Genomic DNA, 71,336 nt, shown 5'->3' on the forward strand with positions numbered 1-71,336 from the left:
CATTCTTCAGTCGAGAGGCATTTAGGTTGTTTCCAGGTTCTGGCTATGACAAACAAAGCTGCTGTGAACATAGTTGAGCACATGTCTTTGTGGCATGATTGAGCATCCTTTGGGTATATGCCCAAAAGTGGTATTACTGAGTCTTGAGGGAGGTTGTTTCCCAATCTTCTGAGAAATCACCACACTGACATCCAAAGGGGTTGTCTGGTCCAAATTTTTAAGGGCATGGAGAAACCTGGATTGTAGCTCAATGTTTTCAATCCTGGAGTCGCTGAAAGAGCCTCACCGGTGAGTGGCACTGCTTCTGAGTCTGCAGCCTGTGCAGAGAAAGCATCCTTTAAGGTGTGGTGTGCACCTTTAATCCCAGCGCCTGGGAGGCAGAGGCAGGCGGAGCTCTGTGAGTTTGAGGCCAGGCTGGTCTACAGAGTGAGTTCTGGGACACCCAGTGCTGTTACATAAAAACTCTGTCTCACAAAAACCAAAACCAAACAACCAAACAAAAAGAAAGAAGGAAAAAAAATAAAATAAAGCATCCTCAGATACCAGAATTATTAGGGAACAAAAACCAATGCCATTTTGAGGACCTCACACCCATGATAACCACTGCTGCTAAAAAAACATAACACACTATGAGCCCAGGACTGATGGGATTATAGACCTGGAGCAACAGGCCCTAGATTCTTGGTGGAGTTCAGAGCACTTTCCTAGTATACAGAAGACCCTGCCCCCCAAGGAAAGAAGGAAAGAAGAAAAGAAAGAAAAGGAGAAAGAAAGACTGGCATGGTGGTGCACACCTTTGATCTCAGCACTTGGGAGGCAGAGGCAGGAGGATCTCAGAGTTTGAGGTCAGCCTGGTCTTTAGAGTGAGTTCCAGGACAGCCAGGACTACATAGAGAAACCATGTCTTGGGGGCGGGGGAGAAAGAACCCTGGGTTCAACCTGAAGTAACAAAAATAAATGAAAGAAAGGAAGATGAAGAGGAGGAGGAAGAAAAAGAAAATAAATGGAAAACAGGGTTCTGCAAGCTGTAGAAAATCCAGACCCTTATGCACTGTTACTGAGATTGTAAAGTGGTGCAGCCATTATTGAAGACAATGGGCTGTTCTCTAAAAAAAAACAAAAAAACAAACAAAAACAAAAAAAGTAACACCACAAAAAGCTGACAGTTTTGAATTTAAATTGTGGTGGAACAAGATGCCCATCCTCGTTATATTTAAGTTCTGATGTTTCTGTGAGAAGTTCAAGTGGAATCGGTATAATTCAGTTGGGCAGCCACATCCAAACGCTGAGGGTTGGGTCTGGGTTGCAAGTGAACATCTGGGTTCGTTAGAGCATGTAAAGTCTTTAAAGTCATCGGGCTAGGCAGAATCATACTGCATCCCCATGCAGTGTGGCCCCTTGTGCTCCTCCTGTGGGCACTGGGGCCAGGGCCTGGCTGCCTGAGCCTTGCAGCTTGTTTAGCTGTGAGCCAGCTTCTGCCCACTAGATTGCTACAACCAAAAAAAAATGTCCCTATAGACTGTTAAATGTCACTGGAGAAGGGGTAAAGGTAAAACGAACCCTGGGTGAGAAGGGCTGAGTCGGGGAAGGGAGCCCGGGAAAGCTGGAGCAATACTGACATTTGGGAAGTTGACAGAAGAGGAGTAAGCCCAGACAAAGGGCAGCAAATAGTAAGATGAAGGCAAAACCAACTAAAGTGTGGAGGAAGACGGTGCTAGGCTTGAACTCAATGCCTCCAGCTCAGGTGAAATGGGACAGAAAAGCATCTTCTAGCTTCCTTCTGGACTGGAACTCTGGGAACATGCTATCTTAGATGTGTTCATCTCCAAAATTCTCCCAAGAGAGGTAGCAGGACTGGGCGTGGGGTTTAGTGGTAATGCACGGGGCAAGGAATGGCCTAACCTGCTTTGGGAGTGGGGGCGGGGCTTGAGCGGAGGGAAACTGGTGATGTGAGGTGAGCGGAGTTTAGAAGGAGAGCATCCCTGTCCTCCATCTATGTGGACCACTGACAACACTGCTTCCCCGCAGGCACCCAGAGACAGGGGCTGCTGTCCTCACTCAGGACTGCCCCCTCTGCAGGCTACAGCTGCAGCAAGCAGGAGATGTCAGTGCCCCGGGGAAGAGCGAACACATCAAGGGGTCCTAGCAGAGAGAAGAGGCCCAACAAGCAGAATATGACCAGGAAGAAAGCCTTTGAGCCCAGGAGGGTGTGGCCTCTCAGCAGTACAGGTGAGGGAGAGCCTAAGTGGAGACATCAAAGAGTACCACCCAGCTGCCACAGATGCACAAGAAGCAGGAAGTGGAGCCGACCGATGCCAGGAAAGCAGTCACGCTAGTGATAAAGCCGCTGGCTGGAGACATGGCTCAGCGGCTAGGAGCACTGGCTGGCCTCGCCAAGGACCCGAATTCAGTTCTCAGCACCCACAGGGCAGCTCACAACTGTCTGTAGCTCCAGCTCCAGGTTGACCTTTTCTGGTCTCTGGTCACACGCACATGGTGCACATATAAATGTGCAGGCAAACACTCATGCTCATAAAATAAAACCAAATAATCTTTAAAAAAAAATAAATTCACTCCAATCGGAAGATCTGAGTCTTTAAACTGAAGAATTTTATAGGTAAATAGGAAGGAAAGAGGAGGATCAGAGTTCCCACGTGAGCCATCAGTTCCTGAGATCATGTTTACAGGCAGCCAAATATTTGAAAAAGAGAAAAAAAGACAAAAAAAAACCCTAAAATGTCTTCAGATATGAGGGTACACTCTGATCCTGTTATCAGTTGCTTCATAAGAAGCCAATTCAAAACTGGGTGACTTCAGAGCCCCTTGGGGTGTCTCAGACGGTAAGAGGGTTTGCTGCCAAGAGTGCGAGCCTGAGTTCAAAGTTCAAGCACCAGGACCCACATGGAAAATAGAGAGAAGGAACTCCTGCAGCTTGTCCTCTGACCACCACATGAGTGGAGGTCATTTACTTATAGAAGGGTGGAATGCATGACACACGTGCATTCTACCCGTCTATAAATAAATGAGTAAAAATAAGTAAATAAGTAAATGTAAAAAGAAATAGTGACTTCAAATGTCCACTATGTCCTTCATCATTAGGTGACAGCATTTCGAGGCAGAGGCACCGGCAGGAGCAGTGGTCCTCTCTCGAGGAGGAGAGCTATGTCTCAAGTGGCCAAAGAGATGGGAGGAGAGGCCAAAAAGGATAAACTTTCTGTGGTGCCCTGTCTCCGAGATACCAGTCCCGTTCACGAGGCCAAAGCCTCGTAGTTCCTTCAGCTCCCAAGGTCACACCTCTTTAATGCCACAGAGTTAGGAAAACACAGAGGCCGCTGCAGCGATATATGGCAAAAATGGAACTATGGAGAAAAGTCGCTGTGATAGGGTGTGTGGGGGGCAGGTCAGGATACTGGGCTCTTAGGGCAGGGAACCTGTTCTGTGAGTTCTTAATAATGGTGGATTCTTGTCATTATCCAGGTGTCAACCCTCACAGGGCGTTCAACTCTAAGGCCAAAGCCTAATGCAAACTGTGGTTCTTTAGTTAATACCCTATCAATACTGGCCATGAACACGAAGGTAGCACTGACGTTATCTATACACACACTGATAGGGCGTGGTCACCTGTGTCAAGGTAGAGTGGCTACTTAATACTCCCAGCTTTGTAGAAATCAACTGCAGGGCTGGAGAGAAGGTTCGGCGATTAAAAACACCTGTTGCTTTGTTGCCAGCCCCCACATGGTGTTTCACAACTATCTCTAACTACAGTTCCAGGAGATCCGATGCCTTCTTCTGACGTCCGTGGGTACCAGACACCTACGTAGATGAAGGCAAAGCACTCATACACATAAAAATAAATGTAAAACAGTGTAAAAAAATGGCAGTGTGTACTACGAAACCATGGCGGTGTCTGGAAAGAGAGAGTCAAGGTTTGTTTCTGAAAGAGACATAATTAGTGTTTCTTATACATTTGACTATTTTTGGAAGCTAAATAATTTTCTATCCTTAATAAATAAAAATAGCTCCACTAAAAGGAACCAGCAAAAAGATAGAAAATACACAGATGTTGCTATGAATAAAAGCAGGCTGGGTGCTGATATGAACCATGCCAGAGATGGGGGTACAGGTGGGTCCTAGGAAGTGTGCAGGAAGCAAAAGAAGAGTGTTCTGCTCCACCTTCCCCACTCCTAATCCCCACTGTAGAGGGGTCAAGGAGCAGGTTTGGACAGAGACCAGAAGTGGAGCTGGGATATGGGTCCACATCCTTCATCCTTTGCTGACCCTATAGGAGGTTCTGGAGCTCAGGAGGCTTCAGTCATCTCCCTGGGGAGGGATCTGCTTGCCTTTAAACCCTGCTGCTCTCCATAGAGACTCTGCAGCCAGGGATAGCAGATGAATGGATAACATGCCCTCGGCTGGTACATTAAGGAAGATACCTTTGGGGTGAGAAATGCTGAGGTCTAGAGCTCTACTGGGGTCACTCTTGTGTCCCAGGGAGTCAGCAGTGCCCTGCCTTCTGGGTGTTCCCAGCGAAGCTCCAGAAATCCTTGTCTCATTGGAGAGAGGCACAGCTTCTTTAATCTTGGGAAGCAGAGGCAACAGGATCTCTGAGTTCAAGACCAGTCTGGTCTACAGAGTCTACATAGTGAGTTCCAGGACAGCCAGAGCTACATCATGAAACCCTGCCGCAAACAAAACAAAACAGACAAAAGAAGAAAGCTTGTTTTAGAGGCCGGGGAGGTGGGTGTCCTGAAGATACTCAGGGTTGTAGCACAACTTTATGTCCCCTTAGGAAGTCTGTGGTGAGAAAGACAAATAGGATTGGTCTTTTTCAACCTTCTTTCCCTCCGCTGGTGCAACAGCTTGACTGGGAGAGCTGAACCCCCAGACCTGGCCTGGGGTTTGAGCGTCTGCTTCTCAGAGGAAGGACTGAAGACGAATCTATGACCTGATGTTCTGAGGCTCAGTAAGTAGAGCTACTTGGCTTTGGACTTTCCTGCGGGCGGGAAATGGGAGGCAGATCAGGGCAAGCAGTGTAGATCTACCAGAGCACAGGTCAGAGTCCTGGCAGGGAAGAATCACCCCCTTCGACTGGGAACTCTGACGAAAGGATAATCAGAGGACTCTTTAAGGGGCGGCAGAGTCCCAGCTTTGGCAAGGCACAGCTGAGTAAAGGTCGCTTTGCCCCCCTCAATTTGAGCAGCCCTCGTGGTGGAGTCTGTAGACAGCCAGGCTGTGAGGAGAGGCCTTCCTGACAGAAATTGACTTCCAGAGTATGGAAGCATCCACCCAGAAGGGCGCCAGGCATCTCTGGGCCTCCCCGATTTCCATGCCCTGCCCTGGGTGCCAGGAATCCCCGGCCCAGTCAGTATGCCCTGCACGGTACAGAAAGACTGAAGAGTGAGCACAGCACTTAATCATCGCATCACGAGCCACCAGCCCAATCTGGGTGTCACACATTTTTCCTTATGATATAAGGACTCGTATCTCCCTTGTAAGGCTGGCGGCTGGGTTCCCCAACGACCCCACGCTTTATTTAGTCAGAGTCCGGGTTCAGCTTCCCACTGGGATTGATGTTGGCTCTTCTTGCCTCAAAGAGGGGCCTGGCAGTCCTTTGCTTTTCTAGCCTTTTTGGCGAATCACCGCCCCCCTCCCCCCCCCCCCCGCCCCCAATCCCGCCATCTCCATCTCCAGGGATTCCTCACTCACTCCCCCACCCTACGCTTAGCCTCTGGGCTGCCGCATCCTTAGCCTTGGGAGGAAACAGAAAGGACCCAAGCGCCCGTGACGTCCAGGAGGCGCCAGCAGCCATAGGTATCGAGTCTAAACCTCTCCTTAGGGCGCTGCCGAGAGCAGACGGCAGCGGCCATCAATCCAGCAGTAGCGCAGCCGGAGCGCTCCCTGGCGGGCGGGCAGGGTACCCGCGGCCGCACCCACCGCCGATCCCTCCCGCCTGGCCAAGGAGGGCAGATCCGGCTAGCAGCTGCTCAGTTCCTGGGGCGGCTGAGCTGGCAAAGAGCGATGCTGAGGGTTCCGGTGGCAGGAACTGGGACTCTGGAACGCCGGTTCAGGCCGCCCAGGAAATGCTGCTCTGCAGTCCCTCAGGGACAGGCGGGGGTGGAGGTGGCGGTGGCGGTGGGGGCGAAGCCACCAGAAAGGAGGCTGATCGCAGGCATAGCTGGAGGAGGCAGCTGCGGGCTGCTGGACCAGCAGTGCCGACCCTAGGATGGAAACTCAGGAACGAGTTCTGCTTGAAACTTGGTTCAAGCCAGTCCTTTTAGAAAGTTCGGGGACACAACAGGTTGCTAGCAGCAGGACCTGGGGGGGGGGGGGGAGGGCAATGACTACCGCTGCCCTGCAGATTAGAACCGCCATCCAGGCCCTGGGTACGCGCCCCCATTAGTTAATCATAAATAAAACAACCCAAATAAGACGTAAACCTCACAGGTGTGCTGAATTTGAATTCTCTCCTTAACGTATATTCAAAAGAGCAAACATTGTGGATAAGATTATTGGAGGGAAATCTTTTCTTCTGGTTTTGGTGGTGGCTCTTGATGGATGCAGGAGCGACAGATAAGGGAAGAGGGTCCAGCTGGGCTCTCAGTCAGCTTGGCTTTCTGCTTTGCCTAGGAACGAACGTCGGACCTCGCGTTTGCTGCGTAAGGCCACGTAAGAGTTTACGTCTGCTGAGGTCTGATCGAGGGGAGCAGCGGCTCAGGAGTAACTCTCAAAGGCTGGAGGACAGCTTCTCAAGAGCCCGAAGGCAAAAGGGCTAAAGCCTGCGTCTGCCCTCTGTAACTCGGTGGCGCTGCGATTCTGACCTTGGGTGGCCGGTGCCTTAGCGTGGCCCAAGGGGAGACCTCCCCTATTGTTTTCTGCAGTGGAACTGAGTGGGCTAGGCTGCGACTTAGCCCTGGGGCGCTCAGCTCAGCGCCACACTCTTGGCAATTTCCGACGCCCACGTCTTTTGCTTCCACTTGCTGCCTTCCTCCTTCCACCCCCGGAAAAAGAGACTCCAAATATATCCGGTGGCCTCGATTTGTAATCGCTCACTTGCTCACTTTGCTAACCCACAGGACAGGGATCATTTTTATTCCCACTCAGTCAGGCCTGAAGGGAGCCACGTGGGAACTACAATTCACCACTCACAAATCAGTAACTTCCTTCCCATCTAAATAACGAGAACTTGAAAACGCGTCCTTCGGAGACACCGATGAAGTTTCCATCTCGGTCTCAGAACAAAAAGTAGGGCTAATGCCCAGAAACGCATTTGCCCCCTGCATTAGAAGTTTAAAATAAAATGAAATTGACCCATTAAAAGTGAGGGCGATTAAATCACTTCGAAGAACAAACGTCTTAACGATAGCGGCGGCGGGAGGTGGGGTGGGGTGGGATGAGGACGACACAACCCTGGGAATTCTAATTCTAATAAACGAGAAGAAAGAAAAGTGTCCTCCAACCAAATGATTTCCCTCCCGACAGTTTTGTGGGACATTGGCTTGGGCTCGAGCTAGATACACAGAGATGTCTAAAGAGCATAGCAGAGGCACGTAGGGTCGGTGGTGACCGCTCTGTCATCTGTGCACTCTTCGGTCATCGCGATGGCTAGGATGCACTTTCAAATCCGAGGTGCGCAACTCAAACTCACTTTCTCAGCTTGATTCCAGCGGCCGGAAGCCGTACTGTGGGGGGGGGGGGGGGGGGGAGCAGCAAGAGCTCTGGACGCTGGAGACATTTATTCCGGAAGGGAAAATATGCTCTCTGGTTACCTGTACATTGGTCCCAGATAGCTGGAGTGGGGGTGGGGGAGGATAAGATCTGGTCCGCTTCGCCAGCCTGTGCCCACCGGGAAGAGCAGCTTGCCGGTGGCCACAGAGTGAGTCACCTCCTGGGCCTCCGTGGCCCGCACGGGGGTCGAAAGGAATGAGTATTCTGCCCCGGAATCGCACGCAGCCTGGCACCAGAGTCTTGTCGGCCTTGCGGAGGCTGGGTTCCAGGCAATGAAAGGCTCCAAGCCACCCGGGTAAACGCCAACATCCCAACCTTCCTAACTCTGAACGTCCGCGCAGGAATTTAGCCCCGCGAATCACCAGCGCCCGCGCTTCCTGCACAAGCGCCAACAGTTTCTGCGAAGACCCTCTTGCCGGTCTCTCCCCTAGACAAATGTGCGAAACTAGGAAGGACTTCGGAATGGATTTTCATTATTAAATAGGTGCTACTCACTACTCGTGGATGTGCCTTATTTCGACATTCTTCTTTTAAAAAAATGCTGAAGAAAAACGCCTAAGAATCAATGTCATAGGTCAGAAAGTCATTGTTTCTCCTAAGCAGGGGCAGGCAGACGCAGGCTTTATTGTTTATTCAAGAGAAAGGGAAGTTAGCTTATTGTCAAATTAATGTTGCCAAAGAACAGATACCCATATAAAACCTCCTACAAGCGACTTTAATTTTCAGCCAGGGTCTTAAAGTAATCAAATTATCTCCCTCCCCTCTACCCATCTCCCCAGCCCTTTCAAGACAGTTGGGAAAGCGCAAGGTAGAGTTGCTGTCTGTCCCAGGCAAGCGCAAGGAGATCGCCCTCAACAAATATTAAGACAGAACGGGGAAAGGCTGTCAGTGACTTCCGCCGATTTCCCCTGATTAAACTTCCTAAATCAGAGTCTGTTTCCCCTCCCCTCCCCGATCCTAGAGTGTAGAATTGGGTACGCGGTAGGGCTAGATACAGGTTGGGGTTCCCTCTTCATCCCCGTCTCCGCCCTGCAGCTCTTACACTCTGGAACCGGATGGGATGGCGGAACTCTTGGATGGGGACTGCACAAGGCGACTACAGCCAAGACTGGCTCCAGGATAGAGTACAGAAAAGCGCGCGTGTACAGGAGAGCTCCACTCAACTGAGTGGGACCTCTTCCAGCGCCGGGTCACTCCAGCATCCTCACCATCTGCTCCTGTCACCAGCTAGTGGCCCCGCCTCCCCGAGCCTGCCCCTTGAGTTCTGAAGCCAATAATAACCCCAGACTGCTCTACCCCCCTTTCCGAGCCCTTTCCACACCCCCACGTTCCGAGAGACGATTGGCTGTTTCTACTTGGGTGAAGCTCTGACATTTGCATGCAGCTCGCGGTTCCTGGTAGGTAGCGCGGCCCGTCACTCTGAAGGCCGGGACCGCCCACTCCACCTCAGTGCCGGGCTCTCTTCCTGCGCAGTTCTCCTCCGCAGCCTCTGCGGGCAAGCGCCGGGGCTGCTCTCAATCTCCTGGCTGCGAGGAGGCAGCCCCGGCGAGCTGCTGTGCGCCCCGTCCAGAGTATCCGGGGTGCAGGATACAGCGTCCTCCGCAGCGCATCTGCTCGCAATTCTCGCCGCCCTGACTTTGCGTTCCAGTCCCGGCTTCTGGTGGGCAACATGTCAAGAGCCGTCGCCGCTGCAGCTGCCGCCGCCACCCGGGAAAGAGCCTCAGCCTCAGCAGCCGCGCGCACACGAGGGCAATAAACCGAATCCTTCGGGCGCAGAGCGGCAGGGGACCCTCCTGGTGTTCTCTGCTCCGGCAGGACTCGCGCCATGTGCTGAGCCATGCCCCTGGCCGCGCCCGCCGGCCGCGCATGGGGCAGCGCCTGAGCGGCGGCCGGTCCTGCCTCGATGTCCCGGGCCGGTTCCTGCCGCAACCGCCGCCGCCCCCGCCGCCGGTGAGGAGGAAGCTCGCGCTGCTCTTCGCCATGCTCTGCATCTGGCTTTACATGTTCCTATACTCGTGCGCCGGCTCTTGCACCGCCGCGCCCGGCCTGCTGCTTCTGGGCTCGGGATCCCGCTCTGCTCACGCTCAGCCAGCACTGGTCACAGCTCCGAATGAGACATTCCCTAAGATGCCTTTTCGGGCGTCGCTGGCTGCAGGCAAGGATAAGACAGTAGTCGCCGGGAGTCAAGAGGAGCAGAGTCCGGAGGCACCGGACTCCCCCAGCCCCATCTCCAGCTTCTTCAGCGGCTCTGGAAGCAAGCAGCTGCCGCAGGCCATCATCATCGGCGTGAAGAAGGGAGGCACGAGGGCGCTGCTGGAGTTCCTGCGCGTGCACCCCGACGTGCGCGCTGTGGGCGCCGAGCCTCACTTCTTCGACCGCAGCTACCATAAGGGCCTCGCCTGGTACCGGTGAGTTTCCTCTCCAGCGGCCGGCTGCGCTGGCCGCGATCCCGGCCGTGAGCCCCCACCTCCACCCCCCGGAGCCGTTGCGCGTCAGGTGGGGAGGTAGCAGGGGTACAACTTCGGGCAACCGAGGGAGGGCAAGGACCAAAAAGCGACCTCATATTGTGGGTGGACGGTGGCAGAGAATCCGGGTGCGCGCGGCTAGGCTGTGACAGCAACCTACAGAAACTTGTAGCGGGGCGCGGGTGGCTCCGTGGTCCGCTGCGTTCTGGAATCATTCAGGCGACCTGGCTGCAAAGATACCCGGCAGCTACTGGGGAAGTGACAGAGGAACCAGCTACTTTCCAGCGGTGGCGATATCCCACTCGGATAACTCGGTGTGGCTAAGATTTTGTTGCAGTTTTCGCAGCCTGGGACGCGGGGAGGAGTGCTGTGGGAGTGTTGTGCGCCTCTGGGTCGCAGCTTCCTCCACACACCAACCGCTAGAGTCGCTTCTGCTGCCCAGATGGGAAGAGGGGGACTAGCTAAGGCTCGGCGCCAAGGCTGCCTTGAGTCTGTTAACTTTTTGTTACAATTCTCCTTGTTACCGGAACCCAAAGGGGGTCTGACCCGCTTGGCTGGAGAGCCCCCTGTGTTTGGGAGGGTGGCGGGGTTGCTGCGCCGATTTGCTGGCTGCTGTGCGCCGGGAGTGGAGCTGTGCTGGTCCCTGTCGGGCAAAGGCGCGCACTGCAGCCCGCAGCCACTTTGAAGGCTTCTGGGCGCTCGGGGAGCTGCCGGCGCGTTGCCGTGTCCCTGGCCTCTGTGCTGAGAGAGCCCCGGCCAGGACGCTAGTTTCCGCGGACCTTGTGACACGTCCGGGCTCAAAGAATATCTCTGGACCATTGATTGAGAAATGGGGGTTGCTTCGAGGTCGTGACTTCCGGATGTGTGTCCAGTTCCAAAGGGACCCAGACTCCGGGGTCACAATCGCGACCTCTGCCCACTGCATCCCGGGTTGTTGGGCTGGTGTGAGCTGCTGGAGGGGTCACACCCCAGTTTCCGGAAACCCGGTCAGGTCCCCAGTCCCTTAGGTCACCACCCAGTCCTCTTCTTTCCCTCGAGTTTTTTTCCAGACCCAATTACTTTCAAAGAGGGTCACGACTTCCGAAAATAAGGAGAGACACGAACCGAACCTCGCTCTCTGCTTCGACCATACTTTCCAGGACCCGGATGGCGTGGCGAATAAAAGGGCCTGACCCCCGAGGATTAAAGCAGCTCCTTTCCCAGCCTAGCCCGCCCCCTCCCCTTTGTCCTTTATGCTTTTTTCCCCTTTAATTGTGAGGAGTTGCCCAAGTCTCGATATTTAAGCCATCTGTGACGACCGCCCTTTTCGCGGTTCCCAGGACACTGCGGGTTAAGAATGGGGACTCAGATGCAACGCCCGGGTTCACGTCCCACCGGCGGGCATGGGTGCTCCTATCGGAGCCCTGGGAATTACGCGGATTCTGAGTGGACCCGTAAGGGCCAATACTTTGGTTTAGCCAGGTGCATTTACCATGGGGTTAGCCTCACTAACCATAGGCTATTTCTATCGATATGTTGATAATATTGCCTCTATCCCACATCCTCCCCATACACACCCCGCTCCTGGGATAATATTCAGGGGACCGGGTGGCAGGCTAATGATTAGAACCATTTGTGGTGGAGCCGAGCCCAAGGCAACCCAGGCTTTTTGGTCAGACCCACATGAGACCGGCTCGGGAGGAACTGGAAGGCGAGTCACTGCGCACTTGAGAGTGTTAGAGGCACCTGGAGCAGGCGGTGGAAATCCCCACTGGAAGATTCGCGCGGAGGCGGAGGTGGCTGCCTCCACCTGCCACCGCCCTTGCTGCGCTCGCTCGAAGGGCGGAGAGCGCAGCCCAAGAGCGTGGCGGGGACTGGCGACCCGAAGCTGCAGCGCCAGCAGCCTCGGAGACCATGCTCAACCAGGCCGCGGTGAACCAGGGTCCTCTGCCTTCTGATGCCACCGAGAGGCACAGGCCCCGCGGCGGTGACCTAGTGGATCTAACTGCCACGGTACAAGTGTCCTGACTGCGGCCTTCCCGAGCTGTCTCACCAGGGATCGGTGTGTCAGCAGAGTTACTGGATATTTTCTTAAAGAAAAAAAATACGTAAAATGCTTTCTGTGTACTTAAAACTTGTAAATCACTTTAGACTGTTCTGGGTGACTGGGCCATTGTAAGGACTTCACAATTAATTTGAAAGCAACCCTGAAACTTTAATTTCAACAAGAGCCAGAAACCCTGACCCAGAGCGCTGCACCTAGCCCGGCTGGAGTCCACCAGGCTCACAGGGCCAAATCGGGCCTGCAGAGTCCCTTCTGCTCGGTCCGGAGAGAGGCCTGCCCGCTGGAGAACAGCATAAATAATGATTAACCAGAGAGTTGCAAGGCAGAATAATGGTTAAAACCAGTCCTCAAAGCCAGAGTGTGAGCGAGGACTGGCCTTTTTAAAGGCATTTGTGACAAAATGGGAGGGGTTGTGGAATGGTGAGTTCTGGGGTCAGCAAGCAATGGGTTGTAGAATGAGATCGTGGCGGTGTCTGAGCAAGTTGTTAATGAGTTTAATGGGTTAATACAAAGCCCCGCCAGGGGCCTAACCAGGGCCTGGTGGGTTTTCCTGGATGCCAGGGAATTTGCAGTCCTTCTAGCTCCCTACCAAGAAACCATCAGCCAATGGATGACCCAGACCCTCCTGGAAGGCCAGAGCCTGCAGAGGTGGCAGCTTGGAGCTGACTCTGTGCCACCACCCAGACATAATGATTCTTTACAGCGCCGGAGTTTACAAATAGCACAAAGCTAATGCGAGCTAGTCCCAGCCTCTGGCTGCCTGAGTCCCAGTTTGTAGAGCTCTGAGCAGACTTTCTAGTTCTCTAATCGGCCTCCAAGCTTAGAGAGTGCCCGATGGTGATGTCTAAGGGGCTCATGGAGCTGTCTGTTGACTTTTACCCTCAGATGGGACAGCCATGAAGGAGAGATTTGGGGCTAGGGGAGCAGGAACTTAACCCTCCCCCCGAGGTGAAGCAAACCTCCAACTAGCTTGGTACCCGGATTTAAACTGGAGAAGTATTAATGCTGCAGTTTTAAAAAAACATTTCTTCTTGATCCAGTTTAAGTTTTTGTATATTTCCGTGAATTTGATAGCCCAAGTTTAGGAATTAACTTAGTTGGCTTGTCATTTGCTCCACATAGTTTACCGGTGGTGGGAACTCCTGTCACAGAATGGCTTTCCTTTCCATTTGGGGGGGGGGGAATTAGGCGGCACTTCAATGACCATCCCCCACCCCTACCCTTGCCCGTGTGTGTGTGTGTGTGTGTGTGTGTGTGTGTGTGTGTGTGTGTGTGTGGTTTAACAGTGTTGTAGTTAAACTGTACTAAATGTTTGAACCAGGCACTGTTTCAAATGATCAAGTTAGCTAGTTTAATCCACATTGCCATCCATGAAGTGGCTACTTGGATGGCGAGGAGACACTGGCAAAGAGGCTAATCAACTTGCTCAGAGACTCCCAGCTAGAAGTGGCAGAGGTCTTATTCCAACAAGAGGTCATTCTGTGCCAGGCTCCCTGACTTTAGTGACCAGAACATGGTGTTACTCATGTGTAATTATTCAAAGTGATTTCTGCTCTAATAGAGTTTGTGGGTTTCCTGCCCACCTCCACCCCCCACCCCCACCCCCATGTAGAGTGCACGCTGTCATTTATCTTAAAGCCTTTGTAATGTCAGGATGGTTTGGAGCCATCCTACACTGGTTTCTAACTAGATGTGGACAATCACACCGTTCTGGCACTTTTATTTCTCTGTACCGCACAGCTAGAAGCAAAGGAGTCATTAAAATGACAAAAATATCCCTCAAGGATAGTGGCTGAGAAAACAGCCTGTGTCTCCCGGAGGAAGTGGTTTATTCAATGCCATTCGCCCCTTTCAGGCTGGGAGGTCCAGGTTAAGTGACATATTCTCAAGCCCCTTGGAATTAATTTCTTCACTGGAAAAGATAGAGTGATCCCAAGACAAGAAAGACACAAGAATGACTTTGCACTTATTAATCAAAAGGCAAATGTAGCTGGAACTCTGCAGTTTTCCTAGAGGTTCTAAAATCCAGCTGAAAAAATAGTAATTTCCTTTATATTTTTAGCTGATCTCCTGCCTCCATATGCCTAGTCTGTTTAGAAAAACTTGGTAGCCAGCCCTGTTTCTGACTTCACTAGAGACTAAGATCTCATTGAGGATGATCTGTTTCTAAATAATTGCTCTTCCTCGGACCTGAGTTTAAGGCAAGTATGGGACCCACTTCTAGGCTGCTGGGAGGAAGTCAGACATCTCCATCGAGATGCAACAATTTGATCTACAAACCATTATGTAAGAACGCTGTCAAGATTTACCAGCAGGACTGTGTAGCATGTGTTGGGCTCTGTTTTTAATTAGGTTCCTAAATTACACCATAAAATGGTTGATTAATCTTTTACAAGTTGGGGGGAAAATATAACATAAATTAACCTAATCATAAGTGTTTTTCCCAGATGCTGAGTTAATAAAATTGTCAATATTTAATAACAGCCTATTAGTTTTAGATAAATAAAATGCCGAAATGTATGAATTGAATTACGCTTATTATCTTCCAAATGACCTTCCAGCAGGTCTAGGAAAATTAGTTAGCAGTCCATATCTTAGGAAATATTCTTAAGAGATAGGCTACTACGGTAAATAGGAATTAAATGCTGATCACGTTTGATTTTTGCATTTTTTAAAAGAATCTACTTATTTAAAAAGTGGTGACTTAATGTACACTAATAATTACAAGATGTGTTTTCCCTGTCAGCAGTATTCTGTTTGTCATGGCAGAGTGATCTTACACAGCTTCTGAATTGCCGGGATTTTTTTATGTTTTGAAAAATCAGTATGTCTCAAATTCTCATTCTAAATATGCTTGCTTCGGTTTAATCTTTTCAGTTTAAACCAGACTATGAGACATAAGGTTTTCTCCTACAAAGTGACTTTTTGAATCCCTAGACTTATTTCCAATTGAAAGTTTGCTAGGAATAAACTTTTTTTTTCAAGCAAAACAAAAACAACGGGCAGCTCTCTGAGATCAGGGGTGATGTGTTTACACAGCATCAGATCCGAAGCCTGGAACCAAGACCCCTCGGGGTGCTGCTTGTTCTCACTCTGTGAACACAGAAGTTAAACTGACTGACAGAATCACAAAATGCCCACATGCATGAAGACAGACAGCTTCTAGGGCTGTGAAGGGTATTTCCAGAGGGTTCTGCAGCTCCTGTCACTGGGTTATCCCAGAGAACAAGAGGAATTCAGGGCAGGGCAGTGGGAGACACTTGACCCCTCCTCCCAGGGTGTGGTACGGTGTTGAGGGCATTGAGAGCATATCCTGCCTTCTTCAAGTGACAAGAAAGAAGAAATGGGACGCCAGTATCACTGAACACTAATAGATCAGAAGACTTCTTTATAATCTAAATTGTTACCTTGTTAGGGCTGTCTAATTCCTTGCTCCCAGAATATCCTACCTCAAATAAAATTGCTGCTTCTGCCTGTAGACTGGTTCTTATCCTTGTCCAGAGATGGGCGAGGTTACCTTTGAGGAGCAATAATTATTCTTAGTAATTTGATAGGAATTCCATATAGCCAGGAGGCTAAGTGTTACAATGTCCCTGGTGCTCAAGAAGCCCTACAACACTGTTCTGCAGCACAGGAGTGGCCCTCTAGTATATCTGCTTAAAATTCTTTTATGTGTGCACGTCACAAACTTTGCTGTCATTTGATAAATATTTTTTTAAAAAGTAGCTTAAGTTCCTGACTCACTCAAAGAACTGACTTCACCATGACACATGAGAGGCGTGCACAAATGAAGTTGTACTACTCCGCTTTTGCCCCACAAAGTTATGAAGTTCTGTAGCACAGCAGGGAGAATCCAATTAACAATAACGCATTATGTAACGGAATAGAAGAAACTTGTGCGTCCCCACCACGAAGAAACGATAAAGGCTTAAGGTGATGGATATGCTAATGCCCCTCGTGTATCCAGGAATTGAGACATCACATTCGGCCTCATGACTTCATACAAATGGTGTCAGTTAAAAACTACGTGTAAAAGTTGAGTGTGTAGCCATGAAAATAGACGCTGTTAACGACCTTTAGTAAAGAGTTCACATTTCTCAATATCTAAAAGGACACTAAGTACGTTGGTTGTTAGAACGAGACATTTTCTTTGTATGCAGGGTAGATGTGAACAGTAGTCAGCACCCTGTTAATATCAGGTCTCTGTCACTTCCGGCCCAGCAAGACTTCTTCGAACCTCCTTGGATGAGACCCTGACCATGACCATTCCTGGTGTGTCCATCCATCATCCGCGACTTAGTGGGACGTCCAGATCCAAAAATTGCCTCACACAACTTTGCAGCACACGCAGCACACGCAACACACACACACACACACACACACACACACACACACACACGCACGCACGCACGCTCACACACGCTGGAATTCTGGGCATGGAGATTGGGGGTAGCCAGTGAAGAGGGTAAACTGCACTGGGAAGAGCTGAGAGAAGCCGTTTTCCACGCCCTCTCCTGATGTGAGGGAGGAGCCGCCGTCCCCTCTCCAGGCCTGGTGACATTAGTGTGCAATGGGACCCACGCCCCGCAGGCCGCTGCCACGCGTGCGTGCGCTTCTGGCAGGACCTCACCTGTGGGGCTGAGCCGGGTGGAGCTGCCTCAGGCCGCGCACATTGGTCGGAAGGGAATGCCCAGAGACCAATGGCGTCGGGCTTGCACGGAGGCCCGCCCATGGGGCTTTCTCTGAGCGATTCTCTGCCCAGTTCTAGCCTCTTGTTAGCCTTGCTGCAGCATTAGACTGGCCAGCCCAGCAGGGCCGCCTTCAGGACCCCAGCCTGCAAGCGTTCGGTGGAAACTAACTTGGTTCTGGCGTGAGGAGAGCAGTTGCTTTCTTATTGCTGCAAGTGGCGCTGAAAAAAAAAATCCAAGATTTAGCCCATTCTTGCCCTAAAGAGCAGACTCTGTGGAAGAGAGGAAGGCTGGGAGACTGACACAATCAGACACCAGTCCCTCCAGACCCCTCCCCGCCTTCTGGAAGCTGGTCAATCCCTTAGGAGTCCCTGGGGGCCTCCCAGATGATTGTTCCTGAGGCTCCAGGCATTTAGCATGTGCCAGCGCCGCCAGTTAACACAGATACACAAAGAAGAAACATCCTGTTTCCACCCATGAGCTCCGCAGAAGCCCCAAGTGGGTGGGTGGGTGTGTACCGCAGGGAGTGGAGCAAACCTTAAATCCAAGGCAGATCCCAGTCAGCTCACCCAGGATGACCTTTATCTTGGGGTCCTTCTGGCTACTGAGTAGGTTGGATTAGAGGTGTGTGCCACCAGGCTCAGTGAGTAATGAATACACTCTTATAAACTGTATTTGCTTTCCCCCCTACTGCTCTAACAAGGGCATATTTATTGGGCAGTTGCCTTCAAAAGATAGGCTTCATTTTCTGGAGCAGTTTTAGGCTCACAAAAGAGAAAAGTGTGAAGCACAGAGATCTCCCGGGTACCCTCACCACGATACATCATTTTTCCGAGACCCGTTCTCCACCAAGGGTCACATTTCTTACAGTGGATGAGCCTTGGTCAGATAAGGGCCTTGCCACCACCCTGGCTTTCCTTAGCAGTTCGGTAGCCCTTGAAGATGCTGTCAGGGTTGAGGATGGGAACCGCATACAGCAGTCCAGATTTGGTGCGACTTTGGCAAAGGGTGCAGCTGGTTATCCCCTCTCATCCGTACTGGGCACGGAACACAGCTTGTTCATCCCTCCCCATGACTCTGGCATTGGAGGGAGCTGCACACCCAGTTCCATGTCTAGGATGCACTTTTCGTTGTGAAATTTCCGCAGCCTTGTTTCTCGCAAACATTGGGAATGGAGTTTACCGTTTCTTCTTACCCATTTCGCTTAGTTTGTATTTGAACCTCTGCAGTTGTCCTGGGACAGGCCTTTCTCAGCCAGGTGCCCTAAGTCAATTCCAGTGAGAAATTTCTGTCTTGAAATGTTTAGTTCCCTAATAGATTTTTTTTTCTCCACCTGTTGGTAATTTTTTTTTTCGAGACAGGGTTTCTCTGTGGCTTTGGAGCCTGTCCTGGAACTAGCTCTTGTAGACGAGGCTGGTCTCAAACTCACCGAGATCCACCTGCCTCTGCCTCCCGAGTGCTGGGATTAAAGGCATGCGCCACCACCACCCGGCCTGTTGGTAACTCTCAAAGTCAGTTCTTTGCCACAGATACCTTTATACCTAAGAAAGTCACATGTCTCTGATGCCAGCTTCACACAGCCAGGGCAGGACCCAACAGTGTGGCTGAACCAAAGACACAGTGTGGGAGATAACTATGCTTCCAGCTCTACCACAGAGAGTGGCTGCGGTGCACATCGCTCCGTTCTCTGTTTAGTGAACTATCTGGCTAAAGTTATTGGTATTACAGGAATGTCTAATTCTCTCCCTCTCTCTCTGTCTCTCTTTCTCTCTCTCTCTGTCTCTCTTTCTCTCTCTCTCTGTCTCTCTCTCTTTCTCTGATCATACATATGACATACAAAATATATACATTTAATTTTGCTTGACCTAGCATCTCCTTTTGAGCCAGAATTCCTGTATTCATGCATGTCAACCATCATCTTGTGACGTGTTTGTCCGGATGCTAATTTGGAGTATGTTGATGGAGCAAGCCTCTGAGTTTTCTTGCAGTTCTTTGACCTCCTGATCATGTTCTCCGTCTCTGCTTTTGCCTCCCTTCCTCCATCTCTGGCCTCCCTCCATGTTTACCCTAGGAACAGGTAGCCCCTTCTTACTATTTGAACCAAATCCCATCTGCAAGCCTGCCTCTTGGGCTCTTGGGATAGCTGTTCAGATACAATGTGGCCCCCTCGGAGAGGTTTGCTACAGAGTGAACAATAACGAAGGTGAAGATGGGGAGTAAAACAAAGGCGGGGTTAGAAAGTGGTCCACTGAGGAGTGGGAGGCAGGCTTGTGAACAGAGAGTTTCAAGTCAGGTCTTGCCATTGGCTTCTTTAGCAGGCCTCCCCTGGCTGTTGTTGCCCAGAGCAGCCTAATTGCAGGTTCTGCTTTCCACGAACAGCCTAGGTCTGCTTTCAAAGGCGAGTCTTGTGGTGTTTACCGAGCAGGGTGTTTGCCTGCGTTGCAAACGATGGAGCTAGTCTCCGCCCTGCTCGGCAGTGTTCCTGTGGTCTCTGTGTGTTTTGCCCTGGCCCCAAGATCATTGTTCTTCCTGGGTGCAGTGCTGAGGTCTTCACTAAATAATGTGAACCACACTTCAAAACACCAACAGCCTGGGGCTGGAAGCAAAACAAAACCAAAAAAAAATCACATGTTCTGTTTTTGTGACTGCAGCCATAGAGAATGCTGGAAGGCACCCTGAGCCCCACTGCACCGGAAAGAGAGGAGCTCTCCGGATTGGGTGTCATTAGGACAGGAGGTGGGTGGGACAGTTTAGCTGAAGAACTTGGGGTTGATTACTGCTGATGTACACTTAGGTTTCAGGAGTGTCTGTGTTTCAGCCTGCTAGGATCACCTTCTTATCTCCTGGCTCAGTGTCTTGGGTAGGCTCCTCCCACTTGGTGTCTGTCTAACACCTGCCAGGCCAGGATGCCCTCAACCCCCGCAACCCCCACCGCCTGCTCAGAGGCAGATATTTGGCAGAGGCAGTCCACGGGGCAGAGAGAGAGAGCAGACAGGCACATAGCGAGATCCTGTTTGCTGGTCCTGAACTAGCTTGTCTCTTTTCTGGTCCTCTAAAGTTCCATGTCTGTTTCGGGGACATTGAATGCTCTCTCTCTCTCTCTTTCTCTCTCCTTGAGGTCTTGTGGGATTTGGGCAGTTACAGGGCAGGTTTACTGCCAGTCGCCAGTCATGCCTAGGTGATATTTCGCACCACTGCCATTCATTCATGATTTTCTCTGCCAAGTTTTTTTTTAATATTTATTTATTTATTATGTATACAATATTCTGCGTGTATGCCTGCAGGCCAGAAGAAGGCACCAGACCCCATTATAGATGGTTGTGAGCCACCATGTGGTTGCTGGGAATTGAACTCAGGACCTTTGGAAGAGCAGGCAATGCTCTTAACCTCTGAGCCATCTCTCCAGCCCCTCTGCCAAGTTTTGAACATCTAAACTGGATCAAGTAGTAAGTAGGCACTCAGTAAGCAAGCTGTTAGTTTTCTGTCTGAGTCTTCAGGGAGCCCACAGTATTGGCTAGGGTCAACTTAATGAGAAGCATAAAGAATAAAGAGAAATACAGCAGGACCAAGCAAAGGGCCCTACTGTGTTGGGCTTTGAAGGGTGGATTTGAGTTTACTGGCAGATCGTTAAGGAAGCTGTTAAGGTGTTAAGTGCAGAGAAAAAGGCCCAAGAGTCTTGGTAGAATACTAAAAGTTAGTTGGAGCACACAGGAAGTCAGAGTTTAGGAAGGGGAATCCTTCATTTTACCAGTCATAGGAAGTTTTCAGGTCAGCAGATTCTCCTGTGTCAAAGATTGTCACCAGCCTTGTTTGAACTATATGTCTGAATTCTTCCTATGGATCTCTGAGGGAAATTAAGTAACTTGATAGGTCAGTGCAGGCTAGACAGGAAAGTTGGTAGGTATCACCCCGAGGTAGCTAGCACTAAGCCTGCTTGACCAGGCTTGCTCAGGCATCTTGGACAGATGCTGTGTCCTTCCCAGTGTGGTCACCGCAGTGTCCATGCCCAGCTTTTGGGTACCCGAGTGCCCCAGGTTCTCCTTCGTCTTGGGCTCTGAAGCTCTGTGGGAAAGGCCCTGGTCTATTATTCCCATCTACTCCAGACACCGGAATGTGTAAGAACACATGGGCTCTAGTCTGCTGTGGGCATGGCTGCCAGTGTCTGCCTGTCCTTTACCCACTTCTGTGAGTTTAGAACTCGGGCATGCCTGGACAGGGCTTCTCTGCCAGCACGGTGAGCCAGGAGGCCAGTGAAGGAATGCCACATGGGCAGGGCCAACCTTCATTTCTAACACTCAGACTTCTGAGGCCCAGAGAAGCCACATTGCCCTCTTTCCCACATGGCTTAGGCCTGTCCCTGCCCTGACTTCAGAGTAACTCAGTTCAGTCTGGAACCTTCCATGAGGGCATATAAAAGTGATCACAATTGCTGATTGTCTCTGGCTTAGAACTGTACTCTTTTATCTGGTGTTCTGAGGTTACAGGAGACCCCAGACGAGGTGTAGCTCCTGGGTTGGGCTGCCCCACCCCTGCCTCCCTTCCCACCATCTCCTCCAGGGCATGACCACTCATTCATTTTTAGTTATTTTGGGGATTGCATTTTCTTCCTGTTACAGCTGGAAACCCCCAAACAGGCTCCTGAGGATTCTGTATTCTGAATTAAGAACATTTGCTGAGAGCGGCCAACTGCATATGGACATTCTCTCCTTTGAAAAACGTTGAAGCCCCCTCTTCCTACCCATGTGGCCCCCCAGTGGGGGAGGTGAGTTTGGGGGAGTAGATAGGGAGTTCTGAGGCTCTAATGTGGCTGAAGCAGCCAGGGGGGATCACCAGTCAGGATCAACAGTGGAGCCCAGCACCTGGCAGGCCAAGGCAGGAGGCTCGGGAGTTGACAGCCAGGCTGCGTGGAGACATTGCCAAATATAGATCAATAAAAAGCTGGCCTTTTGTTTTGCCATGTGACCTTCATACAGAATTCAATTCTTTATTTCTGTGTTTATTGCTCTTTTATTCGCTGTAGCAAATATTTGAAATCAACATAGTTGTCTATCAACAGATCGATAAGAAAATTTGGTATCTACCTATCATCTATCTATCTATCTATCTATCTATCTATCTATCTATCTATCATCTATATATCTATATACTATACTACCCAGCCATAAAGAAAAATGAAGTTAGATATTTGCGGGAAAATGGATGGACTTAAAAGGTCACATAATCTCAGAAAGAGAAAGATGCATTTTCTCTCATACACAGAACCTAGTTAATTCTCTCTCTCTCTCTCTCTCTCTCTCTCTCTCTCTCTCTCTCTCTCTCTCTGTGTGTGTGTGTGTGTGTGTGTGTGTGTGTGTGTGTGTGTGTGTGTGTGTGTGTAAATAAATACCCGTGTGGGTAGCAGTATAAATGTAGAGAAGAAAAAAGAAAGGCTAAATATGAGGGGATGCGGGAAGACTGAATGCAAGCGATGGACAGGACTCATGAAAGAGGGTCGAAAGCTGATCGCTTTTCTAATTCTAACTCTCCCGGGTTTTTGGTTTTGGGTGGTGGGTAAGTAATAAAACGTATTTGGTCCTGAAAGTGTGAGGTTTAGTGTGAAACTTCACAGCTTCTCTTTCGAATGCTAGTTCTAACCTTATATAGATTCAAGTTTTTCTTAATGTTTATGAAAAAAAGAATTTTCCACTTGATGCTTGCATGTCCATTGTGTGTTCTGATTTGGAATTATTGGGAATTTTCCCCAGTTCTAAAATCCGTTTCTCATATCTCCATAGAATAATTTACAGAATTCTCCCTGCTTCCTGGGTGGTGGTGGCCCACGCCTTTAATCTGAGCATTTGGGAGGCAGATGCAGGCAGATCACTGTTGGAGGCCAGCCTGGTCTACATAATGATTTCCCAGACAGCTAGGGCTGTTACACAGAGAAACCTTGTCTCAAAAAACAAACAAACAAACAAAGAACAAAAAAAGAATTCTCCCTGCTAGAGGTCTACCTTGGGGACCAGCAAAGGGCTCAGGAAGCAGGAAAGAATGAGGGTTTTTCAGCAGGGATATTGTTTGTTATCTGGATGTCCCCTACTTTGGGTTTTGTTCTTTATAGTTGCCGTTGTTGTGTTTGAGTGTGAGATGCCCGCCCAGGCCCACGTGTGTAGACATTTGTCCACAGCTGCTGCTGCTGCTGCTGCTGCTGCTGCTGCTGCTGCTGCTGCTGCTGCTGCTGCTGGTGCCGCCGCCACCGCCTGGGAGACTGTGAACCTTTAGGAGACGGGAGCCTGGCTGGAGGAAGTATTTTAGCAAGCTCTACTTCCTGTGTTGCCACCGTGTTTCCTTCCGGCCAACTTCCTGTTCCTGCCACCATGCCCTTCTTGCCATGGTGGACTGTATCCCTCTGGAACTAGAAGCCATACTAGCCCTTTCTCCCTTCAGTCACTTTCGCTCGGTTCTTTCTCACAGCAACAGGGCCAAGAGATTTGCAGCCTGATTTTTTTGTAATTTACTGAGCACCTGCCTTTTGTTTGTTTCAAGGATATTACAGACCACCTTCTGACAAGCATGCTCTTGCCAAGATGTAAGGGTTCCTGCCTGGACCCTCCTATCACAAAAGGAGCCGTCTGCTTCCAGGCCTTTCCTTCTATAGGACTGTGTCCCCTCACGAGCCCTTCCTCTCTACAGTTGCTTCTCATCATGTATTTGGTCACAATGACGAGTGACTGAAGCAAGGTGACTCATGCAGACTATCCTGGGCTCTGTCCCCATGCCCCAGTATTCAGCCTGGAAGCCAAAATAGCAATTCTGTTGAACAGAGTTCAGCAGGGACTGAGTGGAAAAGAGGGTGCCCAGAATAAGAGGGCATGGCTCAAGAGCCTTCATGATGAAGGAGAGGACCCTCATCCTCAAAGAGGTTCTGTTGCTTGTTGGGATGGAGCCTGCCATTAAAGGAAAGCCCTGTAATTAGAAATTCTACTTCGAAATGGGACCAGCAGCTGGAGCAGCTGTAGACTCTGCACTGCATTCCTGGATCCTAAAGAGGGGGATGCTGGAGCCAGGGTACCCACCTGACAGTAAGTGGGTGACTCTGCAGGTGACTGTACTGAGGGTGTGGTCATCACCTTCCCGTTTGCAGGGTCCAGGAATTGGTGCATATACAGCCGATTCCCTCTTCACTGGCTCCGCATTTTCAACCCCACCCTCTTGGTCCCTTCCTTCTTTCTCTCTGTTTCTTTCTTTTTTAATATTTATTTTTATTTCATTTGCATTGGTGTTTTGCTTGGATGTATGTCTCGATGAGGATATCAGATCCCCTGGAACTGGAGTTACAGAGGTGAACTGTCATGTGGATGCTGGGAGTTGAAGCTGGGTCCTTTGGAAGAGCAGTCAGTGCTCTTAACCACTGCACCATCTCTCTAGCCCCCCTCCTTCTTTCTTTCTGATCTCAATATCCCTTCATCCTGCCCCCCATTGCCAAACTTCTTTCTGAGTACTCAACTCAGGCCCTTACACATGCTAGCCAAGTGTGCTATAGACATGAGCCATCATCCTTAGGCCTCAGTACCAAACATCCTTAAGATGTCTACTCTAGCCAAGAGTGGTGATGCACGCCTATACTCCCAGCATGTGATAGGCAGTCAGGAGGGTCTCAATCCAAGGCTCCCTAGTGCAAACTCCACGTCAAAAGACAACAGCACAAAAGCTCTCTTTGCACTCTTTTGCACGGCACAACCTGTTTACTTTCACTTTTATCTGGCCACCAAAGGAGAGACTGGGTCGGGGACAAGACAGATACAGGGGCCCCGTCAGTGGCTGGGTTTTCCCCAGGATCGCTGTCTCAACAGACACATCCACTCCCTGGCTTATAGCTAGGCTAATTTAATTTTCAGCTCAGAGGCCGCCCCCCATTTGGTGGTAATCTCAGATAGTTAATGAGCTAGAAGGAGAGCCAGCCTATGGGACGGCGTCTCACTCCTCGCCTCAGTGGCTTAGCAGGGCTGATTTATTAGCCGTTTGTTCCTGGTGTGAGTGGGCCCGGGCAGTCTGGCACAGCTTCCTGATTCTCCACTCTTCTAAAGACCAACCGAGCTCTGGCTTCTGGCCTTAGCTTCTGGGCCTCTCTTCCTCTCACAGCCGGGGTGGAGTAGAAGGGAGGAGGAGAACCCTGGACATAGAGAGCCTCGTACTGGCTCTTCTGCCCAGCCAGCCCGCAGTGCCTGTGAAACTCCTCCAGCTCTTTATTTGAGAAGAATCTGTCTCTCCAAGCCAAGCCAGCATTGAGCAATTCTGGCCTGAAATTCTGTCTCAACATTTGGGCAAGTGTTTGTCTTCTGTAGGACGATGACACACTTGAGAAAAGGGGAAAAGCCTGCACTGTGGAGCGGGAACTCGGGAACTGAGGCCGGCAAAGCTGCGGGCTTTTAGCTTTGTGACTGCTGGCTGTAGGGAAGGCCATTCAGCTTCCACTTCTTATATTAATCTGTCTTTCTTATGCACATGTACACACAGTCACACTCCGCCTAATGGTGTTCTGAGCGATGGCTCGTTATGCCATCTCCTCCTTTGTGTCAATATCTGAGCACACTTAATACCCGGATGGTTCAGCCCAGGACCTGCTGAGGTCACATGGGACTCCTGTCACATATACAGCCTGTGAATAACCAACCCCTGCTGTGTGCACATACCATCTCAAATATGTCCTCTCATGGACATGCATGTGTAATTCCATTTATATATGTATAAATGTATATGCATGCTCTTTGTTTCATCATCACATGCGGTCCTTACAACATTAATTTTAAATCAAGACTTTTCAGGTTTGATTGGCAGGTGGGGAGGACAGAGATCTTTAGAAAGGAGGTTGGCGATAATGGATGGGTCAGAGGATGCTGGTGATGATATTTGTACATTTTGATCTCATAGGTTGACTCCACTGCTCACTCACTATCTTAGATTACCAGCACGTGGGGTGTGGCACTTCTTAGAGCCATTGCCTTGGGGTGGAGATGACCCTAGAAACTCAGCATTCTAGAGCCTGAGTTTTGCTCCTTCGTTTGCCCGGTATTGGATTTGGGGACCAGGAGCCTGCCCTCCCTGAGCTGCACTGTCCCCTGGGGTCCATCCTTTGCTCACCCCGTCTGCAGGGCTCCATGGTAACGTGGCTGAGGTAGGGTAAGCCTGCTTCTTCCTCACCAGAAGCATACTGCTGTGTTTCTGTAGGGGGGACTTCGAGCATCACACTGGGCAGTGTCTTTGAGATTTGACCAAACGGTGCAGACCTTATCCTTTCAAAGCTTAGTAAAATGCAGTGCCCCCAGCCTCACACAGAACACCTTAGAATGAGCTGAGCCTGTGGGCTTCAGTGCGATGGGATCCGAACACTCGGACAAATGCGTCCATGTCCACTCTGGCCTGTTAGCACCTTGAGCAGGCGATGGGCCAGCGGCCAACTAGTACGCTGACATCGGGAGCTCTTATCCTGTGTCTATGTACCCCTAAAACTGAGGAGCAACTTCCCTTTATTTGCTGCAAAGAGGTCCTCTGCTTTCTCAGACTCTGTGACTCCCAAAGGCTGAGGAACTCTGGCCCAAGGCATGGAATTCAGTCACTGTCATTGGTTTCTTTTTGTCTCCTGCCCCATCCTCCCTACCCTCTTTTTGTCCAGCAAAAGTCTTGCTTTGTAGCATGGCTCAGGATTTTCTCGATCCAGAAATCCCCCTGCCTTCAGGTTCCAGGCTTATTCCTCCATGGCTGGCTGCATATCCTCTTCACCTGCTGTAATATTTAATAACCTCATTTCTGTTCTTCACAGACAGGAGCTCTGGTGGCTATGCCTTCCCCTTTATGACAGCCGGAGTCCTCAAACCATGAGAAAAACCAGATCTTTCCTTCCTCTTTTTTTTTTTCTTTTGCAGGGGGAGGAGGTGAGTTTTGAGACAGAGTTTCTCTGTACAACAGTCCTAGCTGTCCTGGAACTCTCTCTGTAATCCAGGCTGGCCTCGAACTCATGGAGATCCACCTGCCTCTTCCTCCCGAGTGCTGGGATTAAAGGCTAAAGGCCTGTGCCACCGCGGCCCACCTTCTTTCTTAACCTGTTCTTAAAGCAGCAGTGAAGGCAGGACTAACCCACAGCCTTGTGGAGATAGGGTCACTGGAGCAGGGCCTCTTCACACAGTGCTTGGTCGCGGCTGTCTGTCACTTGGGCATTTTGACACCTCAGGATGACAAGTTAACTCTGTGCATTCAGCAAACCCAGGGGAGCTTTCCGTTTGATTTGTTTCCCAAACGTGCTAATGGGGCTGAGGAAAGCCGGGCTCTGATCCCTCCTTTAGGTGCTGTTTACTTATGGGCTTAGTGTGTGTTCTCAGCCCAGGGACCGAGAGTGGATTCCCAGGGGAGAGCCTGGCGACACTTAGAAGTTTGATCTGGCTTTGTCAGAGCCCAGAGAACCTGGAGGCTCAGTGGCGCCTCTCTGAGGGAGGCAATCCCTGACTCACGCCGGACACCCCCACCTCCAATATGCCCAAATGGCTTTGCTGCAGCTTGATAGCCTAGAATCGGGTACGGCATTGGTCTGCTGTCCATTGCTGTCTGTGTTCACTCTTGGGCCAAGAGCCCGAATCTTCTCAGCCGATGTTCTTTCCCGAATGACTCCATCCTCAAAACTTCTGGGGAAGAGACCCTGCTCCTTCTCAGGTGGATAAATTCAGAGCACACAGGTGCCATACCCTCTGACAGTTTCCTTAAGACCTTCCGCCTAGCTCTTCTGGGGGCAGCTTTCGCTCTTTCAAAGTTGTTTTTGAATGAGTTGACCCATTGCCAGCACAGCACCCCCCAGCCCCGCTCCAGCACATGCCTTTGGGCTCACGCCATTTCATTTCTTTTAATATACTTTCTTGGGAAGGTCCATAAGGGGTTTGGTGTGTGTGTGTGTGTGTGTGTGTGTGTGTGTGTGTGTGTGTGTGTGTAAAGCAAAGCATATAGAATATGACACTAGAAGATGTCCAGTAGTGATGAAAAGAGGAATCAGGAACTGGCCGCATTTGGTGCCTCTGCAGCGACTACGGCTTTTTAGGCTTCGGGAGAAGGCAAGCTGCAGCCATGCAAGTGCAGAGTCTTGCTGTGTAGCACAGCTCTGGATTTTCTCCAACTCAAAATCCTCCTGCCTCAGGTTCTACGGACAGGCCACCATGCCTGGCTACATGCCCTTCTTGCTTGCTGTAATATTTAATGACCCACATTCTTCACAGACGTGAGCTCTGGTGGCTTTGAGTTCCCCTCTATGATGGACGCCTGGCTGGGCAAAAGAAAAGATGACTGTTCTGGTACTGAGACTGGAGGCTGGCCGCTGGCATACACACAGCTAAACCTTAAAAGTTCATCCAGCTTATTTTGTTACAGGATAAGGAAAGGAAGAGAAAGATGATAGAAGAGGAGAGGAAGGGAGGAGAGGGAAGAAGTAAGGGCCATGGCTCATGTTCCAAGACAGACAGACCAAGACCACATGAAGGGTTTTATCTCACTCACTGTTAGTGAAGGAAACAGGCGAATCTTACCACTTTACGGGAAAAGTTAAAGGATTTGTAAGTTTCCTTGCAGTAAAGGAATATTGACATAAATTTATGAATGGACAATGAACTTTGTCACAGAGAGGTGGGAAGGAAGATCCATGGAGCATGGGCCCGAGGCTTAATCTGCATCTCCATGTTCAAGACTTCCACCCCGCTAGGAATTCCCAAGTCACCAAAGCTGGAATCTTAACAACGCACAACTTTTGAGTGGAGACATCTCTTAATGTTTTCTTATTATTCCTTTAAATTCCTTAAAATTTCTTTCTGTTCTTCTGTATTTATATATTTATTTTATACTAGTCTTTGGCAGACCCATGATACTGATAACCCCTACCTCCACCCCTAAGATGTCATTTCATACTACTTGTCTCCTGCATCGTGTGACTTCTCATTGGCTCTGAGGCCAAAGGCAGATTCTACCTGCCGCTTGTTTGTTTGTTTGTTTACTCTTCGTTCCTCTAACAGTCATTCATTCTTGTCAGTGTGCGGGCAAGACACACAGCCCGGCCTTGGGACTCCCCGAGGACAGTCACAGCAGATGGGCAAAACCCACGGCGGGGCTTGTGTGCTCGTTAGGGGGGGTAGCAGCTACTGAAGGGACCAATGGCTACATACAGATCATTAGGTTGTTTCTGGAGGTGGAAGGTCTCAGGGGAACAAGGAACATCATTATGCCTTGAAGAAACAGCTCTGAGCTGGTCTGAATGGTTGGGGAGGGAACTGCTACAGAGCTAGCTCTCTCAAAGTCTTGTAGTACTTCTTACTTGGAGAAAGGCCATGTGGCCAGAGAGCATTTGATAATCATGCTTAAAACACAAGGGAAGGCTTAGAAGGTTTTGAGATTTGTCTTTTAAAAAGACATCTGCAGAAACAGCAAGTAGAAGTGATGGGCAGGGTGGGAGAGGGGAACCTCAGCTTCCTTCTCAGCATCGACGGGGAGGAAGCAAGAGACAGTTCCTTCTCTGAACCTGGTGCCATAGTGTTCACAGGTAATCTCAGCACCTGGAAGGCTGAGGCAGGAGGATCATGGGTTCTGGATCAGTGCGGGCCGCAAAACAAGTTCCCATTATTGACAGAGACAGGAGGATATGCGGGAAGAAAGAAAGGAAAAGAGAGGTAGAAGAAGTTCCTTTCTTGAGTCAAAAATGAGTTCCCATGGCCTGACAGTAGAAATTCAGGGTGCCTCAAATGGCATGTTCCACCAGCAACATGGTGACATATGCTTTTATCGTCACAGAACACTGTCGTGAATCAGTGCATTTCCGGATACACTCCTGGGGACATCAGCACAGCAGGCAGGGGTAGGAGGATTCAGCTATAGGTCTGAGATGCTATCTGATGACATTCTTATGTTGGGGGTTGTTGGCATGTGGTGGCGTGCTAAGTTAATGCATTCTAGAGGTCTTATCTTATAATCAAAAGAATAGCAGTTTAAATGTAGAAGTGAGTGATAATTGGCTACTGAGAATAAAGATAGCCCAAGATTATTTAGGCTTTTAATCTGCAACATTTCAACTTCTTCTAGTCACAAAATTCAAACCAGTCAGTCTTCAGTCTCCGACATAAGTGTGGCATTTTCCAGGAATGTAGTTTCACCCTCGTGGGTTCTTCTCCCCATCTTGAGCCATATGGGCTTGATTCATTGGGAGGCCACATAAGCACTATTTGTGGGGAGGTTTCCTGCTTATAAAACAGCCCTCCCAGAAGGTGCCTCACTAACTCATCCTCCGTGGAGGTCCTGCTGTTTAAATGACAGTCTGTTATCCTCTTGCTACTGTCCCAGTCTTGATCATCTTAGCCTGCCATCGCCTGACGGATGCCTGGGCGTGCAAACCGATGTTGAGAACAACCTGAACAGAGCGGGGCATCCCTACAGCCATCTTCTTTGCTGTCACTAACTACAGCCTTTTATGAGTTTGAACCAGAGGGCATAGCTTATTACTGGCCAACACTTGCTGGCTGTTTGCTCCTGCCTCTCAAGTAGCATAGATTCTCTGATCTCAGAGCACACTTCCTCTTTGCTCTTGATTGACATTCAAGCCCAGGACCTTCTTAATGTTGATGGCCTCTTAATGTAATTGTGTCACTTAATGTAATGGGAGTGGTGATACATAAATGTGTCATCTTTGAGAGTTGGAGGCTGAGGCCCCATGATAATTTATCCTTCCAGGTTGCCCCCAATTCTCTTCACATGTCTGCCCCATGACCTTCCATTCTGAGCTGTAAGCATAGCTCACTGCTTCCTTTTGGATTCCTTGACAGCTTGCAAGCGCTCACTGGTATTTTGCTATCTTATTTTGAAGATAGATATCTTTAAAATTCACAGTCTAGGGGCTGGAGAGATGGCTCAGCGGTTAAGATCACCGAGTGTTCTCCTAGAGGACAGGGTTCAATTTCCAACACCCACATGGCAGCTCAAAACAGTCTGTAACTCTAGTTCCTGGGATCTCAACACCCATGGCAAAACACCAATGTGCACAAAATATAAATAAGTAACTAAAAAACAAAACAATTCATAGTTGAATAAGTATAAAGCAAAATATGGGAGGCAATCAGATGATGAGATGTTGTAAAATATTTTGCTTTCGGATATATAGGCTTAGGACTCGGAGATTCGGAGCATTGCTTGTTCTTCCAGAGGACTGAGTCCAATTCTCAGCACCGACACAATGGCTCATGTCTGTAACTCCAGTTGCAGGAGAATCTCCAGGAGCACCAGACAGGAAAGCAGTGCACAGGCATCTATGCAGGCAGAACACCCAGATTAATAAAATAAGACAGGTATTACAAACCAGATACATGGTCTTTTAAAAATAAGTAACCAGGCTAGTTTTTCAGTGAGCGTTGTGCAAGGCAAAGAGCTTGTCATCCTTAGCTCCCTCAGTAACTCTGTGGTCATACTGGATTTCCTTGTTGTGGCTACTTTTGTTCTCTTGGAGTGGGTGTGGGGGCAGGGTGAGGATGCTCGCTTTTGAACGCTGAGGAGATGCTGGAGATTTTATCTCAGGACTCACCAGTTAGGCAACACCACCTTCTAAAGAGTTTCCATAGGATACAATCAGTGATGACGGGACATAGTCAGATCCTGTACAATATTTTAGCAATCACTTCAGCCGGCAACAAGCTCTCCCTTTCTTCTGTCTTCCAGTGTGAAATATACCAAGCAAATTGGAGTCTGTAGTGGTCTGTTGAAAATCCACTGGGCTTCTAGACATCATGGTTGACTGCGGCAATGGGAAAGTGAGCCCGGATGGGGTGGGGAGTCTTTTTCTCCAGCTGAAGGCCGACGCTAGGGAGCTTCCAATCATAGTAAGCTGAAAGTGGTCTCTCACCTAGGTGGAGCCTGGCTGGGGCTTCCAGTGGCTGTTAACCTAAGAGCTCCTTGGAAAGCTTCAAGCGCACAGACAAACCAACCAGGATGTAAACCAGAGAGAAGTTGTGCAAGATGGGAGACCCAGCTGGTCCTTGGTTCTCAGTCAGCAGTGTTTCCAGGTTTCACACCTCCTGGGTTGCTGTGTTGGAAAGTGCTTCTCTTGCTTTCTAGGATGTTCCTGGGTCCTTTAAAGTCATTGGTAAGAGGACTGGACACTTCCCTGAACCTGCCTTCCTTGTAGACTTTTGGTTGGTAAACAGAAAGAGGTGGGTGGGAGGCTTGCTTGGTGAACAGAAGGGGTGGGGGGAGGATTAGTCATTATCTCCCACTTAACTTCCCAGGAGGGAGAAGGGAGCTCACTGGTGGCTTGGATTATGACTTTTCACCAGCCTCTCATGGACCTCTGTCGCCACATTCCTATCGGCTGTATTAAAAGCTGTTCCTCCTCATGTCCTGCCTCCGTTATCTTTATGGCTGTCATCCTTCCTGGGACTGAGAAAGGGAGGACATGGAGTGGAAGGGGCTCCAGGAAATCAGGACTCTTCCAAATGTTTGTTTTTAAATCAGTCTTTGAACTGAAGTACTGAACCCGTGCAGTGTCTATGTCTCCAGCTGTCCATCCCCCCCCCCCCCCCCCCAGAGCTAGGAGCCATCAGAGGGAATGAGAGTAGCCTACCCCCACCCACCTGGAGAGAATTCTGTTGCTGTTAGAGCTCATCCACCTACAAACTATGTTGGATAGGAGGAGAAGGAAGAAGGAGGGAGGGAGGGAGGGAGGGAGGGAGGGAGGGAGGGAGGGAGGGAGGGAGGGAGGAAGAGAGGGCAGGCAGGCAAGCAAATGGAGGGACAGATGTTTCTATTTCGCAAACCTGGACCACAACCTCTTTTCTTGCTACTACAACAAGACAGCTTACAAGTGGGTGCCTAGGTCTGAGGTTATCTGACACTGACCTTCTCCAGTCACATCTCCTGCCACCTCTCTGATTCTTCTCCCACCCCGAGAGCATCATCATCAGCCATCGAATGTTGATGGTGTCTGCTTATAATCTACTAACTTATGCCAACCCAGTGCTGGCAGTAGGGGAAGACAGATGGGAAGGCCATTGTCAGGGTTACTTACACAACTTGTAAGCTGATCCCCGAATTAAAGAACAAGTTCTTGTACTATGATTATTGCTATTGTCTGCGTGTAGGTGTCTGCGTGTTCCTGCTTGTACGTGTGGATGCGGAAGGACAACCTTTGGGAGTTGGTTCTCTCCTTCTGCGTTCAGTTCCAAGAGCTGAACTTAGGTCATGGAGCTGGGGGCAGTCACCTCCTGAGCCATCTCACTGGCCCAGATCCATTCATGTGTCTACACTGGGAAAGGTCCCAGCCTGGTGCACAGGCAGGCCAGGAACAGAAGTTCAGGGTTTCTTAGGCTAGTGGGCCACTGTGTAGAGAAGCTGGCTCTTTGTTACGCCCTGTGTATGTGGGGTCAGGTGGGGTGGGACCTTGCTCAGCAATTTCCATTGGCTCTTTGTTGACCAGGGATGCCCTACGGGTCTGCAAACACACACGCACACACACACACATGCACGCACGCGCACACACACACCACAGAAAACTGCCTAAGCTTGGCTCCTAGTAGGAAGGTGAAGTCACAGGACTAGGTCTGCACCCACCCTGGGTATTTATGATCCTAGGGACCAATCACTGTGTGGTGAAATTCTGCACATAGGATCTTCTCTCTTCTGGGTCTCTCTCTCTCTCTTTTTTCTTTTGCTTTCTGTAGTCTGGTGTCCAGAAGAATCTTCTGTCTTTTTTCCTAATGATTTTAAGGTCCCCCCCACCCCGGGAAACAGGACACAGATCCCTCAGCTTTTGCAAGATTTGCCCCTCTTCAGGCCTCAGTGAGACCCAGTAAACAGAAACAGAAGCCTGGGGATCTGGAACACAAAAGCCCATTAGCTTTTCACTCCCCTTCCAAGGCCCAGCCCCTTCCCGGAACAGGAACCACCCCCTTTGTGAGCTGGGCCTAAGACCCAGGCAAAGGCCTCAAGGAAAGGGGGCTCCAGCTGCCTGGCAGTGAGATGCTCATTCGCACCCCCACCCCCCACCCTCAGCATTGAGAAGCTTTTCTTTCTGAGCAGCATTGAAACTCCAGGACAATGGAGGCCAAATCCTTGGGCAAGGGTTGGGGCCCGGGGCTGGGGAGCTATCCTTTGTTATTTCCTTTCTTTCCAATCCATTACCTTAAAAAAAAAAAAAAAAAAAAAAAACGAAAGCGCGAAAGGACCCGTGAACTTTTAAAGAATCATGACATCACTTCCGCAAGACCTGAAATCTAGACTATTTACAGTTTCATTTGAAATTATTTTAAACTCTCCCAAAGGAGTGCTTTGATATGCAAACATCTCCCCCAATGGGAGACAGTTACTTATGGAGATGTGGCCCTTTGAAGGGGCTCAGCTGTGGTGGGCTGCAGACCTCTGCGGAAGTGAGAGGGCCCAGATGAAGGTCCCCTCTGACAACTGATAGCCTGGTCCTCCTCCACCAAATGGAGCCCCCTGGGAAGAAAGAGGAGTGTGCCATAAAGAAAGGATCCCCCTTCAGCTTCTACTTCTCATTGGCTGTCTGTCCGGGCACTGCCAGACTCACTTTGCTAGAAGAGTTCCTTCTCCAGCCCTGACTGGGACTGTCTTCCTGTAGAACAAGGGAGGGAGACAAGGGAGGAAGGACAGACTTCTCCTGAGTGTGACTTCTCACACCACCAGGTCCAAACACAGCAGAGAATCTGGGGCAGCCTTCTTCAGGTGGGGGACAGGCGTTCAGAGAGGAGTGTTTTCTCACAGGCCTGCCACTGCGGCTGATCTTGTGATGGTGTGTTCTGCCTGCCTTAGAATTTCTTTTGGAAAGCGCTGGAGTGTGCCTGCCTGGAGCAGCCGTTGCCCTCTGTGCAAACCCTTCTGTTCCGCTGGGAGTTGCTGGAGCTCTTAGGGGGTTACCCTTGTAGACAGCAGTTGAGTTACAGGGGGTGTGCCCCTCAGCAGGATATTGGCCTTCCCCTACCCTCTCCTCACTCTGAACCTGGGGTGCAATCCTCCACAGCCCTGAAGTTCTGCCTTGCTATAGGCCTAAAGGCAACAGGGCCCATGAGATGAAATCTCTGAAACAATGAACCAATCCTTTCTCCCTGTTAATAGTTGCTCTCTGGTAATTCATTGCAGCTATGGAAAGCTGGCTAAGACTTTAGTGTCCTAGCAGGTTTTCCTGCCCTGAAACACCTCCCACCTAGTCAGCCCTCCATCCCTAGACCCCTAGAACTGCTAAACCAGTGTTCACGATTTGCCAAATACTCAAAAAAAAAAGGACTCTTGGTTTCCTTACCCACATTTAAAGGCAGCTTCCTCATTGCTGGGATCTCCCGGGGAACTGGTTTTTTTTCTTTGGAAAGGGGTGTGGGACACAGTCTTCCTAGAAATGTTGGTTCTTCTGTTCCGCGTCTATGAACTGTCACAGGCCTAGACATGGTCTTCTTAGAAATGCTAAACAGGCGGGTCATCGGTTTCCTGGCATGGGCCTTGAGTGTTTGGTCAGAACTGTGGAACTGAATGGGCAGAGCCCATTGGCATCTTCTGCTGGCTGATTGACAAGTGCAGAGCCCAAGGCCTGTGGATTTGGGGATATAGCACCAAGAGGCCGTACCGAGGAGAGGCAGAGAGCCCCACAGAATAACCTTACTTCAATGCTTCAGAAACTATACCTACTTTATGAAAATCTGCATGTGTTTAGTGACCATTTTCTCATTTCACTTGTATTTTACCGGTATCAGGGACTTGGTAGTCTTTGGTCCTGTATTGGGGGACATGCCAAGCCATGGTGGGTAAGTGCTATCAACACAGGCTCCAGGATGGTGGGTCTGTCAACATTCTTAGTACTGGACATGAATGGAATTTTTTTTCTATAATTTTAAAAAGTAAAACTTGTAAAAGAAGAAGAAAGTCTTCATGGGCATTCATAAAACATGGAGTAAGGATGTGATTGCATAGCCCCTGCCGGCTCAGCTCTCCTCAGTTGACTGAAGACCAGACCTGACCCACACCAGCGTCGTCTCTGAAGGCCATTAACTCACATCAACTGTTTTGTGTGACTGTCCAGCATCTGTCAGGCTACAGCCAAGGCGTTACGCCCATTTTAATAATCTTCCTTTTTGCGGTGTCATTTCCCCATTCAAGCAGGAAATTCCACTGCTGGATGGTCAGACCGGGGTGGGGGGTATTGCTAGAGGAAAGAAAAAAAAAGGACAAAGGAAGAAAATTGGGGCAGCGTTTGAAGCTCGGAAACATCAAAATCGGTGCTTTGTAGAACTTCTCTGATCCATTCTCATTGCTTACTCCCTTGGGCTTTGTTTTTAACAACTTGCTTCCAGCCAGTCCTACTAGAGCCTAGGCTGGTGCTCATGTACCCTGAATCTCTTCTGGGGAAACCAACCAGCATTCACGGATTCCTCTTCTGCGCCGAGTTCTCCAGTCTGCAGATAATAGCATGATGCAGTTGATACCTCACCCTAGACTGGGACTCTAGTTGTTCACTTTATCCTCCCTGTGTGAATATTAGAATGGATGACCAAGCCCGTCCATACAGGCCTGCCTGTAGGTCCAGTGGCTTCAGAAGCTGAGGCAGGAGGATCACAAGTTCAAGACCAGTCCAGGCACCTTAATGACACCCTGCATCAAAATAAAGAGGGTATAGATTACAGTTCAGTGATGGAGAATTTTCTTAGCACAGGCCTGACCCTGGGTTCGATGTCTAGCATCGCCAACAAAAGGTGAAGACGGCTCAATAGCCTTTTCTTCCTTCCTTCCCACTCTTTCCTTTTTTGCTCGGCAGCTATAACTGGCCTCTCGCTGGAAGCAGTCCTGCCTCATCGTCCCAAACTCAGAAATTCCAGGCATGCGCTACCATGCCCATGCCCAGCTCTAGTGGCCAATGTTTACATTCATTTGAATTCTATGGGACTTGAAGAAATAGGAGTTTGCACTACCGTGCTTTGAGAAAAAGCACGAACTGGGTAAGGGAGAGTTGATTCTTTCTTCGGTTTGTCACCGTGTGCTCTGACTTTTGGCAAGGAAAAGAGATGTCCCTCTTGGATTTTCTGTGTCCCGTGAGTAAGGGTGCTGCTTCCCTGGCTGCAGTTTCGGTGTGCCCCACTGTGGATTTTTGCTCATGATCAGATCTGTGTGTGGAGAGAGAAAGCAATCCACGACAGGAAATACCCTTTGCTTCCGTTTGCAGGAAGCCTGCCCACATTTGTATGTTCTTGTCTGCAATTTGGAGCCCAGCAGGACGCACAGCCTTACTCCTATAAAGTATAATGACAGCTGAGAGAATGGGACCCTCTTCCCACCTGACCTCTGGGACTTGGACCCAAATAGCTGAGAGAATGGGACCCTCTTCCCACCTGACCTCTGGGACTTGGACCCAAATAGTCTTAGATTTACCAAACAACTTGTATTTCTGCTCACAGTATTGTACCTGATGCACGATTTTAAAAAGATTCATTTCACTTTGTGTATGTGTGCATAAATATGCATGCGTATGTGTGTGCATGCTCTGTGTGTGTATGTGTGTGTAAACTAGTGTCCTCAGGGACCAGAAGAATGAATTGGAATTGGATCCCCTAGAGCTGGAGTTACAGGCAGTTGTGGGCTGTCTCCTGATGTGGGTGCTGGGACTCGAACTCAGACCCTTCCCAAGGCATCACACACTCTTGACTACAGAGCTATCTCTCCAGCCCCCTCTTCCCACTTTTTTGTTTGTTGAGACAGATTCAGATGACACAAACCCAGACTGGCCTGGGATTCACTATGTAGCCAAAGCTGCCAGCTGTCAGTTCAGAGTACCGGGATTTTCAGTGTGTACCACTGTCTTTTCTTGACAGTAGCCAATGGTGCGGGGGTGGGGGGACCAAAGTGCACGAAAGTCCAAGGTCACAGATGCTGCATCCTGTCTGCACAGACGAATCGCTGGAGAGAGTCTTTTGCTGGAGCGCTGCCCAGCCAGGGCCTGGTTCATGCAGTCTGTGTGGGTGGAGCACAGGCATTTAGTCTTGTTAAACCACCCTCCGGGGTTCTGATGTGCACCTAGAGGAGAACCTGGCCAGCAATGAGACACACATGACTTCCTTGTAAATATTCCCACACGGTGTCAGCCCACACCCCTCTAAGCCCGCCTAGCCTGCAGTGTACGGCTCTCAGATCCAGCTCTTTAAGGCTCTGGGTTTCCCCAGGAGTTCCTGAGCATCTATCTCTAGGCTTTAAGATAGGGTGACAAGCTTGCCTCGCTCTGCAGGTTTCACTGGAGGAGTGGATCCTTTCTGCTCTGTCACTATGTTTTCGTGTTAGGCACACAAGCCAAGGCAGTGTCTCCCAGGCCATCCTAAGGGGCTTTTGTACATAATCGCAATGGGTAGTGTCTCTCTCTTAGCCTTGGGCTGAGAGATCTGCACTCTCAGCTTCACCAGCGTGGATTCCTGACGTGGACCAGGTTTTTGTGCTTTCAGAAAGGTGTATTTTCCCACCCAGGTGGCAAAGAGGAGAGGAGGGGCTGAGCCAGGGGTACTGGAGGGCAGGGGCTGTTTGGAACCATGGGTGATTTTCCAGGCACCACAAAATGCAGGTAACAATGGGGATATGTGAGCCAAAGAGGCTTATTGTTTCGAAATCTAACTCCTATTTGGACAATTATGATCAGCAGTGGGTCTGATTGGGACTTAAGTATCTGCCATTAAGATTCTAATCTGTGAACCAGAGGTATTGAGTCTGTGAACACAGAGGTATCTAAAGAGAGACGTGCCCAGCTCCGTACACTCTTAGTCTTGTTCAGACACAAGGACTTCTGAAAGGGAGACGTGGGGATGGGTGGGATGGGGTGCACCAGCAGTCCCGGTTCTGTGACCCACACATCACCTCCCCCTGCTTTAGACTCAGCTTCTTCATAAGTAAATTGGGGATTACAATACCTACCTCAAAGGCCTGTGGTGAGGGATTAAATCAGATAATGCCTGTGAAAGTTCCTTTGTGAGCCTCCAAAGCACGGCATAATCATCAGCTGGGACTCTCCATTTGAGAAACTGGCTTTCGTAATGAGCTGCTCAATTACCCCATGGGATGCGCTTCTGTGGGGGCCAGCCTGGGGCTGCAGTGACCTCTGGGATGCCTGGGGTGGGCAGGCAGCCCACTTGAGAGGGCAAGTCTTGCCTTTGGCTGCCAGTTTATCCTTTCCCCTCTGACTCACTGTTGAGCTCAGGAAAGTTGTGGAAGGTGTGTGCGTGCGTGTGTGCGTGTGTGTGTGCGTGTGTGTGTGTGAGCGCTCGCGTTCATGTGCATGTGTGTAGTGCATGGGCACAACCTGGCTGCAGAACCTGCTGGTGGAGTTGGGGTGTAGGGAAAAGGACAGATCCAAGTAGAAGGAAAGGGCTTCCCTGTAAGCATCTGGAAAGTTCCATGGAAGGGGTTCTTTGTATTCTTGGGTGGTGCTCTGTTCCCTGCCTAGTGTAACAAGGGTTCAGTGCTTGACTGAATTTGAGTCAGGCCTCTGAGTCTTCCCTTAGGCCTACCTGTAGCTGTGTGTGTAGGAGATCGATGCCGGGTCTGTCAGAACCCCAGAGTTTGATCTAAATGGGCCTGAAGTCTGCAAAGGGGGCCTTGGGAGCATTCGGTGGAGCAGAACCCTGACACACACACACACACACACACACACACACACACACACACACACACTTCTGACTACCTGCTGTCTGCTTCAAACTCACTGGGGAGGGCAGCCTCAGATTCCACCACACCAGGGACTGAGTGTCACAATCACAGAAGTAGGTGCCCTGGCTTCATTGTTTTAACAACTCTCAAGTCCTGTAGCTTGAGGAGTGTCCTATGGGGCATGCCTGGAGGCGGGGGTTTCCCTAGTCAACGTCCCCAACTCAGTCTAGCAGGCGTTCAGGCACTGCGAGTGTCCATAACTCAGGGACCTTGTCACGTAGCCACCGTTCCCTTCTACTGCTCCTACTGTATGGCTTCCTACTTGCAAATGGCGATTGGAACGTTACCACCAGGCCCTCCTTAAGGGTGCTGTGGGACCAGGCAGACTGAGAGCAGGTCCTTGTATCCATTGCTGTCTGTAGGCAGAGCTGGCTGAGTGACCAGTGCTCTGTGTGCAGATATTCTGCTCCAGCTTGCCAAGCCCCTGGCAGAAGATGATGGGTAGCATTTTCCTAGTGCCAATGAGCTCCTATCAGTCTGGGTACCAAGGTCAGCTTCCCAGTTCGTTTTCTAAACACCTGTAAGAGCAGGACACCCATCCTGGCTGTCAGCGTTCCTCTGAGGAAGATGTCACATGGACGGGCAGGTCACCCATCCAGACGACACTCTTTAATATATTGTGGTCTTGAGAGCTACACCAGGCAGCCAGACTTCAAAGTCTATGTCAGGTCAAACTGACTCTCTGAAGGCAGGCAGACGTCACCCTGAGATGGGACAGGGGCTGGGGGCCGGGGACAACGATGACGGTACCCGATTTCCTCTCAACATGACCATCTTGCTTTTATTTTGAGTCTGGATTTCTTATAAGCCACCCAGTCACTGACAGCTCAGCACAGAGAAGAAACCTGGCCCCTGTCTGAGCTGACCTGCTTTTTAGAGACTTGCTAAGTAAGTTGAGAGCTGGGACTCTTTAATCCTTGATTACCTTAGCCTGACTGCACCGCTACCCTACAGTAAGTGGGCAAAGTGGGTTAATCTGGCTTTAGCACCCAGCGGGGCTGTGCGGAGCTTCCTCTGGGCTGGGCAAAGTGTGCTGGTGTGGCATTCCCAGTGGGCTTGTCCTGGAAGGAGCCGTGCTCTCCGGCAAACCAAACTTTCTGTCTTATGTAATAAAGTTTATGCTGTCATTTCTAAAAATGCACTGGGATTACTGCCGTGGGCAGTATGCTGCCCTGAAATTAGACATTTAGAATGTTCTGTCTGGTGAGAAGGGCGTACTTATCCCCCCCGCCCCCCCCCCCCCCGCGCCAAAGATGAGAAAATTGTCTTTTGTTCCTCCCATTTGTGCCCAGGTGAAAATCAGTTAGGATCTCTACCCCACAGCTAATAGGTGGCTTAGATCTGTGACCAAATCTAGTACCTGGTTCTTTCCTGTACCTCCTTTGATCCAGCTACACTGGCAGGACTCGTGTGCACAGAAATATAAATGGTGGAGCTACCAGTGGTATTATCAGGCACGCACCAGACATGGTGAGCATGTCATGTATGCTCTAAGCATATTGATTAGTGACTATTTTTATCTTTATTGAACCCCCAGAAAGTAGCTACTGCTATTTCCATTTTTACAGATGAAGAGCTCCCCCCATAAGACAAACACACAGCCAAGCCAGGAGCTGAAACCTAGACCTGACCTCCAGACTCACAGCCTTCAAGCCTTAAGCTAAACCCTCGTGGCTCTGAACCCCTCCTTTAATTCTCTCAGACAACTCAGCAGGTAGATGGACTTACTCCTGTTTTGTACATTAGGGTACTGAGGCTCAGAGACAATGTTAAATAACTCATCTTCTGGCCACAGAACTGTGAAGCAGTAGAGAGGGGGTTCCAAGTCCAGCTCATTCACACGGGGAAACAAAGCTCCGACGTTTGCCTTTGATATTTCCAGTTGGGCCTTACCCTGTCAGCGAGAACACTTACCCGTCACTGTTTATGTTTGTTTAGCGGATACCTGCTGTGATTCTGTGCACCATGTTAAGTGTTAAAAATCGAACAGTGTGTGTGTGTGTGCGTGTGCGTGTGTGTGTGTGTGTAGCCTTTTTAGAATTGCCCCTACGTAGATCTGGACATCTCATCATAGGAGGATGTATCTATCACTCAGCTCCCGTCTCTCTGCCCTTCAGTTTGCCACCGCAGAGATAGGCGTGCCTGTATGCCATAGTCTCGTTCTCCTCTGCCCCCCTCCCTACCCAGAGTTTCCTGAGTCTTTTTCTCCCATGTTTCCCTTTGCTTGTCTTAGATGGGTGCTGTTTTATTCCCTGAGAATGTCCTCAAGTAGACAGGATCCAGACTCCTCAGTCCTAGGTTCAGGGCTTGGCCCCGACCCACCCGGCTTCATAACAGTCTCTGCAGGGTCACATAATAATCTTTGGAGCAACCCAAACTCCTCCAAATGGCTGCTAGTTCACCTGCCTTCTGTTTCACGTCTTGTATCCAAGGTGCCACAACACTAATTTATGTAGTTAAAATGATAATCATTTACTGATTGCAAAAACCCAACCCAGATACCATAACCGATGTTGACTGTGCCAACAGTGTTATCTAGTTCTTTCAGTGAAATTGATCTTCTGGTAGATATCTTGTAATTATTTGCCCTAATGGAATCTAAGATTTTTTTTGGAAGCTTCTCGAATTGTGTCTTAAGATTTTCACGTGGTACGTTTCTGTCCATTTGTATTGACTTCATTGAGTTTTTGGATAACGCCTGTGTGGTTGCTTTTTGATCGTTTTGTCAAGTCGCATTTCTGGTGCCCAAGACCATCTGGGCTTAGTGAGCATGCCAAGGACTAATGGACAGGGCCACTTCCGAGGGAAGATCTACCAGGTGTGGGAGGAGGCGGGGTATTGTGAAAACCTGATACTTTGTGTTAACTTAAGAAGAGGCAACACCCACACCAGCACATCAGAGAACTTGACCTTGTCTAGATAAAAATCTTTCAGCTTCAACTGGGAGCTATCTGGCCTCCAATGCGACCCTACCTCTAAAATCCTGTTTCATTTTTGTTTTGAAAAACAGCTTCAATATAAGAGGGAGCCAGGGTTAGGTGTGATATTGAGCCGGGAGACTGAGCAAGCTCCATTTTTGACCCCAGATTGTTTCTTTGCCTCCCGCAGGGACCTGATGCCCAGAACCCTGGAGGGACAGATCACCATGGAGAAGACGCCCAGCTACTTCGTGACCCGGGAGGCACCAGCGCGCATCTCGGCCATGTCCAAGGACACCAAACTCATCGTGGTGGTGCGCGACCCCGTGACCAGGGCCATCTCGGACTACACGCAGACGCTGTCCAAGCGGCCGGACATCCCCAGCTTCGAGAGCCTGACGTTCCGCAACCGCAGCGCGGGCCTCATCGACACGTCCTGGAGCGCCATCCAGATCGGCCTGTATGCCAAGCACCTGGAGCCCTGGCTGCGCCACTTCCCGCTGGGCCAGATGCTCTTCGTGAGCGGGGAGCGGCTGGTCAGCGACCCGGCTGGGGAGCTGCGCCGCGTGCAGGATTTCCTGGGCCTCAAGCGCATCATCACCGACAAGCACTTCTACTTCAACCAGACGAAGGGCTTCCCGTGCCTCAAGAAGGCGGAGGGCAGCGGCAAGCCGCACTGCCTGGGCAAGACTAAGGGTCGCGCGCACCCCGCCATTGCGCGCGAGGTGCTGCGGCAGCTGCGTGACTTTTACAGGCCCTTCAACCGCAAGTTCTACCAGATGACCGGCCGCGACTTTGGCTGGGACTAAGTCTCCCCTCGGGGCTTATCTATTGAGAGAGATTATATGTATGTAAAATGTACAGAAATCTATTTTATAATAATTTATTTTTAATTCACAAGCAATTAATTCACTAAGCTGCCTAGCCACACTCTGCAGAGTTCGAGTCACGGTCTGTTAAACATTCCAAAGTGTTTATCTCCGACGTTTTGTTCTGTCCCTCACAATCGATGGTGCTTCCTCCCCTCCCCATTGTATTTAAGAAGAAGAAAAGCACAACTTGAGATTTTTTCGATACGGGTATTCAGCCTTTAATCACCTTGGGTCCTCCACAGGCTCTCTCCCTGGGTCTTGGCTGCTTCAGCTGGTTGTAATGTTTTCTTACCTGAGTACCTCCTGGAAGTACCGAGCTGTCTCGGCGTGCTGTAGTCTGAAGGTGGGACTCACACAAGCGGTTCATCACCCTCGCTGATAAGAGCACCAACGTGAGTTTCCTTCACCTCCCTTACAGGGGCCCAAGTCCTTATGCACCCCCCCCCCCCAGTCCCCTTCTGCACTATCCCTCTGTCCCTTTTAGCCAGCTGGAAGTGTATGCAAACAATTGACCCCTTTCCCAGATCCCAGGAGTGAGACACTCAGAGCGCTGCTCTCCATAAGAGATGACATCTCATTTGCAGAAGCATGCATGCATCCCACCGTGATGCTTTCCTCAATCGTGCAGCTCTGCCGTGACACCAAAGAGTCCCCCAGGCTTCCGTACAGAGCCATTGGCACAAACCCAGGCTGCTGGATGCCGAGACCCACAGGGCTCAGATGTATCCTTTGCCGTCAGCGTTTAGAGAGGTTTTGCTACATGTAGGCCCAGCTGGCTCTGGATAGTAGGCTCATAGCCTCAGCAGAGAGAAAAAGACAAAACCCTCAGGTATGATAAGCAGCCTGGCAGAAGAGGGAGACACACAGCCAAGTGCGTAGGCCATCCTAGAGGCGCTCTGTCGGCAATGACCACAGCAGGCTTTGAAGGCTGTCCCAGAGGGCCCGGGCTGGGAAAGCCGGCTTCAGGTTGCTTGTAGGCACTCTAGTCTGACATTTATACAGCCTCCTCTGAAGCAGTGGGGTCTTAGCAGAACTGTTGCCAGCTCTGTTACTAATATGCAGATGACTCTCCCTGTACCTGTGTTAGGAGGACACTTGGGGAGGTCCTCTGGCTAGTTAGTGGCATTTGTATAACTGTGTGGTGACATTACATCATGATATACTTAACTTCCTAAACCAGAATGCTTCTACCCCCAAAGGATTGTTATCTGAGTTAGACTTCCATCGAAAATGCATGGGTGTTTGGAATGCCTGCACCGTGGTATTTACAAAGGATTATTTTGGATATTTTATGGGCTAACTTGACTGGATGAGCAAAGTTAACGTGGACAGAGAAGACATCCTGTCTTTAGACACTAGTGAGAGGTGTCCATGGTCTATAGGGATATTTTGGTAACCAAATTTGTGATTTTTCTGTAAATTATAGCCCAGCTTGAATTAGCTTATTCTGAGCAACAGAATGGTCCCTGGGCAAGCTCAGAGTGGGAAGAAGGCGGTTATTGGCTGTGTTTGTTCCTTAGATGTTACATCCATTTCTTTCCTCTTTTCTGCAGAGCTGAGGGTAGAATCCTGGGCCTATGCACACTGGGCAAATACTGAGCCACATCTCCAGCCCATTTCATGGTCATTTGTTCAATTTCTTCAGTCTATGCATAGTGGCGTTTTGCCTGCATTGAGGCTGACACCACAACCTTAGCATCTCCTGGCAGGCTGCTGGTGTGTGGAAACACCTGTGTGGAAAAAAGTGCTTGCCACGCTTTTCTGTGAGAAAGGCTGATTGAAATCAGAAAGAGAACACCTTCCCTCACACACAGCAGAATCTTGTTCACAGGCAGAGGCCTTGTCAGAGGCCTTCACCAAGGTTTTCTGGCTGCTTGCAGAGTCTGTTGTAAATCATGAAGTAGAAGTACAGAGAGTTTGGAGAACGGTCCCCAGCCAAGTGGGAAGAAAGCAAGTGAGCTTTCCTGACCTCTTTCCAAGCTGAACACTTTTTTGTTGTTGTTGTTGAAGGTGTTTACGCCTTGCTTTAGATTATAACAAAAACAAGCCGTGTTGAGCTAGAAGGAGGTTATTTAGTCATGAACACTGAAATGAGTCGAGATTCTGTTCCCGGTCGAAGTCCTTGAATCTAAGCAGATGTCAATAATTAGCACTGAGGGAGTAGGGTGAGGTTTTCAGTGTTAGTCAGATAAATCAAACAGCATGTGTGCCTCTTCATCAGGCCCCGATTGCTTACAGTTCCTGACTGATCCGGATGCTGCCTCTGCCCAGGAGGCTGCTCCATCCTGTGATGGTGATTACTGACCCACATGGCCTCTTCTCGGAGGAGTTAGGCAACTTGGAGCGTTAAGCCTTAGGTCTCTTCCTGTTCTGGCCATTGGCAGAGCTGCTGGATTTTGCTTCTGAGCTGCTAGGAGGCAGGCACCAGCCCACGGCTTGGCAGTTTGTCCCGCCACGTGTTCGAGGTTTCTTCCAGTTTATAGGAAAGCTCTGACACATTTTTTTGGTGTACTTTCTTTTTCAAAAGTTTCATTTCTTTCCTTGTTTAAAAATGAACAAACAAAAAGTCCACAAAAACTTGGAGATTTTTTAAAAAATTTTTTTAAAAAAATTATTATTATTCCTTTCCATGGAAAGCCTTTTTTGGGGATGTTTGCATACAGGTGAGTTCATTTACTCTGTAGTACCTACCATGGTATTTCAGGCAGAATGACTAGGGAATAAACTCTATTGGATGGTAGAGAAAAGATGTTGAGGGGGGCATGGGACTCTTGGGGAGTCATTTTGAGTGACAGATGCACTTCAGCTCTTGGGGGAAAACCCAGTTTTAGGTCCTGCCTGGCTGTTTTCCTAAGGAAGGGGAATGAAAGGCTCCCTCTTAGGTCACGTGAGTGAGTATCGAGGGTGTTCATACAGATGTCAGTGTCATTTCTTCAGTTTTCCAGAAAGAATGGTTAATGAATTTTGAAGGTGTGGTTAGTTTTTTTTTTATTTTTATAACATTAATTTATGACTGAGTTTCATTCAGCCCAGTAATCAAAAGTGCGGTGCAACTTCTAGCAGTCTGTCTCCTATAGCGTGGGTGGTAGAGTAGCCAATATGTACAAAAAAAAATTAAACCAAGTATTTTGTCCTATGTATAACACAAATTAATTTTACACAGAGAAAAATGTTTCTAGGCAAATGAAATTCTGGTAATTCATACCTTTTCTTTGTATGAACAAATAAAATATATTTTACCAACATGTGGGTTTGTTCCTGTTTTGCTGAGTGTGGCAGTTGGGAGGAGAGAGTGATATTTCTCTCTCTGTTTCTCTTCGGGTTTTTTTTTTATTTTTTATTTTTAATTAATTTATTTATTAAGGATTTCTGCCTCCTCCCCGCAACCGCCTCCCATTTCCCCCCCCTCCCCCATCAAGTCACCCTCCCTCATCTGCTCGAAGAGCAATCAGGGTTCCCTGACTTGTGGGAAGCCCAAGGACCACCCACCTCTATCCAGGTCTCCTAAGGTGAGCATCCAAACTGCCTAGGCTCCCCCAAAGCCAGTACGTGTTTTGAGACAGGATTTTTCTGTGTAGCTCTAGCTGTCCTGGAACTTGCCTTGTAGACCAGACCAGCTTCAAACTCACAGAGATCCGCCTGCTTTTACCTCCTGAGTGCTGGGATTAAAGGCGTGCGCCACCAGTGCCCAGCGTCATATTTTTAATAACTTCTTACGTGTAGACAGGCATGTTTGCACACTCCCAAAGTCATCCTGAGACAGGCAGATAGATTTTTCCCAGGCACCTTTGTTGTTTATGTTTCTGAGATATTCTCACACTGTAGCCTCAGCAGCCTTCAAATGCATAGCAATCCTGCCTCAGCCTCCTGATTGTTGGAATTACAGGTTCTACATTAAAATAATTCTACTCAGGCCCTATGTGCATTCGTGTGTGTGTGTGTGTGTGTGTGTGTGTGTGTGAAGGTCAAGTTGCAAGATCTGATCCTGTCCTACCATGTAGTCCTAAGACTAAGGATTGAACTCGGGTCATCAGAATTGGTAGCAAGCAGCTTTACCCACTTTGCCAGCCTCGATTTTTCAGATATTGTGTATGGAGTCTCTGTTAACTGAAGAAGCAAGACAGAGCGTGAAAGTCCAGTATTGTCCACTACTCAGAGATTTTAACAGCTACTGAAGCCAGCATGTCAAGGACTTCCAGAGCCAAGGTGGGCAGGAGTGGGTAGCCTCATGTCCTATAAAGGTCTGGTGTGAACTTGAGCCCATGACTAGGTGAATTTAAGTTTGAATAAGTGTTCCTTTCTCACATCTTTTGTGCTCATGTTAAGTTGGACCCTTATATGTGAGGTAAAGATAGCTTGGACAAGAAATCTAGATCTTCAGTTTTTCCCAAGTCAGCTTATTTTCTTCCTGACATAGTATAGCATCTATATGATTATAGATTTTTATGTTAAAAATAAAAGCACCCCAACACCACCACCACCAATAACAACAAAAATTTAACTGATTCTTATGGTAATTAATTTTTAAAACAAGAACCTATTTTATTTTTTCCAGATACAGAAGTTTGCTTATTTCACAAATATTGCTGTAGAATAGCATCTGTATATACAGGGCCTTCGGTCTAATAGCATGTAAACACAAGTGTGTATCACGGGGCAACATGTGCGGAGCCTTCTGTCCAATAGCGTGTAAACACAAGTGTATATCACCAGGTAACATCTGTATGTACAGGGCCTTCTGTCCAATAGCGTGTAAACAGAAATGTGTATCTCAGGTGCAGATGTCAGCTCAGTAAGGGATTCACTTTGCATCCGCTCCTCAAGTAAGCAGAATGACTGATCACACCAGACTGTTTTGTCAAGGTGATTTTCTATATCTATGTCATGGGTGGAGCAACATGAACGATGACTGACCAACTTGCCTCCTTTCTCTCCATCTTCCTTAAGTAGCCTTTTAATCCCCATCTCTGTGACTCTACCCAAGAGGTCCTCTTTGTGAGAGTCAGTGCTTTCCAACGTGGGGAAGCTGAGTATACAAGTGACTGACAGTTTAGGGGCAGAAGCCGCCCACCACGGAGGGACTTTGGAAACAGGAATCAGGCACAGAGGCAGCTCTTATGCTATGCATGCTATCAAGAGGCATGCGGGCAGTGGGTTGCATAACAAAACCTCAAAGCCCTCCCCCAGTGGCCCATTTCCGCCAGTAAGGCTCCCCAAAGGTTCCTCATCCTTCTGAAACAGTGCCACCCAGCTGGGGATCAATAGTTCAAACACAGGAGCCTATGGGGGAGTGTTCATGTTCAAGCCTCAAGGTGATTTTTTGATTGATATAGAAGTTTAAGAACCCTGGTGCATGATACCACGCTAAACATAGAAAGCTGTAATTTTTTTTTTTTTTTTGGTTTTTCGAGACAGGGTTTCTCTGTGGTTTTGGAGCCTGTCCTGGAACTAGCTCTTGTAGACCAGGCTGGTCTCGAACTCACAGAGATCCGCCTGCCTCTGCCTCCCGAGTGCTGGGATTAAAGGCGTGCGCCACCACCGCCCGACTGAAAGCTGTAATTTTTAAATCAAGAATGTTTTCCTCTGTTACCTGTTTTACATCAAAAAGTTGGGATGATCTATAAAGTCAGCCCTTGTAGGTCTGAACCCCCTCACTGTTGGCTGGTAGGCTAGCGACAGTGCCCAGAGCATGTGGCTGCCGAAGCTGTCTGTAAGATGTGTGCCTGGACTCTAGGAAGAGACTTCACTTTTCCTTATTTTGCAGAGTTAGACTTCAGGAGTCTGACCAGTGTCTTGCAGATGATTGATAACTGATCATTATTATATCCTATGCCTTGCAACTGAACATTACTGACAGCATCCCTGGTCTTCCGGCCGTCTTCCAGGACAAATGCTCACCTGCATCTGCAGTTCCCATCACTAGCATTTAGTTTAACTGTCACTCGTTATCTTTATGTGCATAGAGGGCAAAACACACAACTCCACAAGGTCAACTGTAGACAGAGCTACAGCTTTATTCCCAGCCTTCACCAGCTAAGGACTTGGAATGTTTCCATTGCCATAGCCATCCAATACTCTCTCTCTCTCTCTCTCTCTCTCTCTCTCTCTCTCTCTCTCTCTCTCTGTGTGTGTGTGTGTGTGTGTGTGTGTGTGTGTGTGAAAGAGAGAGAGAGAGAGAGAGAGAGAGAGAGAGAGAGAGAGAGACCCCATGGGGAGGAGTTTTGAGTAAAGTAACTGCAAGGAATTGAGACTGTTCCCTCCAACCTGCTTCTATACCTTTAAAATATCCCCTTCTCTACCCCTGCCAGCTTCTCACCTAGTGTCCCCTTTGCTGTGTAGAAGCTACTCACAATTCATCCAGAAGATCCTGACATTGGAGGGTCTAGGACTTGCCCGATTCTCTTGTGGTACAGTCTATAAGAGAAGAGAGGGGCAGCAGCCTCCTTAAGAGCAAGGAACAGCTGGAAGTTTCTAGATACTCTCATAAAAGGAGGTTCCGGGTGAGAGTGATATTGAGAGGAGAATATGCAGGAGATGGATTCCCCATCAACTGGAGCAAGAGCAAGTCAGTCAGGTTGGTTCATTCATGGCATAGATTTACCAGATGCCTGCTTATGCCAGGGACACACCTCCTGCCTCAAGGAATTCACTCCCCATGGTGAAGGAGAAGTGTCCCTGGAGTGTTTTGTGACTAGGTGAAATGGGATATTGCCAAGTATTGATCATGCTCTCTGGGGAACAATATTGAATAAATGTATTTCTTTGATTGGATCAGAAGACCACAAAGGCTAAGTTTTACTTCAGGCCATTGGAGGGAGAAATTGGCAGTGAGACTCGGTCTGCGAAATCACAAACTTCGGAAAGGGGGGGACCAACTCTGCCTTCTTTAGTCCAAGGCTAAAGCCTGAGTGCTCTGGAGGGACCCTGTCCAGGTTCCAGAGGCCAAAGGACCAGGAGTCTGAAGTCCAAAGGTAGTAGCAGGGGACTCTCATCTGGAAGGACAAGTCACTTTCTCTCCCATCAGGCCCCCCGAGATGAACGGATGGTGTAGAGTGCCTGCAGAGCAGCTGGGCCATCCAGTTTCTTGACCCACACCACAACCTTCTCTGGAGACAGCCCCACAGGGGCACCTGCCAGTCTGCTTAGCAGTTGTCTAGGCACCTCTGTGGCTCCACAGGGATGCTGCATAGAGAATTCCCAGGAGAGGAAGGGGAAGGCCAAGTGGATAAGCCTGCAGGTCTGCAGCAGCCCAGCTGCTTTGAGACCCCGAGCTTGAGCTGCTTGTGTGCCTGGTCCTCACTAAGTCCTGTCAGGGTGACTTCCGTACAAGCTTCCAAGTCCACTTATTTCATTCCGTCTCCTTTGGAACTACACTGTTCTGTGTGCTGACCTCTAGTAGGAGAGAGACATTCCCCTGGCCTCCCACGCAAGTCCCCTCTGCCCTCCAATCGATTCTGTACACAGCAGATTAGGGACCTTTAAATCACCAGTTGGACTCTGCGCTCCCCTGTCAAAACCCCTGAGCTAGCCTCCCATTTCATCTCAGACATACTTAGAGTCCCGGCTACTCAGGATGTTGAGGCGGGAATATCACATGAGCATGAGAACAAGGCCAACCTCCTCCCCCTTCTCAAGTCTTTTAATACAAATAATAGCTACACCTCAGTTCCTCTGTGTATTTTGTGAGTCCATATCCAGTTCTATTTTACCTCCTCTCATCCTTGGTTCCCCTGCTTCAATCACAGCCGGCTTTCATCTCTCAGAAGAGGCCATTTACCAGAGAAAAGTTAACTTCTCCCATCATCCTTTCTTCCACTGGCTAATTTACACTCTGTCAAAACCCAGCTTCTTCTCCACCCCTGGCTTCCTCACTCCCCATGATACTTTCTAGTTTTTCTTAAGGGTAGAGACAGTGAGGACTTGGGTCTCTCTCTCTCTCTGTTGGGGAGCGTGCGGGTCCAACATAGATTCCCTAACTGGACTGGAACGGAGTCGTGAGGAATCAACCGATGCAGCTTACACGGTCATCATGAAAGGGCAAGATCTCTCTCCAAAGATCTCCTTGTTTATTCTCCAAACATCTTATATATCATCACATCAATTGAGCGGGAAAACACATTAGGCTGTCTCCTAGGTAACCAAGTCACGTCTGCATCTACCTGTATGCTAACAGTCAGGTAGGCCATGAATTAGCATCTCTACAAGTCATCCTCCAAATTACAAAGGAAAGGAAGCACCAAACCTCTTAACTCTTAAGTCATCAGCTTCAGCCAACATCTCTTCTCAGGTAATCTACATTTATAACAAAAGAAACTAGGAGCAGCACATCCTGGCTATTGTTAGGCAGAGACAGCTTGTCTGCAGAGTTACGTGATCAGCTCAGACCGGGCTAATGGCTCTTGTGCCATACAGAAATATGGGCCTACACACTCTCTCTCTCTTTCTCTCTCTCTGAGGAAATTTAAGCCAGGGGTAGTAGTACCAACCTGTAATCTCATTACTCAGGAGGCTGTGGCAGGAGGATCACAAGTTTGAGGCCAGCCTGGGCTATGTAGTGATCTCAAAGCTAGCTTGTACTGTATAGGAAGATTTGTCTCACAAGTGAGCAAGACGTCATAGTACTAGATTAGGTTGGAAACTTCATGTTTAAGTAGGCTACCAGTGTGGTAACAGTGATTTTGCTTCATTGCAGGCAGAAGCAAAGATTTTAGATTAAATGAGGAAGGAAAGATCTCAGAGAATGATTTCATCTTAATCTAGTTACATTTTCAATGGCACAATGTCCAAGTAGGGTAACCAGCGTAGGTACTGGGGGTTAGTACGTCAATACATCGTCTACCCATAGAAGCCTCAGATCCAGTATGTTCGTTGGGAGGCGGAGATACAATTTCCTTCCAGTATGCAACCTAGAGCCTAGCTGAGCAGTGATAGTTTTGTGACCCTTTACAGTGGAATACTAGAGACTTTATCTCTGAGGCACTATGCAGCAAGACCCCCAGGAGATGCGAGCCTCAAATGCGAAAGATAAGTGCGGCCTTCCTGCAGTTCTAGTCTGGTTATTTTATTTGGCTGTGAAAGAAAAGCAAGAACTTGGAAGGCTGTGGGACTTGGGGGAGGCTCATGTTGCAATCAGATTAGCACTTTAGAAAGATGATGCTGGCTGCACTAGAGAATAGGTTGAAGAATTAGGAGCGGAGGCAAAAGAGTCCCTTGGGGACTCCCATGGACTCAGAGAAGGGGTGTGGCGACCGGGATGTGGAAATGAGTGGGAAATGGAGGAGAGCCAAGGGTTTTGGGAACCACAGAAAGCAAACTGAAAGATCTAGGGGTAAAAAGTCCCCAGGAGGACAAATGGGTTGGGCTTCTGACTCAGACTCAGACTCGGGTGGAGAGCAGAGTGTCGATGGGAAATAGTGGAGGAACGTGCTTTGCAGTAGTGTAGACATGAAGAGCAAAAATGGGAGCCGGCTGGGCAGGGCTCTGACTTGCTGATGATCCTTGCATTTTCCAGCTGTCTTGCTGCTGAGATGTCCCAACCTGGGCACTGTCAGGAGCTCTTAGGTGCTTAGGGAGATGCTTAATAGGCACCATCAGAAGTCAGAGGACATTGATACTAGCCTACCAGGGACTGTAGGAACACACACTTATTTTTCTGAAGAAACTCTGACTGACCATGCCCCAGGAAGCCAAGTTGTTCCAGCTGAGGATCTATTGACAAAAACACAACCACATAAAAAAAGTAAGTAATGAATCCAATCCCTAGAGCCCAAGTTTCTGAGCCCTCTTCTGTGGGAGGGCCAGGAGAGGTACCCCTAAAACTAAAAATGCCGTAGCTCTAGGCCCCACAGGATCACCCAGGTGCCACCTCTGCACCTGGATGGTAGTCGATGGAGCAGAAGAGCTCCAAAGTCCAGGTTAATGGCAAAGTCCAGGTCATGGTTGTTCTCGGTATTGGGTCATGTACTGATTAGGCACAAAGGTCCTCGCCATCTTCACCATCAAGAATGATTCCATGCACACACTGCTTCCAGGGCATGTGTGAGGACTCGGAGCTGATGGAAATGTTGCTCTGCTTGTGAAAGCGGGTAAATTCCACGTTTAAGGAGGCTAGCAGTGTGGATGACTACCGGAAGTAGTCGTTCTGCTTCGTTGTAGGTAGAAGCAGGAGTTAAAGGTTGGGGCTTCCACACTGATGTGTAGATGCCCATTTTCCTTATGAAACTGGAATTGGTGACCAGCTGCTTCAGGTCCATCATGCCCACCAGGAGCTCCTTGATGGCCATGCCTAGGAAGATGAGGGAACACCAAAGTCATACCTGTTCTCCCACCTGTGGCTTTAGTAGTCTTTGTAGTGCTGGTCCCTGATGGCCACGGCAGAGAGGGTGGTCATGTCTGGGATGATGAGGCATTGGGTCCCAGCCACTTCTCACAAGCATGCAGTATAATGTTGAACATGGAGATGTCTACTTTCTCCACCTTGCCCTTGATGATGGTCACCATGTGGCCTATGTTTCTGGCTTTGAAGATCTCCGTATAATCTGAGAACACTGATTTCCAAAGACTTTCTAGGCCTGGCCTTGGTGGCGACCACGAAAAGGATGCGCATACCCAAGCATATGTCCAACATCACTTTGTCCTTGGAAAGATGCTGCTTGAGACACGGGAGCTGGGGTACATGAGGGCGAACACCTCATCTTTAGCATCTCCTTGCAGATGCCAAAGTGGGAATAGAGTCAAGGCTGTAGTCTTTGGATGTCAGGTCTGCACTGTTGGGCTGCTTGTTGCTTTTGGTCTAGACAGAGGAAACCTTTGTGCCCTTGGCTGAAGCCATATGCATCCAAGTCTTCTTGCCTCTTGAACCTCGAACCCTTCCTTTTCCTATTGAGTTTTTAAAGTTCTCACATGTTCTTTGGAATTAGAGACTACTCTGAGCTTCGCTTTAATTGGATCCTGCACTGGTTAGCTTTCTGTTGCTAGCAAAACACTTGAGATAATGAATATATAGAGAGAGGAAAGATTGATTCGGGTCCACAGTTTAGCGGAGTTGATAAATGTCAAGTAGCACCACATTGTGCTGACAGCGTATGACAGAGAAGATCCTGTTCACTTTCTAACTGGAATGTATAAGATAGAGACAGAAGCACACCACAACCTTCATCAAGTTGGAACTCCCACTGACATGACTATTCTGTACCCCAGGCTCCACCTCTTAAAGACATACACCACTATCCAATCAAATTAAGTTGAAAGTCAAGTGGTCTTCTTGGCATGTTCCATATCCATGTGAATTCAGGTGCCTAACACAATTTTGACCTCTAACGTTCTCTAGCTACGACCCTAAAGTTTCAAAGAAGTGACGTAAATCATGAGTTTATATAGCCAGATGTGGTAGCTCACTACTCTAACCACATGGCTCTGAAGGCTGAGGCAGGAGGATTGCCATGAGTCTAAAACTACCCGGAGAGACATGTCAAGACTCTGTCTGTCCTGGGTGTGGTAGTGAACACCTTTGATCCCAGAACTCAGGAAGCAGAAGCAGCTGGAGCTCTGTGAGTCTGAGTTTGAGGCCAGCCTGATCTACATAGCAAGTTCTAGCACGGACAGCATTCCATAGTGAAACCCCATTTCAAAAAATAAAATAAGATAATATAGACTATTAAAAATGGGATTAGAGAGATGACTCGGCAATAAAAGCCACAATGCACTGCACCTGCAGGGTACCTGAATTAAATTCTCATCCTCCATGTTGACGGGTTGAAGAGGTTCACAGCTGCCCGCAGCTCCAGCAGGAGTTTCAATGCCCTCTTTTGGGTTCTTAGCATTCATGTTTGCACACACACACACACACACACACACTCCCCAAATGTTGAATGATAACCAGAAAACAGCTTTGGGAGCTCTGAGCCAGGGAGTCCCCGAAGTCTCTTTCTGTGCCCTTACAACCTACTATCTGATAAAATATATATATAATAGAGTGCCGGGCATGCTGGCTCAGGCCTTTATTTCCTGTACAGAGAAGCAGAGGCAGGTGGAACTCTGAGTTCAGGGTCAAGGTCACTGGTCTACATTTCTCGTTCCAGGGTAACACAGAGAGACCTCATCTCAAAAACAATAATAACAACAGCAACAATAAATAGTATTAATAATAAAACAAGAGCAAAAATAGAGGTTATTTATTTATTTATTTATTTATTTATTATGTATACAATATTCTGTTGGCGTGTATGCCTGAAGGCCAGAAGAGGGCACCAGACCTCATTACAGATGGTTGTGAACCACCATGTGGTTGCTGGGAATTGAACTCAGGAACTTTGGAAGAGCAGGCAATGCTCTTAACCCCTGAGCCATCTCTCCAGCCCTAGAGGTTTTTATTGTACCATTAAAATATCAGACGTTAGTGTTATAATCCGGGAACTCTTGGCCCTTGCTTACCAACCTACTGAACAGTTCTCTTTGAATAGACATAGATATCATCCAAAACTCTTCCCACAGGCTTGTTTTTCATTTCTGTGGCTTCCTGGATCAGGGAGATAAAACTACACAACTTCAGGGTCATCTCCTCAAAAGAGGAACTCATCTTCTGAGCAGTGAGTTACTGACCAGGCAACTCCCATCTCATCTGGCCCCTGAGGATGTTTTGTTCCCTGGGAATTGTGGATTTCAACAAGACACCCATTCTCTAGAGCAAGAAAGTTACTGAAGTGAGCCCACAGGCATCCTACTGGGGAGGGCTACGTCAAACACCGCCTCACCTGCACCTGGCTGGAGGTGGAGGATGGGAGCCAGATCCATTTCTCCATCACTGTCAAGCTGGGTCTCTTGTTCTTCCTGAGAGGTCAAGGCCAATGCAATGTGGATGTGGCTCTGGGGGTTTCCCAGAGACCCTCCGCAGTAACCAGATTCTTGCAGAGTGATGTTCCATTTTCTGGAGTTTCCATAGTGTGAATGCTGAGTTTACAGGGAATCCAGTAGGAAGCATTTGGCTGTAACTTGTGAAGTGCTTTGCCCCTGGTCCAGCAGTCTGGTCCTGTCCTCTAGCAACCCTTCCCCATATGGATTGGTCCTCTCATCCTGTTCTCTGCTTCTTTTCTCTCTCCGGGGGCCTTGTAGACTGGGCTGGCTGTTACTTTGGGGTCACGTTACAGATTCTTAAATGCATTCCGTTTCTCTGCAGACCACCATTGTTTTTTCTTGCCTGTGGTATCCTGTGAATGGGCTGGATTGCATTACTTAGAAGTAGAAGCAAGATTCTGGAAAAGTAAATTTTTGACCTGAAGAGTTTGTAAAACTCAATTTTCCATCATCTTTGATCATTTTTTGTAGTCTCAATGTTGGTGAAATAACATTTCTTGAATGTTGCCTGAAACTTGGCCTGATATGAGGGTTGAGCCATGCCCGACAGCTCTGGTGTTTAGCTTGGGATTATGAAGCCGAAGATTAAAATTAATCCAAGAAAGTTTCTTCTGAAGTATGATCGCTTCTCTCCAACTAAGGACTGCCACACAGCTGTGATTTCCCGACAGCTCTACTTCATAAGAAAAGTAGGGTACTCTGAGTACTCTCCCTTAAAAAAAAAAAAACTAAAGATCTTTGTGCCTTAACCCAAATGGAGGCATTTCCAAACTCGTCTATTTCCTTCCAGATTAAAAACAATTATCGTTCACTTACATAAAGTTTAGAAATTACAAAAAAAATACTGAGAACATAAGCGTCCTTAGAAAGTAATTGGGTATAGTTATGGTAAACCCTTTCAGGGCCGTATTCTTATTTTTTTAATATATAGTAACACTTGAATTTATGTATGCAAGTTACAAAACTGGAAAAATATGGGTTTAAATTTTACTTTATTTATCTAATGTTATATCATAAATTATTACCCTTTATCAATTAGTGTTCTTAGAAAAAAACTCATGACTTCCAGGTTATCCATCTTATATGTTTCATATATTTGTTTATCCTTTTTTGTGTCATTAGAAATTCTAATTGTTCCTGGTTTTCTACTTTTACTATTATAAATACTATTTTAATGGCTAGTTTGTGTTACCAATTCGGATAATTTTCTCTGTCTGGATAGAAGTAATTTGGGGGAATGGGTATCTTTTCTGCTGTCCCTTCCCTGTAGTCTCTTTCCACACAGTCTTTCAACTTTTTTGTTTTGTTTTGTTTTTGAGACAGGGTTTCTCTTTGTAGCCCTGGTCATTCTGGAACTTGCTCTGTAGACCAGACTGGCCTCAAACTCGCTCATCTTTAATGGGACAATAATGGTGGAGATTTGCTTACTCCTGCCTCCCAAGTACTGGGATTAAAGGCATCTGCTACCACGGCCCAGCTCTGCTTTTACTTTTATACATTTAAAAGAAATTAATGATTTTTTTTACCTCAACCAAATGTCTCCATGACACTTTTTCTGCTGAAATAATAGACCACACTCCTCACTGACTATTACCTGATTTCTGTTATTTTTAACTTTTAATTTACTATTTTCTTTCCTTCTTTTTTCCCTTTGTGTTGTTATTTTGTTTTGTTTTGAGGTGCTTCTTTAAAAACTTCTAAGAGAAACCACACTGTCCTGTGTTACTTATTTCCAATCCTCAGAGACAGTCAACATATTCTGAGGCCTACTTCACACATTCTGATGCCAAATCACTTTAAAGTCCCATTTTATTAGTACGTAACTCCATCAAAGAATTTTCTGCATGTTGCCTTTAAAATGTTGGAGTAAGTACATTTATTTAGACACACATGTTTTTAAAGAGCAACCACATTTCCGGCAGTTATCTGTAGGGATGGGCAATGGCTGTGTGTGGACGGGAGAGATTGTCTAATGAGAGAGAAACCAAGGTGTTTTAGAAATCAAGAAAGCCTCCAGACAGGTTGACTCTTTTCATGTCTTTTATTTTCTTTTTTTTCAGTGAATTTTATTTATCGTTTTTATTGAGCTATGTATTTTTCTCCGCTCCCCTCCCCTTCTACCCTCTCCCATTGTCCCCATGCTTCCAATTTACTCAGGAGATCTTGTCTTTTTCTACTTCCCATGTAGATTAGATCCATGTTTGTCTCTCTTGAGGTCCTCATTGTTGTCTAGATTCTCTGAGATTGTGAATTGTAGGCTGTTTTTTTTCTGTTGTTGTTTTGTTTTTGCTTTATGTCTAAAAGCCTTTTTTCTAGATTTATTTATTTGCCTGCAAATTTCAAGATGTCATTTTTTTCCCTTCTGAGTAGTACTTCATTTTGTAAATGTACCACATTTTCCTTATTCATTCTTCGATTGAGGGGCATTTAGGTTGTTTCCAGGTTCTGGCTATGACGAACAATGCTGTTATGAACATAGTTGAGCACATGTCCTTGTGGTATAAGTGGTATTGCTGGGTCTTCTTCATGTAGGTTGTTTCCTAATTTTCTGAGAAATTGCTATATTGAAACCCAAAGGGACTGTACCAGCTTGCATTCCTACCAGCAATGCAGGAGTGTTCCTTTTACCCCACATCTCTATCATAAGTTGTCATCAGTGTTTTTGATCTTGACCATTCGTACAGGTCTAAGATGGAATCTCAGAGTTGTTTTGATTTGCATTTCTCTGATGACTAAGGATGTTGAACATTTCCTTAAGTGTCTTACAGCCATTTTAGATTCCTCTGTTGAGAGTTCTCTATTTAGGTCTGTAGCCCATTTTCTTTTTGGATTATTTGTTCTTTTGATGACCAATTTCTTGAGTTCTTTGTTTATCGTGGATATCAGCCTTCTGTTTGATGTGGGTTGGTGAAGATCTTTTCCCATTCTGTAGGCTGTCATTTTGTCTTGTTGACCGTGTCCTTTGCTTTACAAAAGCTTCTCAGTTTCAGGAGTTCTCATTTATTAATTGTTTCTCTCCGTGTCAGTCTTCTGTGCCAATGGGTCCAAATGTACTTCCCACTTTCTCTTCTATGAGGTTCAGTGTGGTTGGTTTTATGTTGAGGTCTTTGATCCATTTGGACTTGAGTTCCATGCATGATAATAGATATGGATCTATTTTCATTCTTCTACATGTTGATATCCAGTTATATAATTTATTTTTGCATTTCATTTTTTTTGTCAAAAATCAGGTGGTCATAGGTGTGTAGATTGATATCTGGGTCTTTGATTCAGTTCCATTGGTCCTCCTGTCTGGTTTTATGCCAATACCAGGCTGTTATTAGTATTATAACTCTGTAGTAGAGTCATAAATTATGATGCCTACAGAAGTTCCTTTATTGTACAGGATTGCTTGGCCAACCTGGGTTTTTTGCTTTTCCATCTGAAGTTGGGTGCCTTTCTTTTGATGTCTGTAAAGAATTTTGCTGGGGTTTTGATGGGCATTGCATTGAATCTGTAGATTGGTTTTTGGTAAGATTGCCAGTTTTACTATGTTAATTCTACCTACCCAAGAGCATGGGAGATCTTTCCACTTTCTGGTGTCTTTTTCAATTTCTTTCTTCAAAGATTTAAATAAAGTTCTTGTCATACAGGTCTTCTGCTTGTTTGGTTAGAGTTACTCAAAGATATTTTATGTTATTTATGGCTATTGTGAAGGGTATGTTTCTCTGATTTCTTTCTCAGCCCATTTATCATCTGTGTAAAGGAGGACTTTTGATTTTTTCGAGTTAATCTTGTATCCTTCTACATTACTGAAAGTGTTTATGAGTTGTAGAAGTTCCTTGGTAGAATTTTTGGGGTCACTTATATAAACTATCATATTACCAGCAAATAGTGAGAGCTTGACTTCTTTTTCGATTTGCATCCCCTTGATTTTTTTCTGTTGTCTTATTGCTCTAGCTAGAATCTCAAGTACTATATTGAATAGACATGGAGAGAGTGGACAACATTGTTTTGTTCCTGATTTCAGTGGGATCACTTTGAGTTTTTCTCCTGTTATTGATGTTGTCTGTTGTCTTGCTGTATATTGCCTTTATTATGTTTAGGTATGTTCCTTGTATCCACGCTCTCTTCAAAGCCTTCATCATGAAGGGATGTTGTGTTTTTTGAAGGCTTTTTCAGCATCTGATGAGATGATTATGTGGGTTTTTTTCCAGTTTGTTTGTATAGTGGATTACATTGAAAGATTTTTGTATGTTGAACCATCCCTGGATCTCTGGGATAAAGCCAATTTGGTATCTGGATGATCTTTCTGATGTGTGCTTGGATTCAGTTTGCCAGAATTTTATGGAACATTTTTGCATCAATGTTCATGAATGAGATTGGTCTGTATTTCTTTCTTAGTAATGTCTTTTTGTGGTTTGAGTATCAGGGTAATGGTAGCCTCATAAAAAGTGTTTGGCAATTCTCCTTCTGTTTCTATTGTGTCAACAGTTTGAGGAGTATTGGTATTAGTTTTTCTTTAAAAATCTGTGTTGAAACTACCTGACCCTGGAGTTTTTTTTGGTTGGGAGACTTTTGATGAATGTTTTTATTTCTTTAGCAGTTATCAGTCTATTTAATTTGCTTATCTGGTCTTGATTTAATTTTGGTAAATGATATTTATCCAGAAAATTGTTCATTTCCTTTAGATTTTCCAATTTCGTGGAGTACAGGTTTTTTTAAATATGACCTGGTGATTCTCTGGATTTCCTCCATGTCTGTTGTTATATACTTCTTTTCATTCTGACTTTGTTTATTTGGATATTCTCTCTCTGCCTTTTGGTTAGGTGGATAAAGGTTTGTCTATTTTGTTGATTTTTTTTTAAGAACCAGCTATTTGTCTCATTGGTTCTTTGAATTGTTTACTTTGTTTATTTTGTTGATTTCAGCTCTCACTTTGTTTTCTGTCCTCTACTCCTCCAATGTGAGTTTGTTTCTTTTTGTTCTAGAGTTTTCAGGTGTTCTGTTAACTCACTACTGTGGGATTTTTCCAGCTTCTTTATGTAGGCATTTAGTGTTATGAACTTTCCTATTAACACTATTTTCATTGTGTCCCGCAAATTTGTGTATGTTGTGTGGTCATTTTCATTGAATTTTAGGAAGTCTTTAATTCCTTCCTTTATTTCTTCCTTGATCCATTGATGATTCAGGTGAACGTTGTTTAATTTCCATGTGTTTGTTGAGCTTTGTGAAATTAGTGTTGCTGTTGGATTCAATTTTTTTTGTTTTGTTTTGTTTTGTTTTTTGTTTTTTTTTGGATTTTTTTGAGACAGGGTTTCTCCGTAGCTTTTGGTTCCTGTCCTGGAACTAGCTCTTGTAGACAGGCTGGCCTCGAACTCACAGAGATCCGCCTGCCTCTGCCTCCCTAGTGCTGGGATTAAAGGCATGCGCCACCACCACCCGGCCTGTTGGATTCAATTTTATGTCATGGCGATCCAATAAGATACATGGGGTTATTCCAATTCTTTTCTATCTGTTGAGGTTTGCTTTGTTACCTAGTATGTGGTCAATTTTTGAGAAGGTTCCATGAGATGCTGAGGAGAAGGTATATTCTTTTATGTTTGGACAGAAAGTCCTATTAAATCCATTTGAGTCATAACATCTGTTAGTTCCCTTATTTCTCTGTTAATTTTCTGTCTGACAGATCTGTCCAGTGGTGAAAATGGGGTGATGGAGTCTCCCACTATTAGTGTGTGAAGTTTAATGTATGATATAAGCTTTAGTAGTGTTTCTTTTACATATGAGGGTGCCCTTGTATTTAGAGCATAGATGTTGATGTTCAGTATTGAGATTTCCTCTTCATGGATTTTTCTTGTGACTAATATGAAAGGTCCGTCCTTGTTTCTTTTGATTGATTTTAGTTTGAACTCTATTTTGTTAGATATTAGGATAGCTACACCAGCTTGTTTCTTAGGTCCATTTGATTGGAAAATTCCCCTCAACCTTTTACTCTGAGGTGATGTCTGTCTTTGAGGTTGAGGTGTGTTTCTTGTATGCAACAGAAGGATGGATTCTATTTTCATACCCAATCTGTTAGCCTGTGTCTTTTTATAGGTGAATTGAGTCCATTTATATTAAGGATTATTAATGACCAGTGAGCACTAGTTCCTGTTACTTTAGTTTTCGTTGTTGGTGATGCTATTGTGTGTGCTTTCCCCTTCTTAGGAACTTGCTGCTGTGAGATCATCTATTTTCTGTGTTTTTGTGGATGTACCTAACTTCTTTGGGTTGGAGTTTTCCTTCTAGTACTTTGTGTAGGGCTGGATTGTGGTTAGGTATTGGTTAAATCTGGTTCTGTTTTGTCTACCTATGGTGATTAAAAGTTTTGCTGGGTATAGTAGTCTGGGCTGGCATCCATGGTCTCTTAATGTCTGCATAATACTTGACCAGGACCTTTTGGCTTTCATTCTTTCCATTGAGAAATCAGGTGTAATTCTGATAGGTCTGCCTTTATATATTATTTGTCCTTATTTTTTTTTAAACTTGGCCTTTTTCCTTTGCAGTTCCTAATATTCTTTCTTTATTCTGTACATTTAGTGCTTTGATTATTATGTGGTGAGGGAACTTTTTTTTTTTTTTGATCCAGTCTACTTGGTGTTCTGTAAGCTTTTTGTATCTTCATAGGCATATCTTTCCTTAGGTTGGGAAAGTTTTTATATATGATTTTGTAGAATATATTTTCTGTGCATTTGAGTTGGACTTCTCCTACTTCTATCCTTATTATTCATGGTATCCCATATTTCCTGGATATTTTGTGTTAAACTTTTGTTAGATTTAATATTTTCTTTAAGTGATGAGTCTATTTCCTCTATTGTATCTTCAGGGCTTGAGATTCTCTCTTCCATCTCTTGTATTCTGCTGTTTATGCTTGCATTTGTGGTTCCTGATTGTTTTCTCATAATTTTTGTTTCTATAACTCCCTCTGTTTGTTTTCTTTATTGTCTCTATTTCGGTTTTCAAGTCTTGAATCATTTCTTTCATCTGATTGCTTTTTATTTAAGGGATTTGTTGATTTTTTTCCAATTTTTTGTTTGTCATTTTCTCCATTTCTTTGAGGGAAATTTTTATTTCCTCTTTAAGAGCCTCAAACATTTTCTTAAAGTTATTTTATTAGCTCATTTTCTTCTGCTTCATATATATTTGGGTGTTCAAGTCTTGCTGTTTCAGGGCCACTTGATTTTATCAGTATCGTGTGCACTTTGTGGTGTTGAGTGTGTTCTTACCTTGTCATCCCATCTTTTCCTTTGATTGGTGTAATTGGGGCTGTGTCTCTGGTGGTTAATCTTCCAGGTGCCAGTGGATCCAACATTCAGATGGTTGCTCCTGGTACAGTCAGGGCCATGGTTTCAGTTATGCTAGAGGTCATTTGGTGTTCCTGGAGGTCACTCAGCATCCCAGGGGTTGCATTGCAATCCTGGGGGTCATTTGGGTTGTTCCCATGGAGGTTACTTGTTTGGGGCTGCTTCTGCTGAGTTCACTGCCTTGGGCCTGCTCTGGAAGAGGTCACTGGTTCAGGCTGTTCCCACAGATGTTGGTGGTTTGGGCTTGGTTGGTGTTGTAAAGAGGAGTGGCGGGCTAGCTCCCAGCTAGTTTACACCCGAAATAATTACATGGAAACTGTATTCATTTAAACACTTCCTGGCCCATTATATCTAGCCTCTTCTTGGCTAACTCTCACATCTTAATTAACCCATTTCTAATAATCTGTATATCACTATGTGACTGTGGCTTACCAGGATGAGTCTAACCTATGTCTGTCTTGGAGGAGAGAGCCATGGCATCTGCTTGACTCTGCTTTCTTTCTCCCAGCATTCTGTTCGGTCTACTCCTCCTATCTAAGCTGCTGTCCTATCAAAAGGCCAAGGCAGTTTCTTTATTTGATCAATGAAAGTAACATATAGACAGAAGGCCTTCCTACCCCAGGCCAGGTCCCACAGAGGTCTCTGGCTTGGGCCTGCTCCCTCAGTGGTTGCTCCCTTCTCTTTTTCATGTCTTTAATTATTTTCCTTTGGCTTTGATTATTTTGTATACCTGTAGAATTAAATAAAATTATATCCACACCCATTGCCTTCCTTCAGCTCCTCCATAACTCCTAAACCCCACACTCCATGTCTTCTTTTTAAATGAGCTGGTGATCACTAGCCCTGCCTGTGCATGTGTGTGTGTGGGGGGGGGCATCCTTGAGACTCATCCAAGAAGCTCACTCTTTTTACAATAGCTCACTTTCCTGGGATCTAACTGGGATATCTCGAGAACTTCATTAGTTTCCTCTGAACATGTCCCTGCCCCCAAGGACCAAAGTATTCCTACCAGTTTTTATCCTCTGGGTTTACCAACTCAGCATTGTCATAGCAAGTACCAACCTCCCAACACAGCAACCTTTGGGAGACACATCTAATCACTCCCAAGCAATTGCAGCCTTCAGCCTCCAGAAGAAGAGAATGTAGAATCTCAGTGCAGCATAGTCAACCTGAAGACACAATAAGAGGTGAAATGAGCAGTCACCAAAATAATCATACTAAACCAGGTGTGATATCACACGCTTTTAATCCTTGCACTCAGGGGACAGAGGCAGACAGAGTTCTATGAGTTTGAGGCCAGCCTGGTTGACACAGTGAGTTCCAGTCCAGCCAGTGCCACATAGAAAAACCCCATATCTCTTTCTCCCTCAAAACAAACAAACAAACACCCCAAATCCAAAACAAAAACAAACAAACATAAAAACCACTTTGTAACTCTACTCTTTCAAGATAACTAGCATAGCCAGAGTCCTGGGCAAAGCAAAGAAAACAGCAGTTGATTACCAAGGGCTTTGGCTTGAAGGGACTTTTTAATTTAACAAACAATGAGTTTCAGTTTTGCAAGCTGAAGACTTCTGGAGCTAGATGATGGTAATGCCTGCAGAACAGTGTAATCATACTCAATACCACCAAATTGTGTGCTTGGAATGAGTCACAGAATACACTGTGGAACATGTTCTAAGAACAAAACAAACAAAACAAAGGAAAAGAAAGAAAGAAAAAGAACAGCTACAGAGGAGGTTGTTTAGGTATGTGTCTCGGCACCAGTCCTAAGCTCAGTGTGTGCAGTAGCTCCTGTCCCCACTGGACAGCAGAGACATGCCTGGCCTGATGAAATCCCTGCTCCGCAATGTTTGAGGCCGGCATGCCAGCATAGAAGCCAGAACTGCTTACTCTTAACCACCAGCATGAGAAGCAGACAACTCGGTGCAGACTTAGGACACCAAATAAGGAACATGTAAGCATCTAACAAAGGCCAACAGAAGGACGGACCAGAAGGCTAGCCCGCGAAGCCTCAGAGAGGGAAATGTGAATATGTAGAATGGTATCAACCAGAGAGCTTCCAGTGCCAAGTGGAGAACAAGGCTTGAGGGCAGGCTCTTGGAGATGATGTTTATAGGAGATCTGTGTCACCACTAAGCCTCATGGGGGCCAGTGATGCATTAAGGACCCCACTATCAGTGCAGAAAGACACTGAGCAAGGATCAAAAAGTTGCTAGAAACCCTAGAAGCAGCAGTGACCAACCATTGAGAAATGTAGTCACCCCTGCCCCGAAAGTCTCCCTCCCATGATGCTCTTTCCTGGCCACTGCTCAGGCTCAGGACTCAGGCTGACTTCCTCTCAGTCATAATCTTCCTGACTTCTCCAAGTCACCTACTTTCTCCCAGTTACAGTAGATCACCCACTCTCAACTGGCTGGCTCCCACCTCTGGGCTTCTGTTTATATAGAGCCCATGACGGGGTCCCATGGTTCTGCGCGTTAATCTCGGGTGTTGTGACTGCATTGCAGTGGGGGTTTCTCTAGACACAAATGCAAGAGGCTTAACTTTCAAGGTTCTGAAGTCATGTCCCATCCCTTGACCCCCACTCCACCCTCTGTCCACATCTTGGAGTCTCAGTTCTTTGCACGGGCTCTGGAATCTCCAGGCACCGTTCAGATAGCATCTGCTCATTCCTCCTTGTTACTCTATCAAAAGCATAGACCTCTGATGGATGACCAGGATCGCATGTTTTTCTCTCAGCCCCCCCCCCGGAAGACCTCTGGTTGTTTTCTGAGGTACTAACCAGCTGTCTAGTGGGCTAATGGTTACTTATGGAGCCTATGAATCACATCCAGAGTCTCCTAAATAGTATTGCGTTAGGTCTGCTTCCCAAAGCATACATAGCCCTGGAGCTGTGAGGTGCGGTGCGACTGAACACCAGCTTGACTGGGTGCATTCAAACTTGTTGGTTGCTGGTGGGGTGGGGCATCCATGCTCTAGCTTGGTTCTATAGAAATCCTGTCTTACAGAGAAGAGCTTCAGGGGGGAAAGAAGTCACCTGGCAAAGTGGAGATGGAGTACTGGTTGGTCTGGCTCGGTGGCCTGGTGCTTTGTGCACACTCACACTGCTGCCACGCACAGCACAGCCGCAGGTCATTCTCAAGGGCAACAGACTACAGCCCAGCACGGAAAGGTGGCCCCATGAATGGAGACTGATTACTGTGAATGATAAAGAATGGGGGCGAATCTAGAGATAAGTCAGGAGCCCACTGCTCATTGGAGGAAATACAGCAGGTGGTGAGGGGTCTGCTCTAGATGGCCTGGTCAGGAAAGGAGGAAATCCTATTGCTCTAGACAGAGCTCAAAACAATTGCAGAATCCCCGAGGCAGGAAAAGACTTGATTTGCTTGGGGAAAGAATTGACCAGATGGTGTGGCATTGGCCTGTGCACTGGTGACTTCCAATTGTTGTGATAAAACCATGACCAGAAGCAACTTATGGAAGGGTTTGCTTGGGTTTACAGTTCCATAGGGATGGGCTTCATCATGCGTACTGCTGAGGTCTGGTGTTTCCCACACTATTTTGCTGATGTAGCCTCCTCCCTCTCCAGGAGCACTTTGAGGCTTTAGGATCATCGGGCTCAAGAGAGACCCTATGGGGTGCATACAGGTTATTGGTTTAATGTTCCAAAAGTTTTGGGCATCCAAATTGAAATCTTGCATGTTTTCTAAGAGGTTTTAATAAAAAGGGAAACAATGATGTCTGATATGGAGTCCATACTGTTTGGCATTGCCAGGCAAAGGGTTATTTTTTTATGATCTATTTATTTTTACTTCTTGTGCATTGGTATTTTGTCTGCATATATGTCCGTGCGAGGGAGTCAGATTCCCTGGAGGCAGAGTTACAGGCAATTGTATGCTGCCGTGTGGGTGCTGAGAATTGAACTCTGGTCCTTTGGAAGAATGGCCAGTGCTGAGCCATCTCTCCAGCCACCCCCTCCCCCGCAAAGGGTTATTTTAATCATCTTCGTTTTCCAGCTAAGTGAAGGGGTGCTTTAGTCCTGGATCAACTCCCTGCAATTGCAGAGGCTCCTTAGCTTCCATGTTGTAGGCAGGTTCCTGAGTTTTAAACATGGGGAGTCTTCCCACACCGCCCTCTCATGCAGATTCGCCCGGGAGTCACAGAGAATAATGAGGTCCTCCAACCACGCAACCTTTTCTTTTGTTCCCAAAAAGCCTGAGAGCACTTTCTGGTGCGCTTACACAAGGTCAATGCATCCTTTCTAACTCACTAATTCTCTTAAAAGCAGGTTATAAAAACAGTAGACCTGGCCCTCGGGTGCCCTGGCTTCTTGTTTCCCTGGATCTCTGTCTGGCACTGGGGTGTTTCCGTCTCTCCACCCTGTTCTAACACAGCTGAGAAGCCTCTCAGAAGCCAAACACAGTGTGCTGTCTGGTTGTGAGCTTTCTAAAACTGAGCCAAACAGACCTCTTTTCTTCTCACATATTCAGCCTCGGGCCTTTTGTGACAATGGCCCGATGCATACGCCATATTCTATTAATGCCTTCCTCTGCTGGCAGACAGCGGGGTGAGCTGTGCTCCTAGGGATATGGAGTAGAGGATCGGAGCCCTTGTTTTGAATTCTTTGGCCTGCAGACCCTTAAATATTCTTTAGGGATAGATATACTCCTGCTATTGAACACCATGGGACCACAAAGCAGACTGTTCCTGAATTCATAAACTGGAGGCGGGAGGGGTTATTTTGGGGTGGAGCCTCTCCCAGATTGGCAGGGGGCTGAAACATTTCAAGTGCCAGCAGCAGGGAGAGCTTCTCAGAATGGCTCTCAAGGGGCAAAACTGTTGCAGTCAGCAAGGCAGTAATGGAGATTCTGGGTTCAATGTCATGGCTGACTTCCTCCCCCTCCCCTTAAACGGCTGTACAAACGAGGGAGGGTGTGGGCAAAGGATTATTGTTACCTTAATTATTTTCAGTTCTTGAGAAATTAATCAGTGCCCCCTGATGACTGTTTACGTTAGGCCGTGAAGAACTGATCCCAGCTCTGACGATCCCTCCAGCTGTTCACAGATGTTGAAAGGGACCATCCAGAGCATCTGAGAAGCTTGTGAAGGGTGAAGCCCAGGATATATTCCTAGAGACTAATCAAACATGGGCTACTTGGTTCTACCTCCGTTTTAGTCTTTAAGAGTGACCTTCATTCGGTCAGAAATAGGGGTCTGAGGAAGCACTATGAGGGCAGGACTCTTTTTTAAAATAATATTTTGAGATAATTTCATCATTTATTCTTTCCTTTCCCCTTTCCTCTCTCCAACAGTCTTTCTTCTGCTTGTTCTTGTGCTCTTTCAAATTCACAGCCTCTTATTTCATTAATTGTTGTTACATGTATGTGTGCATGTATGTGTATATAAGAATATATATATATTCTTACTACATATTCCTAAACACATAAATGCAAGAATCTTAATCTATGTAAACCCTTTCAAAGATAGCCTTCTTCCTGGGTGAAATGAATACTTCCATTCCTGGAAGAATGCGGCCAGAGGGTGAGGGGCTGGGGTCCGGGAGACCTGCTTTGTTTAGCTGTGCGTGGAACTTGTAAACAGCCTCCCATTGTTTTATGGGAGTCAAGGGATGCTAGTTCACCCTTGAGTTTCCTTTTGCTGATCTCGCTCGTGGGTTTATTTATATGCATAATGTCCCGTTATATACAGGAAAAGCCTTTGCTACACATCACTCCCCAGTCAGACACGGTGAGAGCGGACTCACTCATCCTCTCTTTCCAATTCCTCTCTCAGCCCCGCAGTCAGCCAAATGCCTCGGGTTTGCTCACGCCAAGGCAGGGCTGGAGACAAGGAAGGAGGGTGCAGGGCGCCATTTGGTATGTCACTCATCACGCAAGCGTAAGATAGGTCGGAACCTAAGACTACAAGGACGCGGAGCCTGTGAGGACGACATTGATGAGGGGCTCAGTCTTGCTGAGGTCACTGAGAAAACACAGAGCGTTTGAGCCTGGTCTACACAGGTAGGGAAGCAGGCTGGGTAGGATACCAACTCCTGGCCCTCAGCAGTTGAGACTGGAGGCTTTGATTTGCCTGGGTCTTTATGGCACCACCCTAGACAGCAACGACTACTTGACATAGACTGCTTTGAAGTTGCAGGTCAGCTCAAAAGTGTCCCAGGTGTTATGGGACATTGTCAGCATCTGATACCCTATATTGTGCTAATGCCAGGGACATGGTGGTGGTACACTAAATCAATGTTATTATATCGAAGATATTCCTGCATTGGTAGGCATTAAACAAAGACCATTATGTCAAAGAGATTGTTGTACTTCCAAGCTCATTGTAGTATGTGCATTGTGCATGCCAAGATATGGAATGAGCCAAGCCATTTATTATTAGAGGACTGGCAAAGAAAATATGGTAGGTATACACGAGGGAGGCACAAAGAAGACGAAATTGTGTCATGCTGCAATGCGGGTGGCGCTGGAGTGGATAGTGCCAACTGGAATTAGCCTGTCTCAAACCTGGACACAGCTTTCCCTTGTTTGTCAAAGACACGCAAGAGTAGAGAGCAGACTAGGGTCACCAGTGGTTAGGAGAGGCAAGGAAAAGGGCTAGAGATACTGATTGGATGAGGGGAACCAAGATAGAATTAGCAAGAGAAATGAGTTCTCTTTCTACAGGACAATGAGTTCACTGGAGTCTTCCTGGTACGCTTTAGAAGAACTAGAAAATTCTGAAAGGTCCCAAGAGAGAAACAACAAATGCTCACCAGTATAGGTAACAGATAGGCGCAAGCACAATGTATAGACTCAAAGTGGAAGCAGCATCCCCCACCCTGTCCTTGTCTATCAGAGGAGACAGGTTATGAGCAAAGACACACACATACCCCATATCATAGGGGCACGCTTGTCAATCCCAGCGCTCAGGAGGACTGAGGCACAGCCTGGCTACTGTGTGAGACCCTGCTTTAGAAGAGAAAAAGAAATGTATAGACTATAATTGTGATGGATGCTGTGTAGGAGATGCCTAACATAGACAGGACAGGGAACGAGGAACTTGACTTTCTCATGGGGTTTAAAAATCTTTTGAATTCCAAGCACAGAGGGCCCTGATTAACGTGACTTATGGAGTGGATGCTGAAAGTGAGTTTGTCAATTGGACATCCTGACAATTTCCTAAAGGTTTTGGTGTTCCATCCTAATCATTCTAAGAGTCACGGAAGTATGAACCAAGACAGCAGGCGACAAGCTAATTCTGGAACTTTCTGAAAGTCCTGGTAGCTTGAAACTATGCCGACATTGTTCTGCTTAGAGAGCCTGAACTGTTCTGAGGAAATCGTTTACACAGGAATGCATTTTAATCATCATGTCATTCTGAAACACAAAACACAAGTTTTATAGTTAGATATGACTTTTTGATGATAACCAATGATAATAGGTTTACTGGATGATATAATAGGTAAACACACAAAACATTTGTTAATTGGTTTGCGTGCATACATGTGGTGCACATTTATATAGTAAAACCATTCCGGAGAAAACGGAACTGCTGGAGTGCAGCCTCCTCTCGTCTTTGGAGCCCCAGGTTTGGCCAGCCCTTGACAGTCCTCAGTGTGCTGTCTGCTTTCTGTTCCCGACAGGTCTGCAATCCTCTCTTCAGGAAGCTGCAAAAATGCAGGGGTGTGGGTGTCAGTGACATGCTACCAGAGCAGACGCC

At 47.5% G+C, this 71,336-nt stretch overlaps 1 protein-coding gene across 1 annotated transcript; it reads left to right on the top strand.

Annotated features, from left to right (window-relative positions):
- Positions 1-9,146: 9,146 nt before the first annotated feature.
- On the top strand, positions 9,147-46,675 carry LOC142860651 (heparan sulfate glucosamine 3-O-sulfotransferase 3B1). The gene is made up of 2 exons (XM_075992163.1): positions 9,147-10,133; positions 42,759-46,675. Exons 1-2 carry the CDS (start codon positions 9,592-9,594, stop codon positions 43,375-43,377), a joined length of 1,161 nt encoding a protein of 386 aa, XP_075848278.1. The 5' UTR covers positions 9,147-9,591; the 3' UTR covers positions 43,378-46,675.
- Positions 46,676-71,336: the final 24,661 nt, after the last annotated feature.

This window comes from Microtus pennsylvanicus, chromosome 11 (assembly GCF_037038515.1).
Source record: "Microtus pennsylvanicus isolate mMicPen1 chromosome 11, mMicPen1.hap1, whole genome shotgun sequence".
Classification (NCBI taxonomy): Eukaryota; Metazoa; Chordata; class Mammalia; order Rodentia; family Cricetidae; genus Microtus; species Microtus pennsylvanicus.

Bases quoted from the DNA above. Each gene is read 5' to 3' on its own strand.
- LOC142860651 (XM_075992163.1), top strand. From the start codon at position 9,592: ATGGGGCAGCGCCTGAGCGGCGGCCGGTCCTGCCTCGATGTCCCGGGC. The intron at 10,134-42,758 runs GTGAGTTTCCTC...TGCCTCCCGCAG, and splicing joins AAGGGCCTCGCCTGGTACCG to GGACCTGATGCCCAGAACCC.